Source organism: Dipteris shenzhenensis, chromosome 7 (genome assembly GCF_047967505.1).
Source record: "Dipteris shenzhenensis isolate YYH24624 ecotype China chromosome 7, Dip_SZ_1.0, whole genome shotgun sequence".
Lineage (NCBI taxonomy): Eukaryota > Viridiplantae > Streptophyta > Polypodiopsida > Gleicheniales > Dipteridaceae > Dipteris > Dipteris shenzhenensis.
The window spans coordinates 53,960,117-54,032,205 of NC_141602.1; the positions used below are offsets into that span (position 1 = coordinate 53,960,117).

The window sequence follows — 72,089 nt, forward strand, 5'->3', positions numbered from 1 at the left end:
CTTTCCCCACATATAACTATCATACACATAGGTCCTCCAAGGTCTTCCCAAAATCAATATACTTCTTGCTTATTGCCACCACATGTGCAAATATGTCAGGAAAGGCTTGTGGTGTCAATGGAAGTAGCTTGTAGAAAGGTATCGAAGAAATCTAGTCTATGTGATTATCAAAGAAGACCTTTAGCACAATTCTCACCTTTGTCACCATGGGATTCTTCAAGGTCCTCCAAAGCGCACATGCTCGTAACATGTCCATAAGTTAAAAGATGGTATAGAGTCACCTAGAAAACTTAAGGAAACTAATTCCTAGGCTTAAACATTTCAAGCAATGTAGAAGGGAGATTTGTTGCAAGTTGCTTCCTCATGCCCACTTCATGTAGAACTTGCACTACATACATGAACTTTGGAAGGCATTCGGGGTGTGATGCACAACCATTTCTTTAACCCCAATTTGCAAGTGGAGTACATGATCCCTCATGAAGTCATCTGTCATGATGTTATGAAGAGCAATTTTGAAGTGGACCTAACCATAATCTTTGAGAGTAGTGAAACATGCCCACAAAGGTGTGCATGTGGCATTTCTTATAAGATTTACACATTACAGCTCCCATAGATGGGGAGATAGCCTACCCTAAATGTGTTTTGATTCAGGTGGACTCTAGTCAGTAGACCTTCGAAATTTGGAGGCAAAAGAGGATTCCTCCATTCTATCGCACATGCACACAAGACACATAGCCAAAACTTTGCACACATAGTATTGAGCTTGTATAGATCCCGACCAACAGCTAAAAGCCTTTCTTTGCCTTTTCTTTACTAGAAATGATGTTACATTCCTAGCAAGCCAAGGTTAGCTTGTGGGTCAATGAAAACCCTAGTGGGTGGAGTCAACAGGTTAATATGGATATTTCCAGCATATTACAAATTAGGGTGCTATATCTAGATAAAGTGAGGGCTCATTCTAGAGGTCAATAACTCAAGGAGACTGCTTCCTACTTTGTGACTCCAAGAAAGAGCCAAGAAACAACGAGAGATGCAATATGTGTCATGCATTTACAAGTACAGGTGAGTAGGGATGTTGTCCTATGAATCTGCAAGGGAGGGATGCAATAGGAAATGCATGATACGAGTGTATAAGGAGCGTTGTAGCATGAAGACTCAGAAAGAATACAATGGGAGGATATGAAGAACATATAGAGAAAAGACACATCCAAAATTCAAATCCTACAACCGATATGAATGACCAATGCCTCTACAAATATAACTCAATACCATTGACCACAACAATGCCACATCACCAATACACCAATACACCCCTACACGGTGAGCTCATAGCTCTAGCCTCTCTCCTCTCCTATGCTGAATTATGCCTTCATCCCTGCCCTCATCCTACCTAGGCTCATCTATGGTGATGATTCGAGTTTTCTCCCATTAGTGCACTCTCTTCCCTTCATTCTCACTAGTTATCCTCCCATCTCCCTTTGCCATTATGCCCCTTTGTCTCGTGATGGCTTTGGTCTATGCCATCCTCTCACTCATAGGTGCTACCTTATTAACTACTAAGGTGAGCTAGATTGGGGGTCAAATCGCATTAATACCAAGATGGACCTAGTCAAATCATGTTCATTGACACAACTTGCCATCCTCCATGTTCACTAGTCGACCAAGTGGCCTTCAGTTTAGATTAGCTCAGATTGTTAGCCTTGTCTACTATTACCTCTAACTGTCCACATTTTTGCTTGGTCTAGTTGAGCAAGGTCTCCTCGTCACTCCAATCACTCAAGTGATATTTGCACCATAGGTCACATGTCATCCCTTCTACGTGGTTTGTGTTGGTCAAAGACCGCAAGTTATCCTAGTCTAGGGGTTCTATGATGAAGCTCTTAGCTCGCGCTTGTGCCAATGACCTTTTAAATCCCTATAGTGAATTCCTTCCTTACTATCATTCACTGTCCCAATGAATGGAAACCTAAGGCATGTTTGCAACAAGTAGAAATCACATGCTTAATTCTATGCTGTATGCCTCATAAAATTATAGAAATCAAATCAAATGGCTCTTGCCTTGAGATTGTGTGAAGGAGAATAGATAAAAGTCAGCTTTTAGGGAAAGATTAGCCATCATATATAATAGCTCAAACAACAAAAATTGACATTGAAATCTATAAAATTGTCCAGGAGCTAAAGCTTACTAAACCAAAATCAAAGAAAACCTTTAGTTAGAGTACATCAAATGAAACTATCACGGAGCTTCATAGTATTCAAACATTGTGTAGATCCTCATAGTTCTCTGCAGCAGTGGTAACCAGACTTGTATTTATTATACTAATATTTTATGAGAGAGAGTTCACCTTGAAGGGAAAGCATCTCCATTTGCAAAGTCTCATGGGAATTTCCTAGGTGTGTATGTTGTTCACGAAACTATGAGAGCTTAAAATACTCGTGCTCCATGGCTGCAAGTTTAGTCTACAATTTTGCCACCCTAAGTTCAGCTTTGGCATGCATAAAACTATATCCCGAGCCTTTGCCGAGTGAGGTCGAGAACTGCGACCAACGCTCCAAGGGTAACCTACACCTCCCATGAGAAAACCAAGGTTTAGTAAGGGCCTTATGTCATGGAAGGTTTACTATGGGCCTTATGTCATGGAAGGGACATATGTTATGTTGTGCAAATGCACCATGGAACTAGAGTTAAAATAGGAGGGAAATAGGGTGGGACCAAAGCAACTAAGAGCAACTCTAGTGACGAGAGAGTTTAGAGGCTAGCACCGGTGCATGTCGTCCACATGCTCTAGGAAGTCTAAGAGCTCATCATTAGAGGAGATGTGTGACATGAAGGTTGAGAGTGGTATGTGCGCCGAGCAAAATGACTCCATCTTGGAACACGAGATCACATGTAGCTAGGAGCCAGTAAGGAGCAAAGACACAATAGAACAATGATGATACACCATCATTCGTGGAGGTGCTTGCTAAAAAAGATGCAAAGTAGCTTTTCACCATTGCTAAAGGACGACGAGGCTCAGCAAATCCTGTGTATCAAGATGGTCAGGAGGGCCAAGGAGATTGAGAGGAAGCCATGGTTTGAGGCAGGGAAAAGACATGCAGTCCGTTGAACAACTTGCCAGAGGTGTTGCATACCTCTTCTTCAGTGGACATATCCCTTCCCCAGAGGAGTTTAAGCAATTCATGGTCAATGAGTACGACCTCCTGTCAAGTTGTTATTCTATGCGGTTTATGGGGAGAGGCTTCTTCCTAGTCCAATGCATGTTGGAGGACATTAGGAATGAGATGCTCAAGCGATGCTTCTCATTCTTAGGTGCGTTAGTGTTGGCAATGCCTTGGTCTCGTCGGAGTTCAGTGTGGACTACTTTCTCCTTCAGGAATGCCCCGTTTGGGTGGAGTTCGGTAACATCCTTGCATGGCTAGAAGGAAAGATTGGAATTGTTGCAGCATCACTTGGCAAAGTCTTGCAAATCCCCCTAGCTACCCGCGCGCCGTCGGGAAGGAGAAAGGCTTGGATTCTTTGGGATAGCTCTCAAGTCACCTCGGATTTTGTGAATGTTCATTTCCGTGAAGCCCCTCCGATCTCCCTTTAGGTCAAGTTAGTCCCTTTCTTGATGCTTGTTATGTATGCAAAACATTGGAACACTTTGCAACAAGGAATTGCCCTCACAAGTTGTCGAACACCGCTCTAGCAACGGGAGAATGATTTGAGCCCGTGGGAATCATTGTGGCGAAGGACAGAGTGACGGACACAATGGAGACTCAAAGACGGGACTCGCCCCAAATCCCTCGACCCTCGACCCCCAGAGATGAGGCTGCGACACAGCATCATGAACCAGTATTATTGCATGCACAAGGGGTGCCAAAGCCTTAAGGTTCAGATAAAGGCATGGCCCAAAGTATCACCTAGGCTCTGGAGGTGGACTTGGTTTCACAAGTTCCACTCACTGAGGATGGGGGCAAGAGGGAAGAAGCCATGTCAGATGCTAACCACAAGAAGAGACTTCACAAAGGCAAGGATAGGTAGAATGATCTAGACAAGAAAGAGGTGGCCAAAGATTCAGCTCCTGTTCAAAAAGGCCTCTTAAAAAGAATGAAAGAAGTTGCTAGAGGAGGTCATGAAAACAGATTCAATTTCTTTAAAGATGCATATAGGGCCATCACACATTAACATACAGGGGGGGTCGGGTTCTATTAAGGTGAGTTCTTAGTGATGTTCTGGAACATGAGAGATGCTGCAACAAGAATAAACAAAAGGGCTGTATCACTGTGATCCATCGCCAAAATGTTCCCCAAAATTGTGTTGTTTGCAAAAGCTGAAATGTGGCTGTTACGATAGTTTTGGTTTCTCAGTTAGGGATCTAGATATGATACAATGGTGCATTGCTTGATGAGAGGAAAGGCGAGAGCAACTTTTGGCCCTAAAAGCGTTATCCTATGAGGGAAGGTGCCCGCGATCTGCATGGTTGGGTTCTAGGTGCGACAATCTCATTAGAAGGATTTGTGTTTAGCATAGCGAGTGTGTATGCTCCTAATTTACCTTTAGAAAGATCTGAATGATGGGTGTGGATGGAATCTGGATTGTCGGTGACTTGGGAGGGGATTGGAACTTCACGGAGAGGAGTGGGGAGAGGACCCATGCAGGCCTCTCTCTCCAAGGTGCTCAGCTAGAAGATTGGCAAAAACTGAGCCTTAACTTGGGCTTAGTCGATGGCATCGAATTAGATCAAGAGGGCCCAACTAGTTTTTTTAAAAATAATAGGAGGGGGGAGAATTTTGAGCGGCAAGGTTGGATCAATTTTACGTCTCCTAAGAGGGGTGTGGTTGCGAGCTTCGATAAGGGGAGAGTACATTCTCTTAACATCCATCTTTGATCATGCTCCTGTTCTGTGGTGCTTCAGCCCCTCCCACAGGCTGGCGAGATCCCTAGACATGCCCCTAAAATTTAACAAGAGGCTGGTGAGGGTGAAAGATTACTGAGCGGCTACTAAGAGAGCATGGAAGGACCCTAACCAGGTGGCTGTAGAGTTGCAGGCCAGGTGGGACATCACCATGAGCAGGGTCATGAGAGTCACCAAGGAGGCAGACATTCAATGTAAGATAGGGAAAAAGAAATCCTGGGAAGACCTTAGCTATGCAAGAGTGGCCCTCCTGGTGGCGCTGAAAGAATTCCCTAGAGATCAGTACGTGGCCTCCTTGCTGACTAATGATAAAAATCTACAATGCATGATTGGGAACTTATGGAGGATGAACAAGCCCGTATTTGTAGCAAACTAACGTGGCTAGCAGTCAGGGACTGCCCATCCAAGACGTTTTTTCAAACAGTCAAACTCAATAGGCAAAGGGATACAATCGACTAGGTAATGGATTCTCATGGCAAGTTAATGAGTTTTGGCAGATTGCAGAAGTCTTCCATAGTGAGCTTAGTGTAGTCGTGGGCGAACCAACAATCCAAGATGACGGTTGGCGAGGAAACTTGGACCTGGATAGAGGATCTCCGAGTACTGGAGAAACAGGCTAGCATGGCCATCATTTTTGAGAATATACTCAATATAGCCACTACAATTGACTATGCTCCAGCATTTAGCCAGAACCTACTCATCTTGGGGATTAACCTGGACAAGGCCAATGATAGGATCTGCTGAACTAAATTGAAAAAGTCCTCCTAAGGCTAGAGTTCGGCCAAGGTTTCACTAGAAAAGTGTCATGTCTTTTTGGGAAGGCGGGTGCAATTGTGTGCCTCAATGGCGGAGTGGTTAGCAGATTCGACCTTCACAGATTGGTGCACCAAGGCTGCCCTCTAGCCCCTTCCTTGTTTGCGATCACGATAGTGCTGCTGCTAACTATTTTGAAAAGGGAGCAGACGGCAAGAGGAATTATAGGTATATATCTGCCCTCTAGGGACCAACTATGCACTCAAAAGTTCGTAGCGCGGACGACATAGTTGCTGTGATCCAAAAGACCAGGAGTCCATTACTCGAGTCTTTCAAAAATGTAGCTGGCCTAAAACATTCCTCCTCCCCCCAACTGGCTCACCAACTTGAATCTCAAATGTATCCCTAGAGGTCAAATAGTCCACTACTTAGGCGCCCCTTGGGTTTGGATGTCTGGATGAGACAATGCTTTGAATGGTTCAAAGAAAAGATCAAGGCGAAACTTTGGCGGTGGCATATGGCATCATGCTTAGGTGGAACTCTAGGCTGCTAATCATAAATCATATCCTCTCCACAGTGACCACGTATTTATCCTCCATCTGACACTTCTCGAAAATCCATTGGCTGGAGGTGGAGAGACTCTTCAGGAGTTTCCTTTGGGTTGAGGAAGGTGGTAAGCATTGAATGCATTACATCCCCTAGGAGTTGATGAAGGCCCCAAAGAATCTAGGCAGTGTGCTTCATGGAATCTATATGGTGGAGTAAAGCCCTATCAAGGTTGGGCGGCCCATTTGCTCTTCACAATCAAAGAAGAGTTGGAAGCCTATTTTTTTGGAAAGGTTTGAAAACCTAGGCTGACGTCTTGGATGTGCGGGTGGCAGACTAGATACTGGTAGAGACCCTGCGGGTTAAATTCTACATGAGAGACGATGAGAGGGACTTGATCCAAGTGGTTTACGATAGAATCCATGATTCTTCGCCCACCAACACAGTAACATCAGTGAATTAGAGGGCTAACCAATGGACCCTTGGAAAGATGATGGTGTGCAAGCTATGTGCAAGCCTCATTTATAAATTCCTAACAGCACTAGGGGGTGTCTATTGTGGCGATCTCAACTCCAAATGGAACCTAAGGCGTCGCACTACGCTCTAGGAGACTCATTCAAAGTGCCCTCCACCCTTGTTGCCACCTGGCCATGTGTAAGAGCAGCAATCTTTTTGGTGGCCTGTGATGTCTACAACCGAATGACAATCCAGCATCAAGTTCAAGTTGGTCTTAGATATGCGGCCATTGTGGCTCTTGTCAAGATGTACGTGATGGATTTTAGTAGGTTGTGGGTCAATCGGGACCCGGTTGTGAGTCAAGCCCTGATAGATATAGGGACTCATCTTTAAGATGGGTGACATGTGCTGGCATAGTGTAGGCACGAGCGGCTAACCCCTTCCATGAGTCAAGTTTTGTAATATGGTCCTTCCCCTTTTTTTGCAAGACTAACCCCCCTTTTTAATATATTCGGCATTTTTTGTTTTTTTATTATTATAAAAAGGGTGGGACCATGGGAAATAGCACTCCATGCTCTAGACCTCAAGGTGCTATTTCCCACACTCTTGAGAACCATTGATGTGACATTTCTTTACCATTGATGTGACATTTCTTTACCATTGATGTGACATTTCCTTATAGCTCTCTCTCATTTCACCTCCATTTCCCTTGGATCACTATGTCATGCATCAAGGGAAAAACCAAACTAGGCTCCTCCAAGGAAAAACATCCAAAATAGCCATCCTTATTTCCCTCCTTTTTCCCCTCCATGACATAAACCCCTAAGTTGATTGTACTAGTCCACACATAGGGCCATTGCACACTCACAAGCTAGGTGTTGTCGCCCTCTCCAGCTCCCAAATGGGAGTAGTTCTTCCACCCCAACTGGATATTGCCGATCCAAAGTGGCCTATGCATTAAAGCGATTTTTGGCACCTCCACAATGGAGGATGTGTTTATTAGCACTATGGCGCTTTGGATGCTCGCTTCAATTCTTTCCTGTGCACAGCCAGCCGTGCTCATTTGAGTGCATGTACAATAAGCCATAATGTAAGGAGCGTTGGCTAAGTGGTCGCACATTGATTTGATACTCTGGCACCTCCAAAATTGCTTCGACACGATCCACCAACCAGTGTTTTTGGTGGCTCTTTGCACACCACCAAAGGGTGTCCCAATGTACGAGCACTAATAGGCAATCTAGACCCATTATTACACATTGGCTCTTGGAGGTGAAAGGTGAGAAAGACCACTTTGTACATCGGTGGTAGAGGAGTTGGTGTGTAATCAGCCTCACAAATTGTGTCATTTTATTAGTTTTTTTATCTCTTTTTTAACAACCACCAATAGGTTTCTGGGAATCAAAGCAAGTAGCTGCTTAGGTCAGCAAATGCACAAACCACCTAAGCTACCGCCGCTATGTTACATTCTATTTATCTTTTGTTAAAGAATGTGGACATCAAGTTTTTTTTTTTGGATGGGGGAAATATGTGAAGTCTAGTGGGAGGAAATTAGACAGATACTTGGGTGACAATACTAGTAAGCTTGCATCTAGTCATGTAGTAGGGGATCTTGAGGGTGAGTTGATACCACCCCCTTGAACACGGAAGTAAAGTGGAGGAAAGGGTCGTGGGCTTACTTGGCCCAATATTGTCTACCCTATGAAGGCCGCCCACCGCCTAGACTAACTAGTAGACCAATCATGCTATGTTGTGATTAAAGGGTGCATCAAAACATATAACTTAGGTGCTAGATGGTGTGAACCACCCCACCCGCCTGCCATCGTCTTACTTTTTTCCTCCTCAACTCTGTGGGCGGGTGGTGTGAACCCGGCCTATCCAAGATTTCATGCAAAGAGGCAATAACTATTGACCATATATAGAAAAGGGATTCGCTAAGATGGGAGGGGTGATACATGCATGTAGGTAGAGGAATGCTACGTGCTTGGGAAGAATAAGTCATTGTCTCTGGGAAGCGGCTATAAAACATCTACCAAGACCATTATTTGGCTACTGTAAATTAGTGCCCTCTTTCCAAGTGTAGTGTGACAAGCCTTTCCATTAAACTTTTCACAACCCACTGAAGCACAATAGAGGTTTCCAACTTTAGCTAGGTCACCTTATACGATCCCTTTATCATTAGCACACAACTCTGATACCAATCCCAGCTCAATGCCCTTTGTCCTTCGTTACACCGTGGAAGTACTACATATTCTCTTAGCTCTTGGGCTTGCTTCTTGGCTTAAGCTCGCCCTCTTTGTGGGCTGACACAACATTCCTCATTCGTAGTTCCTATAAATTCAAGCTAACTTCCTAATCTTAGACTTAGCACATCCCTACTTGGACAACCTCCTTAGTTCCTCACTATGGCACATCTTAGACTAATGTTATGGTTCCTTTAGACCACACACCCCTACCTAGGTTGTCCTTAGCTCCTTTTACTTGGCACGTTACTCAGGTCCTTGAGTGCATCCTTCCTTCGACAACTGTTCATGTTCTGGCTCCAATACACGGGCTCACTCCCCATGCATGGCTCCTCAGATCCTTTCGCTCTTAGGCTTGTGCCTTTGTGCTACTTCTAGCCTTAGGCTCACTGGACACACCCTTGGCTCGAGCTGCCCTCACTCTCACCTAGTGCTAATCGCACCCTTCAGGTTCACCCCTTTGAACACCCTTCCTCGGCATCTAAACTCAATCTTCTAGGCTTATAGGCCTCACACTTGATCCTAGAAACCCACCTATTCAGACGGCATACACTTGACCACTTTGGATTGCTCTACTCAACGATAGCTCAACCCGAATTTGGCTACACTTTTTAGGGGGCTCTTCCTCGACCCCTTCCTGTGTAGCTATCTGTCTAGCTACGTGCTCCCGAGATGTTCATAGCTCATGGTTTGCTCTTAGAGTTTGGGTCATCCTCTTGACCCCTTCGAGTAGCCCTCTATGTGATTACTCGATCACCAAACGTTTCATGGGCCACAACTTTGCACAATGTGGTAGACTGAGGGCCCTCATTATTTCCCAACATTTCTTCTATGCTCTCAAGCCTCCCAATATGGTTTTTTGTGCATGCTTGTGCCACAAGATTGCAAGATCGAGATGTAAATACTAAAGACCTTTGTATTCCAAGACAACATTTACAAGCAATAGGCAACAAGGAACTTTATTTTGCAGTTTGCTTAAGGGTCACCTCAGGCGGGAGATCTCACACCTTCCCACATAGTAATATTTGGCACAAAGGCACAAGGAGCTCCATTTGTCACCAACACTACTAAGCTCATCGGCAAGTCAACTCCAAGGATGACATTTGGTGTCACTCTGTGACACTCACCCTGTCTTAAAAGAATTGATGTCCTTATCAATTGAGATCTTGTATAGGGGGTTGCCGACTCCTATTGATTTCCCAAAAGCCTAGCCCCAAACAAAAGCCTAACCTCAATTTAGGAATGTCTTAAAGCAGTGGCCACACACCCGCTACTATGCTATGACTACTGTGATTTTCTTGTTTTCCATTGAAAGCTAGCTCAAGTAGCATCTAGCTTCGTCTTATGCACATTATCTAGCTTAGAACGAGACATTTGCATCATATAAAGGTCAACTCAAAACAACCTTATCAATGTTCCTTATGTACATATCCTTGATAGAAGAGGTGTGCCCCCTAGAATATATAGCAAGCACCCCACTTTTTGTTTGTTGGACCTTGATAGAAGAGGTGTGCCCCCTAGAATATGTACAGATCCTTGATAGAAGAGGTGCGACCCCTAGAATATATAGCAAGCACCCCACTTTTTATTTGATGGACCTCTTTCCTACATTCTTTGCACCCCGTCCCTCCCTACCCCCAACTACTAGTTTGATTGAAGGGAGGTACAACCTCACCTCGAATGACTATGGTGGCACCTTCTATAAAGCTATGAGGGATACATTTCCATAGACATCCATACGAATATCATTGCTTGCTTCAAGATGCCTTACCAATTGGAACTATGAGTCATTGTGCTTAAAATGCAAAGCAAGCCCCACATAAACCTTTAAGTGCTCATGTTAGTAGCATGTTCACCAAATGTCTTGGGGAAATATATATTGTATTTGGAAAATGGCAAAAATAAGGTGTAGATCGTCTTCATTTTGCAGCTATATATGTGCCACATTTGATAATTATTGACCAGATGATGAAGCTAGATAATGCGCTAGCATATTTCTCATGCGGTGGGGGGCACTTAGCCAAAAGGGGCAATGTTCCACGTCAAAAATGGCCTTGCGTTGTGTGTTTTTTTAATGAACTGTTACACCCTGTGCACTTGTGAAACATCTACCATTGCTATTCCTTGTCAAGGTATCTATCTCTACAAGAAGTTGGAAGTGGTGGTTGCCTTAATAGAGTTTTTGGGCTTTGCTGCATATCCCCAAGCAAAAGTGTGTGAGGAGAATCTGAAACAATGTTGGGTGGGTGGGTGACCATATTAGATGTAGAACCCACACATACTCTTCAATTCAAATCAAATATATGAGTGTCAACCTAGGTGACATGATCAATAATGGATTGCAAAGAAGTGCTCAAAACACTCAGCAACCAACCAAACTTCAAATTAGCTATATGCAGTGGGGATGATACTTGAGAGGGAAGAGAGTCTTGAGTCAGCATTGGGCTACCAAATGAACTAGATCTTGTATGGGAATGTAACCAGCCTCACTCAATGACACAAGCGGTCTGAGGTCCTTGTGTGCCTCGTGAACTATGGATGAGATGACTGCATTTGTCATGGTACTGCTTATAGGAGAAACTATCACTGATGTGAAGACAAGAGGAGGAAAACCTATTCTCTATAGGCCCATCCAATCCTATGTATGTATAAACTCATCCAATGATGTAGCAGGGAGCTAGGAAGAGGGGATCATAGGAGAAGTGTCGACGAGCCCCATCTATGTTGAAATAGGAGTAGACAAAGGGATCGCACATAGCCTTGGAGATACTGTAGAAGAGGTTTGTTAGATAGTAGGTGCGAGAAGGGAAGGAGATGAGTGGAGGATCTCGAAACAAGGAAAACAATGGGGGAGGTTAATGGGGAGACAAAAGATGACCTACCAAAATCAAATGAGGAGTTGCCTACCATTGATGCAAGAAATGGGTGGGAGTGGGCCACATGTGTAGTTGTGTGTTTGCCAGCATTTACATATAGTTGTGCAAAAGGAGGAATGCAAGAGAGAAGTAAAGTTATAAGGAGTGGTGGTGAAAAGGGAATTTGTGTAGGATGAACACTCGTCTCGGGTCATATTTTGGTGAGAGGTGTAGGCTAAAGTGTAGAAAGTAGCACTTATGTGCGCTCATATGAGAAAGAAGTAATGCTCAAAAGGATTGAGGGAGGTTCTCACCTCCATAGGAGTTCAAGGGTTTAGGAAAGGCTTAGAAGAGGGTAGAGTTGAGGAAGCTAACTAGGATTCCAGGGTTTAGAAGGAGTTCTAGGCTTTAGAAGGAGTTCAATGTTGAGAAAGAGTTACAGGGTTGAGGAGTGGAGAGCTCATCTCCCTCACATATTCATGGGGTTTAGGGTTGAGGTGGGGTGAACAAGAGTGAGGAGGAGGAGGAGGAGGAGGAAAGGGGAGGAGGGAGAAGGAAGGATGAGGAGGAGAAGGGAGGAGGATGGGAGATTGCAATGTGATAGCATGCTATCACACATTGATAGTGTTGAAGGATCATGGACCCAAGGAGATCAAACACATAAACACAATAGTGAAATGAACACTAAACCCAAAAGAATGGGAGCTTCTTTCCATTGAGAGATATTTATACAAGTTGGTCTCTACACACTTTGTAGGAGATCTCTTGGTGGGACCTCTTTAGGAGGAGACCTCAAGGGTAGGAGTCTCTACACTTTTTGTAGGGAACCTCAAGGGTGGGACCTCTTTTGTAGCAGACCTCAAGGGTAGGAGTCTCTACACTTTTTGTAGGGAACCTCTAGGGTGGGACCCTTTTGTAGGGGACCTCTTGGGGTTTCCACAGTTTTTGTAGGAGACCTCTTGACTCTTGGGATCTCCACACTTTTGTAGGAGACCTCAAAAAGTGTAGGCTTTTAACCTTTCTCCCACTGATCATGATTTTGCAAGTATGAATATATCTTTTCTAGAGAGTATTTTGGCTATTTGTATCCTATTGGATTCCTCACACCTACTTTCAAGCTCAAGTCATTACAAGCAAAACTTTGCTGCTATTCCACATACATAAGTTGTTGTAGATCTTGTGGTGAGCCTGTTCCTTCTTTTTCTCCCCTATTGAATGTGTCAAGAATCAGCCCTCGAGGATTTTGATAAGAGAGTGGATTCAACTGTTGTACCTCTGTAGTTGTTCTTGGGGATTTCTCTAGTGCATGGCCAACATGTAATTCATCTTCCATGGCTAGCATCCATATTTGGGACTTTTCAAGGAGGATACTTTGTACATCCTCCTCATGCACAAGTGTTGCACTTGAAGAGCACGGGTGATCGAGATGCCCTTGAATGCCACAATCTAGTTTTGCATCACATGATAGACCTGTTTTACAACCTTTTGGTGCCATCTGTTGGATTTCTTCCATCTTTGTGCAATTCACTTTTATGAGGATTGGTTTGGGATCATCTATTGATTGTACGTGCACATTACTTTTCTTAGCTCCTTTCTTCTTTTTTTCCTTTTTGCTTGTTGGTTGACTTTCCATTGTGCACATGTTAGTGATAGCTGATTCTTTTGAAACCATTGTCAAATTACCCTCATTACTGTCTAATGCATTTGATGATCCTATAGATATTGCTCTATGCATATCCATGGATTTATACATGGCTTCACTTATGTCACTACTCAATTTGGAAACCTACCTTTCTAATATTTCTTTGATCATTGCCCAATCCTTCTCAAATGATTCTTTAATCATCAGTGCGGCATCATATACCTCTGTTGTAGTTTTGCAACTCTAGTGATTCAATTGCTCTTTAATTATGTCATGCAAGCCCTTGACAAAACTTTGGAATAATTGGTGCTCTAATAGCTACAAGATTTCTCTTTGTGATAGTATTTTTCAACTCATAGAAATAATCTGTCACAATATCCCGATTCTTTTGAAATACCCTTGGCAATGTCACTTTCTGAACCTCTTGTCTGATCTTTCATAATTGCCAAAATTTGCAAATGATGCATTCTAAATCAAATCCATCATTGCTCCATCAAACGACTACAAATTGTAGCATAAAATATTATCGTAGCATGGGGCATGAACGTTGTTCATTTTGAGGTGCCATGATTCTCTGATGTGAGCTTGTGGGAACAAGTTTAAATAATCTTCCTCTTGTCTTGAGGTGCCACTAACCATTTTTTCTCAAACAAAGTGATGAATTCTTTGGGATTACCTTTGCCTGAGAACATAAGCATGTATGCATGTGGATCATTTTGCATGTCAAGTTCTTGTGAGATTGAATGCAATTGATCCATTGTATTATTGGTATAGATATTGATGTATTTGGCGTAGGCCTTGAGAAGATGATCCCATATGGATTCCATTGTCGGATGTTGAAATCCTCCCATTGATGATGCCCTTTTTGAATAATGCTAAGTCATTGATGAAGTGGTGATCTTTGAGTAATATCTTGACCAAATCACCCAATATTTTTCAAAAATGATATAGGAATGTTGCCTTTGAATGGCTAAACTTATTGGTAAAGACTACAACCAATTATAATATATTTTATGTAAGTTATGATGATTTTACCTTCAAAATGACCTCAAATTGGTGTAATGATTGGACTTGTAAATGATGTCCAAAATTAGGTCAAACGTATTGGATTTTTAAAAACAAAACATGCTCTTTTAGCATGTGAAAGTGGGCTTTGACAACATCTAATCTGGGCTTTAGTTGAGCAAGTTTTGTTGCTAGTTAAAGTTAGGGTGAAAATTATATCATTACAGGGATCTTTGGGGGGTAGGGAGAATTGTGAATAGGCTTACCTGAGGGGTCTTTGGGGGGTAGGGAGAATCACTTTACTTATTAAAAGCTTAAGAGAGGTGATTCTCCAAGAGAAAGAGAGGCCCAAAACACCACCCAAGGCCTCCCAGTGCAAACACCAAATCTAATACCCAAGGCATTCCTAGTACAAATACCAAATATAACACCACAACAAATACCAAATTTGACACCACAACAAACACCAAACTGGATGCCACAACACCCCCCCCCCAGGAATACCTTTCATTGAATATAAGGCCAAGATCCAAATGCTCATGTGGCCTAGTTTAAAATGTATTGGAGTGCAAGAAGTTTTGATACCCTAATCGAAGATGCAGAGAAAGTGCAATAGTTTGTGGAAACACTCCCCCCCACTTTTGTCCACCCCTGTCAATCATCTCCCTCAATCCCACCCCCACTTTTTCATCAAGCACTTAAGGTATACCCTTCCTTCTTTGATTCTTTCATTCTTTCATTTTCTGTCAATCCCCTTTCCCACCTCCACCCCTCTTCCATTCCCACCCCCCTTCCTCTCTCCTCTGCCTCTCTTCCATCCCCTGCCCCTTCCATTCCGCCCCCTTCCATTCTCTCCACTCTCCCATACCCCCCTTCCTCTCTCCTCCACTCGTCTTGCATTTCCACCCCCCTTTCTCTCTCCACCCCCCCTTCCTCTCTCACCCACCCCCTTTCCACTCCATCCCTCTCTTCCTTTCTCACACTTACCCTCTGCATCTCTCTCCCACCCACTCCCCATTCTCCCACACCTCCCTTCCTCTCTCTACTACCTGTCTTCCATCCCAACCCCCTTTTTGTTATTCTCTCTCCACCCTCTCTCTCTTCCCTCTTCCGTCATTCCCCCCCTCCTTCTCTCTCTCTCTCTCTCTCTCTCTCTCTCTCTCTCTCTCTCTCTCTCTCTCTCTCTTTGTGCACCCTGTCCCTTGGTTGCTCTGACGACTATGCCCACGGCACCTACTTGTGATGCTCGCCATGTGGTAATGTTTGTGACCCCCCTTATAACGTGCTCCCTTTGCCACTCGTGTGTCGTGTCATCGATGTTGCCTCACGCATTGCCACATCATCCATTGTGCCCCAAGCTAACACTGCAACTCTGTGGCACTACTTGTGTTGCCCTAGGCAAAAACTTTACTGCCACCATCCCCCTGGCAAAAACCTAAACTCGGTTACCCTAACTAAGTTTCTAACCAAACCTAGATACCCTAACCACACCTTCGCACTAACCTAGCCATGCCTTGAATCTAACCTAACCAACTTACAAAGTAAGCTGAGTACAACTAGCATAAATTAACCTTGGTTAGTAAAGTTTGACCATAGTTAGCATTACCTATCTAAGGTATAGTAAAATTAACCTGAGAGACTAACCTTTCTTGTACTTCATTCAAGAGGGTAACTTCTGCAATAGGTCCTTTTACTTTTATTTGAGAAGCTGAAAGTATTTTGGCACCACATTTTTCTTGATATTCTTTTGGCATTCCTTACAAATGAGGAATTCCTTCTTCTAAAATGCTAGTTGTGGTTTGTTCTACTTCAATGCAGTCCAATCATAGTTGCCCTTCTTCAAGAAAAGTGTTTGCTTTTTGAAGAGCAAACGCTCACACGCAAAGCACTCATAACATGGTGTATCTCTAATTGTTGAAATATATTTGAGAATGATTTTGGAAGGGTCACCAAATATGGAGGCATATTCCAACCCATCCAAAGTTTCATTTATAACAATGTTTCTTTTTCTTTTTTGACCATGCTTCTCTTTCCTTACTCTTTGGTCGATGCAAGGCATTTCTAATTGGCTTAATGTATCACAAGCAGTTTGAGAACATTGTTGTGAAATTTTTGTTGTTGCTTGATCATTCTTTCGCATGCACCTAACTTTCTTTATGATTGTGTGAACGGGCATTTCAAGTAAGGGATTTGATTCTTTGAATGCAGTAGCAATATCTCTCAAACTACTCTCTTGATTATTTCATATAATCTCTTGGAGGGAATATTCCAATTGAGTTGTCCAAATTTTCCTCTTGTTGATGTCATTATGGAATGTACATACAACAAGTTGCACTATGTTCATTTTTTAGAAAGAGGTGTTTGTGTAGTTTTTGTATTTAATGTTGTTGATGTTGTTGTAATATAGTTCAATCTTGAAGCTGAAAGCATTGACTATGTGATTGTATACAATTGAATCCAAATGAGAAATAGCACATGGATCTATTTCTAGCATGTCTATGTAGTCTTGCATGTTCTTCATTGTTTAATTTGCCTTCATCTATGCTCTTTTGAATGTCAGACTTTATACTCTCAAATAGTTTCTCTAATGACTTCCTTTCCAATGTGAAAATTCAGAGAGTAAGATAAACATGTGAACATGCACCTATTGTTTGGATAAACATGTGTGAAAGAGTTGTCAAGTAGAAGATCATTGTTATGTTTAAGAAGATCCATTTTAATGATTTCCTTATGATTGAAGAAGACAATAGAGGTTCAAATTTCTCTCTGAGGATGCATAAAGTTTAACATATGAATAGTGTTTTGAAATGCCAATCCTTACACTCAAGTCATGATATGAAAATCATACAAGGCTACAAAATGAAAATTGACAGATGTAATGCAAGCTATTTTTTTAACAAGGATCAAATAATCAGAATTTTAGGAGAGTAGACCTCTTTTGCACAACGACACAAGATCATATTGTAAAGCACACACTGAAAATGTTTCTAAGTCTCAGATGGTCTCTAATTCACATAAACCCAAACTGAAAACAAGTTAACATTATTATTTTCTTTTAGATTCACCAGCAACATGTTTGCTATTGAACAACGAGAGTTTTTAATCTTACTTGCTAAAGACGAGAAGGGAAGATTTCATAATAGTAGTAAAGATTCTACTTTAGTAAAGAAGAGACTCTACAATCTCACAGGACAATCTCACAGAACAATGGTAGAAAAGATATTGCAAATGTCAACATACACCTTTGACAAATCAGGGGATCGAGCTCTCCTAGTCACGAGACAAAATCCTAGTACAACACTAATCTAAGGAGGATGCAACCTAAGTGCAAACATGATGAAGAGAGTGCTCATGACATGTACCTCAAGTCAATTAGGTTCCAAGATAGATTAGCTTGGACTCATAAAGAGAATCTTGAGATAGTGCAAAGTGCTTGATTGATATTACTTCAAATGAACCTCCCTTTTATAGGTGAGGGTACTTACATCCATATATCTCCTCCATGCCATGTGGCAGCTTGCCCTTTACTCATACCTTTGCTCTACATGTGCTCATGGCACCACAACTATCAACACCTCCCCTTGGTGCCATGATTCATTTGGCTACCACAAGGTGGTCAGATGTGAGTTACAAATCCATCACCTCCCCATAGTGCATGCATTGCTACTTAAGGTGGTTAAGTGTGGTTTCTACATGTTAATACCTCCCCTGGGTGCTTTCATAGCTACTCTCAGGTGGTCAGGTTTGATTTACAAAACATAGGCAAGGTTGGCAAGGTTTTTATTTCTCAATACATTCCATTGATGTCACCTTTTGGCTCATGGCTTGATGACGATGTTGTGTAGTTGACCTGTTGGTTCTTCAATATGCAATCCTCTTCCTTGTGTAGCTTCATGCATGATGCTTTGTTCTTCCATGTGCCTTGATGCTTTATGTGTGGATGTCATGCTTCGTGCTATGGTCATCTCATACACTTGCGCTTTTGGCATGCTTATGACAATGATGTGGGCATTCATGCTTTGATTTGTCATTTGTTGCAAAGGTCTTACCAATTGATTTCTTTCAATATTGGTAGTGTCTAATTGCTAACAATGATTCTTATCTAACAGGTGCGCAAAGCTCAAAAAGACAATCACTTTTCCTTTTTGGAGTGTGTCCAAATTCTTTGTGGATGGGAAGTGGCGCCTTGCTGAAGTTTCTATGAAGAAGAGGGCCTTTGATGATGTGGCACAGGGATTCACATGCTGAATTCCATACTGTGCTTAGCAAGGGACTCTGTGCGTAGGTGGCACTGTGGTGACTGTGCATGCTTATGTGGTAGTTAACTAACCCTAATTCTAACCATGGTGGGTTAAGTTAACCAGACCATGATTAAGTCTTATTTGCCATGTGGCAAAACTTTGACCAAACATCATTAAACTAAACCACGGTTTGGTCCTGCCACGTGGCTCTTCCATGAGCTACCACGTGTCCTAAGGCTGAACCTTAGAGAAGAAAGAGAGGATTTAAAAAAAAGCTTTGAAGCTTTTCTGCTACGATGTCAGAGGCGTGGGCATGGCGACGGAGATCTTGGGCTGTAGCGTGTGCTCGTTGGAGAGGAGCTCAGGGATCCCTTGCAAGTCGTTTTGCTCGTTTGGATGGCACTGAAGCTATGGAAGAGCCTTTGTCGATGATGGCTTTGGAGCTTGACTCAGCCGAGAGAAGCTCACAACTCAAATGGCTAGTTGTTGGCGATGGCTGCAGTTCGTTGAAGCAGTCCATGGAGTCACGATGAGATAGTTAAGGTCCTTGAAGCTTTGGAGATCGGTTGGATCATTGCTGCCCTTCACAAGTACTTTGTGTTGCTTAGTCGGCTTTGATGCCCGTCTCTCCTCTCGGAATAGGAGGACAGTAGATCTCTATCTCAGAAGGGATCTCTCTGAAGAACCTCACAACTTCTTATCTTAATGGAAACACCTCTCTCTCATGGACGGAATGAATGGATGGAAATTCCTCTCTCAGCAAGAAACACTCAAGCTCACAATGAACTCAACTCTCTAAATGAAGAACTCTCGAGATCTAAAACTAATCTTACATTCTAAAACTAATCTAGGAATGGGAGCGATCCTAGTGAACTACTAATGAGCTCAACTAGGAGAGCTAAACCTACGCTCTGATACCATGACAAAGTATGCGTGCCTCAGGATCTATGGAGCACTCTAAGGTGGATGGAACCTATGTGGAGACATGATGAAGAGAGTGCTCATGACATGTACCTCAAGTCAATTAGGTTCCAAGATAGATTAGCTTGGACTCATAAAGAGAATCTTGAGATAGTGCAAAGTGCTTGATTGATATTACTTCAAATGAACCTCCCTTTTATAGGTGAGGGTACTTACATCCATATGCTTGCTCACATGTGGGATATCTCCTCCATGCCATGTGGCAGCCTGCCCTTTACTCATACCTTGGCTCTACATGTGCTCATGGCACAACTCTCAACAACCTTTGCATTATAATTCCAAGTAGATATATGAAAGGTACATCATTGGTTGAACCAATGATGAACATACTTGTTCTAAAACCCAAAAAGACTATATGGCTATGAGACCCTACCAAAGATGGTGGAGGGGAGGCAGTTAATAATGAGGCAACTCCATGAATCAAAGACAAACTAGTATTGTGAGTTGTTAAAGGGGAAAACTCATGGGACAAAGGAGCATTCTCTTTCTCATCAATATATTGATCTGCTACTATGAAAAACAAAAAACTAATTCAGATAATTATGAAGTTGTAAGTAACAAATAGAGCATTTTTGTCATTGAGTTTCCATTTAGTCTCTATTTCTACAATCCCTGCAAGTGCTCTTTGTTCTTAAGCTTCTTTTGTACACCCTGGACCATATTGCAACACACTTGACTTCTACATTGATGCTCACTTTCCTTCCAAACGAGTTGCCATTACTACAACTATTAGCGCCCTCTAGTAGAGCACAAAGTGTACAAAATTTCATCCAAAGCATACAAGGGTCAAGAGCACACATACTCCTATTTGGTAGCTATGTCTTCATCAACACCCACTTCATCAAGGCTAGCAACAACATCAATATGTGTTGCACAGGCGCTTATGTGTGTATGTGCATGTGTGCTTGTCTCTCTCTCTTTCTATATATGTATGTATGTGAATGTGGGCATACACATGCTTTTGCATGCTTGCAATTGAATGTGTGTAAGTATAAATAAATAAATAAATAAACAAATACATACACTTAATATATATAAGTTTGTCTAAGAAGCTAACCAAGCTTTGACGAGTGCTGCGAAATTGAAAGAGACAATCATGACTCAAAGGACATCACCAAGGTTTACGTTTTCATACTCTAGGCCATAATGAGCGCTATGAATTCGAAAGAGATGACCATGATTCGAAGAATATCACCAAGGTTTACGTTTTCATAGTCTACGTCACAATATCTTACAGGTTGTTGTAGCAGTCATGACTTCCTTGTTATTAGAGTGTTGCTGATTGGATGCAATTGGAATTAGGGGCACATGTTTGCTGGAAGTTGATTGGATCTTATCAAAGTTACAGGCACATGATCAGATAGAGATGTAGGCTCATCGTAATGCGGTTAGTTAATGGTCATGTGTTAGCTCTCCATCTCTCCATTCGTTATTTGTTGCCTGTCTGCCCTTGCCTACATATGTGCTCCGATATGCTGAGTCAGGCAAAAATACCCCTTTTGTTAAGCTTTATGAAGCCACGTCACCTTAAAGCCATTGCAGAAGAGCCTGAGAGAGAGAGAGAGAGAGAGAGAGAGAGAGAGAGAGAGAGAGAGAGGCTATCCCCATACTCCCCTAGACTAGCTTTTCAAGGGGTTTTGAATTTAATGGCTTGAAGCGGCCTTCCACCAGCAACACACTAGCTTTGGGAGACAAATTGGGGGGGTGCTTGGGGGTATCCCCTAGACCTCCTACATTAGATTCAAACCGACTGGGGCCAGCTTTGAAAGGGGGGCAGAGGGTTTGGTGCGTGTAGCAGAGGGGCCAACTCTATTTCAATTGGCGATGAATCGGTTTTGGTAGAGGGCCTCGGAACGACACAATGAGCAGGAGGTGCAGTCAGACACGCTGTTGTTGTGAGGCTCCCCTGCAACACCGCTAAACTGGTACATGGGGACGGCCTGTTACAGACTATGTTTGCGCATGCCCAAGGTGCAGCAATGAATGCATCTAGGCCGTGGGCATGGGCGGGGTCAAGTGTGTAAAGGAGGTTGGATCTCGAAATTTAGGGTAAGTTTCCTCCCAATGACAATAAGGAAGAGGGAACTTAATTTTAAGTTAGAGAAAAGTGGAGGGAGGGTTTCTAGGGCTGGTGGACGGAGTTTGTTGTTTCATTCGTTCGAGGACTGCTTGCGGCAGCCCACGACCCTCCCTCTGGACGTTTTCCCCCTTCTACACCAATTTCAACTGGCACGCTTACAGCTTAGAGCCGGAGACCTTCGGGCATTCCATACGCTTCGAGGAGGACGACCAGAGGAGCAACCTTGTCATCTAGAGAACTGGAGCGACTGATTGGTCGCGGATTGGCTTTCCTCAATTTATTAACGGCACACTCAGGATTTCAGGGTGTCTTGGAGCCAGCATTCGCCGTTTGAGCCTTTCGGAGAACAGATACTGTTACCCATCTCGCGGGTTGAGAGAGAGCGAGAGCGGGCGTGCTTGGCGTAGCGAGACAGAGAGAGCTTCTGGAAGGGAGGGGACGAGGAGCTATGGCGGGTGTGCCCGCTCCTGCCGCCTCCCTCTACGTTGGTGACCTGGACGCGGAAGTTACCGAGGCCCAGCTCTACGACCTCTTTTCCCAGATTGGCCCTGTCGCTTCCATCCGTGTGTGTCGGGACTCCGTCTCACGTCGCTCCCTTGGCTACGCTTATGTGAATTACAACGCTTCCGTTGATGGTATGATTCTCATCCAACTTTGTATTCAAGCTTATGGCGTTTACAACAGTCCAATATCAGATGATTTCTCTTCTTCGTTTGCCTATTGGGGCTATGCCGTTTTGGTCCATTTTAGTTGGACTGGGCATACTTCTTCTACCTTACTTGCTGTTTGTTTAAGCGCTAATGCATGTGTCTTGTTTTTGCCAACCCCTTGATTTGAGCAGTTTTTTAAATTTAACCTACTGATGTTCCCAAGATGTTGTGAAAGCTTTGGGAGAAAGAACTAGAGATTACTGACAAGTTTCGTATTTCTGACTCTTGAAACCTGTCCTGTCTTCTGCATGGTTTGGCGTGTTCGTCTCTCTTGGGCAGAAACTGCAGGTACGGTTTCCATCATGTCCTTGTGTTAGTGAATTCTGTCACTTTTTAACTAGTGCCTTAACTATTTTATGCCACTTTCAGCCGTTCGTGCAATGGAGGCTTTGAATTATGTCGCAGTAAATGGTAAACCGATTAGGATTATGTGGTCACATCGCGATCCGAGTGCCCGTAAAAGCGGTGTAGGGAATCTTTTTATCAAGGTTTGAATTACTAGCTTGAAGCACTTGAGAAAAGTCTTTGATTATCTCCCAACTTTGTTGTGCTTCTGTGGTTCTTAGTAACCACCATGGCTTTGTGTCAACTGTGTGTGCAGAATCTTCACGAATCCATTGATAATAAATCCTTACATGATATTTTTGGTGGATATGGTAAAATTCTCTCGTGCAAAGTTGCCATGCAAGATGGAAAGAGCAGGGGCCATGGATTTGTTCATTTTGAGACCGACGAGGCTGCAAATCTTGCTATTGAGAAGGTCAATGGGACAATGGTCGAGGGAAAGAAAGTGTGAGTGGAGACATCTTGTTTTTAAAAAAAATGTGTTTTCTGGTAATCAGATTGCAATTTTCTGTCAGTCAATTCACCCATTCACTTGCCGATTCCTTTCTGTTTATAAAGTGTTTGTTGATGCTTAATTAAGTATGAATTATCCTAGCACACGTTCAGCAGACAAGTTCCTCGTTTCCCTGCAGTCTTTCATTCCAACCTCATTCCTACTGGTTTCTCTTTAGCTTGAAAATCTCATAACGCAGATATCTATCTTTGAGGAACTTTATTGACAGTTGATGTAACCAGTGGAGAAAATGTAAGGTGTTTGGCCTGATAATTTGTGAAGGCACCCACGTTGTTTGCAGGTCATTTTTTGTAGATTGCTTCTCTGCTAACTGTCCAGAGTATTTATCTGCTTCACAGTTTTTAGAAGTCTAGTGTTTGATGTACAGGTACGTGGGAAAATTTGTGAGGAGAAGTGAGAGATCTTCAACCGGAGCAGAACTGAAGTTCACAAATTTATATGTCAAGAATTTAGACCAGGATGTGACAGAGGAATTACTCAAAGAGAAATTCTCTGAATTTGGCAAGATTACTAATCTGATCGTTATGAAGGACGAGAATGATAATCCAAAGGGTTTTGGCTTTATTAATTTTGAAAGTCCAGATGATGCAAAGAGAGCAGTAGAGGCAATGAATGGTGCTCAGTTAGGTAAGCAGTTTGATACTATGGATTTTAGCAACATGGTGTATTCACGTGTATAAAGCCAGTGTCATGTTTCTCAGCGTTATTTTTTTCTGGCCCAGGTTCAAAAGCCATTTTTGTTGGACGTGCACAGAAGAAGGCAGAGCGGGAACAAATACTGCGGCGACAGTTCGAGGAGAAGCGACTGGAGAGGATACAAAAGTATCAGGTCAAGATCTAGATGTAGCATGTGATTTTACCTCCTCCGTAGGTCTTCATTGGATAAAAGTTTTTAACAAAAGTGACCAGCACTTATTACAGATGATATGTTGCAGGGATCAAACTTGTATGTGAAGAATCTTGATGATGCAGTTGATGATGACTATCTACGGAATCACTTCTCGTCATATGGAACAATTATATCTGCCAAAGTAATGAGAGACGAGAAGGGTGTCAGCAAGGGGTTTGGTTTTGTGTGCTTTGCATCTCCAGAAGAGGCTATGAAAGCAGTTGCTGAGTCACATGGTAAGCATCTGGGGGTTAATGAAACCTCATATTATTCAGGTTACTATATTCCTTTCTCTGAAATGCTAGATTACTAATTGTTTGGTATATTTAGGTTGCATGTTTTTTGGCAAACCTATATATGTTGCCTTGGCTCAGCGCAAGGAAGTTCGTCGTGCACAATTAGAGCAGCATTATGCTCAACAAATTGCAGGGTTGGCTGGTCCTCCTGGTGCCATTGTTCCTGCTGCTTACCCACCTATGTACTTTACAGCGCCACCTGGTGTTGTGCCTCCTCTGCCTCAAAGGCAGGGTATCATGTATCCAGTTGGCATAAGGCCTGGGTGGAGGCCAGCAGCTGTGCCAACTCCTGCCAGGCCAGGTTTTCAGCCGATGCCTCCTTTACCTGTGGTGGGTAGTCCTCCATGCATTTCCCCATCTCTTTTTCTGAGAATTGCCGTGTATGCTGCCTCATTAGAGACTTTCTGAGGCTATTTGTTCTGAGAATGCAGTTAGTATTCATCTTCAGAAGCTGAAGACAAGCTGGAATGATTGAATGGGCTGTGTTTTTTCCTTGTGACTTCTTCCAGCTTCCTGCCGGTCCACGACAACAAAGGCAGATGAGGAATCGGGCAAATGGACAGGTGCATCCACAGGCTGGACCAATGCCCATGATGGTACCTTTACAGCAACACCAACCACATCTGCAGCAGCAAGTAACATACAAAGATGCTTCCAGGAACCAGCAGGTGAGAATATACCTAGAGGAACTTGTATTGAGATTTACAATGCTTTTTGTCATTATTTTTTTAAAGTCACTAACTCCTGGTAATTGTGAATAGCATCGACCACGGCAGCCTCCAAAATACGTCTCCAATGGTCGGGGACGGGAGCCAGCTATGAATTCCTCTCAGCAGCAGACAGGTTCAGGTAGTTTTGTTATGCCACCCGCTGCGGCTGTGAATGGGCAGTCAAGCAACCTTGCTGAGTGGAGCAGCATGCTTGCAAATGCCACTCCACAGCAACAAAAACAGATGTTGGGAGAGCGTTTATTCCCCCTTGTGCAGCAACTTCAGGTAAATCTTTTTGCAACATTTTTTGAGAAGGTAGACAATTCAAAGGGGAACTGCAGATGAAGACAAGATGAATGAGAATTGTCCTGACATACCTCATTTTATTTTGGTGCAAGGATGGTTTGAGGCATCATCTTTGTCTACTGTTAACACCGGGATGTAGTCGGAAAGAGAGACCATGCCTTTGGTAACTGTTTTCTAAAAAAAAATCTCGTGCAGTTCAACCTTGCAGGGAAGATTACTGGAATGCTGTTGGAGATGGACAATTCAGAGCTTCTTCTCCTACTGGAGTCTCCAGAGGCGCTGGCTGCGAAAGTGGAGGAAGCAGTGCAAGTGTTACAGCAACATTTAAAAGCTTCTGAAGATCCTCTTGTACCAATTGCTAGTCAAGAAGTAACATTAGGCTGATCTTTAGTTGTTTTGATAGCTCATTTCCCGGCATTTTGTTATGTAAGTGGTGAGCGGAAGAGAGAATTTTGAAAGAGCATAGTTTCCCATTCTTTTAGGTCAGCCCATACTTGTGGTTTGTAGCCATCAGAGCATTGAGGATGATTACTTCTTGCAGTCATTTTTCAGGACATGTCAGTTTTGTGAGATGAACCAAGTGATCGCAGCCAAACCATTTTAAGCTGCAAGTCTGTTTTGCCATGCTGCTTAATGCAGGGCATTTTCTAATGTATTCAAAAGCAGATGGTACATCTGTGTATGTATTGCTGTTTGTACACTACTTTTTTCTATCCTCTTCAGTGGTGCACTAGTCTATAAAAGGCTTTCAAGATTAAAGGGCTGTCTGTGTCTTGTTCAGTTTTTTATTCCACACTCAATTTTAACTTCCACTGTTTTATCAGGTCTTCATTAGATGTATGATTCGAGATGTAACTGTCATTCTTGTGCCTAAATGTAAAGTGCCTGACATAGATTACATGTCAGTGTCTATGGGTATAAACATAACGATGCAATATTTTAGACATATAACAATTTCCGAATATACAGGGTTGATGTCAGTGAGGTTTACTGAAATTGTCAAGCCACCCACCACTAGTCATATTGTACTCGGCGTTTTGTCTTTGAGGCTTTGGCCATGTTTGTGGGAGGTCTGTTTCCTTGTTTTGTGATTGTATTAGGTCAATATCCAGAAGATGACACCGCTTGTATGGTTTTATCAACTACTTGATGCCAGAGACTTACTATAGCAGTAGTTTGACATAGGCATTGAGCTGTATCATTACATCTGTGGAGATGCAGGAAATCACAAGTTGTCGTGTGTGTGGCTGGATGCTTTGTAACATGGCTTATATGATATAAAGTATTGAATCATTTGTTACATTTTTGGAGTGCCCTGTTTTCCTATTCCCACAAAATCCTGGGTGATATTGCTTAAGTTCGTTATTTAGATGTCCATTTGGACCACAAGGCAGGTGGTGCAGAGAACTTAAGCTCTGCTAATTTCTTGTATGAGAGAGCTCTCTCTTATGTGGTCAGGTCCTACATTTAGCTTGGCCCCTGCAGGCAATGGTCATTCTGTATGTCTGTAAATTGTCTTTGAGAAAGTGTAACAAATGCTGTAGAACTCTTTGTATAGGCTCACACTGTTTGTGCATATGATATTGTATGTTGAAAGTCAACTTATTTCGGAATGGTGGTGGTTGGCTCTTGCCTTTGTAGCTGTAGAAGATTGGCTCTTGGGCTGAGGGAGCTGTCTATGCTTGTCCTCTTTTCTTGATCTCATTCACTCCTTGTGATTAGACTGTTGTCCTGGTGGTATGCTCTGTCGAAGTGAGTTTGGAATGTCCTGGTATTGAGACAGATGCAGGTGCCTTGGGTTGTGTTTGCAAGTTTTTCTGAGCCAAAGTGTGAACTAGGAATGGTTGCAAGGCAGGGGCTTACTGTTGACATCATAATCAACCGCTTGAAATTGGTCAGAGATGGCGCTTGAGCTCTTTCGTAAAAGGGGGAGGTTTCAAGGCCACTGAAGTTCCTCGCTGTCTCTGGGTTTGGCCCTTTGCTTGCTTCTTGAATATGGAGCTTCTCTATTTTACTAGTGCTTGAACTCCTTGCGGCACATTGTCACCAATGTAGACATGTCCATAGGTGACCAAGGCTAGAGTGTGTTATTATGTAGATTTGAAGCGACATAGCTTGATATACTAATGTAGTTTCTAATGCAATTATATAATAGATCTATTATGTAACTTATTATCCCTCCTTCCCACAAGAAAAATAAAAAATAAAATAAATTAAGCATGGTAAAAATATGAGTTTTCAGGGTGTGTTGAGGTGTGAGCTTTTAGCCTCATTGGAAAGAAGATGTCAATTATGAGGAGCCCCCCCCCCCCCCCCTCCTCTCTCTGTCTCTCTCCCCCACGCGTGCGTGCACACACCCTTGTGTAGCCAAGGAAACAGAGGTTAGTCCTAGAGAAATGGTTGTGGCTTATGGAGAATTGCTGCAGTGTGCGCCTTGCTTATAGCATCTTTAGGTCAATTAAGAAAACTATTTTTTGGATTTAGAAGGATGTCTCTCTCATGCTAAGTATTTTTCTCACGTGTTACCGTTTCATAGAGCTCTATGCTTTCTACATATTCTCTATTCTCTAAAACATATATGAGAAATGTAGAAATGGGCTTGAGCTTGTCATGAGACAATTTCTTCACTTTTCCTTTGCCTTGCAATGCCTTCTCCTATTATATTCTCCTCATCCTCATCATTGTGTACGCTTGGTATATTTAGATATGCATTTTAAAAATCTTTAGCAAGATAAAACAAGGTGGAGGGTCCACTAAGGCCTTGCTTTGAGAAGGGTGGAGTTGGTATAAGGTCAACGGGAGGTGTATGGTTTAGGGTTTGTGGATGAAAGTTTTTTTTGTTTAGTGTTTTTTAGGTTTGGTTTTTTGTTGAATTGATGGTGGGTTGTTTGAGGGAGGGAGTTATCGACATGTATGTAGACCATAGAATGGTTTGACCAATATGCATATGTGGATTCTCTGTCGTTTTTTTTGTTAAGTATGTTAGTCCAAATGTGATCTAGTTGTGACCCATATATTGTTGTGATATGATGACATTAAAGGGTCTAGTTTTTATAATGTTTTGCTTGTATATTGTCTTTGTATTTATGTAATGACCTAGTGTTTAAAGATTGTATTAGTGTAGTTGTGTCTGTGTAGGTGGATTTTGTTGTTCAATGTTTCCCATTTTGATTGAGTCGTTAGTCTTTTCATTTCTTCGTGAGCATCTTTGTCTACGAGGTGGTGTTGTTGGAGTGGCTGAAGTAAGTAAAGGTTCTCTATGTTTTTTACACATGAAAGTGCTATGTATGCAAGACCATGCGTGTGGATTCTTGCTGGTGAGAAAGCTAGCTTATCCATCGTCAGACCTTGTGCTCTATGAAGAGTTCTAGCAGTAGTTGCTTGGATCGGGAATTGTTGTCGAGTGAGGATATTTGTTTTAGAAAGGCTAATTTGTGTTTCCCTTGTAACTTGAAATATGGATATCCATTTGCGATTGATGTTTGTAGTGTATGCATGATAGTTGTTTTGACAGGTTTCATTCTCAATTTTTGGGTTTTGAAATTGAATCCACATGATGTCGTTATTGTTGTAGGCGAACATGTGCATAAAAACTCCATCTGCGCCATTAACTAATCCATCTTGTTGGTTAATGTTGCTTGCACATAATTCAACTAGCATTCCTTCTTTGATCTGTGTAGTTGTTCGTAGTCCATCTGTTGCTTTAGGATTTTTTAAAATTTTAGAAAAGATGCGACTGTCATCATTGAATGTATCAAATGCTCTGATATTGTATTCTTTACTTATTACTTGATGGAATACTTTGTTGTCACGTCTATTTGTTTCAAGGTTGGTATAGTAAGGTGGGGGAAAGTATGGTCTCTAGGTGGCTCGCGAAGGCAACATCGGTTTATGTATTGTATTTGTGCATTTGTATGTGTACAATTTTTGAAAGAGTTTAATGTTTGTATGAACTCAGTATTGTTTGGCGCATTGTTTTTTTGAGTTCATAGCATCGTGGCTTTGTGAGCCAGTATGTGTTTCCCATTATTTGTAATGAATCTTCTTCTGATTTGAATACCCAACTGTCTCTTACTGGTTTGGCTTGATATAAATCTCTGTTGAGAGTTCACGCTCAACATCATGTGATCATGTGTGCATAGCACCATCACGTGATCATATGTGCATAGCACTAACCTTATAGAGTGCTATAAAGGAAAGGGTTAGATCCCCTAACCCTAACCCTAAATGGGTTTGTATATATTCTATTTTTTCAACTAAATCTAGTGTACAGTTTGTGGTGTGATCTCTAGCTGTGCCCTCTCTCCTCATCTCCACTCTTCTCCTCTCCCCTCTTCATATTTTGTCATGGTATCAGAGATCCCTTGCCTTCCGCTGAGGCATTGTGATTCTTGAGAGAGTGAGAGTGATCAAGAGATTGAGAGATTGAGTGTTCCATTCACTTCCGTAGAGTGAGAATTTACGTCTTTGAGAGAAAGAAAGATCCTGAGAGAAAGAGATCTCTTTGAGAGAATTTCGGAAAAGAGAGAGTTCATTTGAGTGCTTCTTGAGTTGTGAGAGAGATCCTATTGTTTGAGAGAGAGCGTTTAAAGATCTACTGGTTTTGAGAGAAAGAGAGACATGAATTTCTGCAACTCTCTACCCTTTGCCAAGCTTCGACATGAAGTTGGGACTGTTGTAACCTGTTGCTGAAAGCCCAGCCGCCTTCATCGACTCAGACTCCTGTAGCAACTCCATGCATTGCGACTCTAGTAGCGACCTTCATAGTCAACCTATGGCTCCATCGATCTCTACGACTCGAGTGCTTTCACATACAAATCGCGCACCCAGCATCCTGCCAACAGCTCACGAAGCAAGTCGAGGGCTTCGGACGGCCTACAATACAATGCGGGTCCTGCCACAAGTATAGCGCACAGCAGAAGTGATATTCTCGGTGACCTTCTTCCAAGGCCAACCTCTGCGCTTCGTGTTGCCTCGCGGTTCTGAATGTCTGTCTACTACATTGCACACAGAAATCGAATGACTTGAAGAACACGTTGAAATGCACTGGCTCTCCAATGACCTCCACGGTTAACATAAGACGCCCAAAGAAGCTATGCCTCTAAGCCACAAGCTTCATGGTGGCTTCTCTCTGCCTGTGCTCTAGCACCTGCTCTATCTCCAAGTATCTCTATAGCACCTAGCAGGATAACTGACAACGAGCAGCGCCTCATAGCTGCCTCTCAACAAACTCTCAACGCACACAGCTAGGGCTCCCTCCAGTGATTCGTCTCCTTTGATAGCGCTCATCCAAGGTCAGCTCCAAGCTCACGGGCTGACACGTGGTAGCATTTTTGACCAGGGGCTAAGCCATAACCGTGGGTCAATTTTTCTTTTGTGTGGATAGGGTTAGTTAATATCTTACCACATGGCATCTACAGAACTATTTGCCATGTCAGCAGCCTCGTGAGGCAGCCATATCTTATCCACAACCACGTCATCAGTCCACGTCAGCATAGACACATCATTTGCCATGTCACCTTTGACACATCATCTACCACGTCATCACTGTCACATCATTTACCACATCATCATTGCCACATCATCTACTGACATCATCATCTGTGCCACCTCAGCAGTGCGACCTCAGTTGTCCAGTCAGCACTGATCTCTGTAGGCACACATAATGCTCCACAGCCACTTCATGTGACCACTCCTGCCACCTCAGCACAGGGCTTCTCAGGCACACCTCTTGCTAGGCACAGTGCTATATCATCATTGCATGTGACCCACAGTGACACATCATCATTGAGCACCATTTGCACTCCTTTTGCCCCTCCACCTAGATCAAGTCGTATCTCTTGATCCAGGAAGAATTTGAGGGCTCTCCAAAAAGGAAAGATGCTCGTTTTTTCATGCTCTATACGCATCACATCACGCGCACATTTTGGTGCAAGTTACACTCACATTTGAGCCTCGTCGACAAAACCACTTCCTTCACGCACATTTGCCTCTACATCGACGCATCTGACCCATCACTTAAAAAGAACAAAAGAAAAGGAATTATTTGCTGTTCGACGGTTGGTATAGATCTAGATCAGAGTAGACTAGATCGCCATAGAGGGGACGCTTTGAATTTCCCCAAGTTGCCAATCTAAGCCATGCCCAAAATTTCCGACTAGTACCTACTTGGAGTCAGTCCATATGCTCACATACGGTTTCACATCATTACATTACCTGAAACCTTACGTTCATCAGTTCAGTGAGCACACTTCACAAAGTACAGAGGCATTGCAGATTGTTTCAGTGGGCAGATAGCATTTGATTTCACACACACATGCCACCATTGTAAAGCCTATTCGGCTATCCCACGGCATCGTGCACATCATTTCAGCCTTGTAAAGCCTCTTGGCTATTCCCGGCATCATTCCCACAAGCCTTGTAATAAAGATCAGGTCTTATATATTGCAGTTTTATCTTCATCGACAGTTCAGAGATTTCACTTGGCATAGTCAGTGTATCTATAGATGATTCATACAGAGATTTTCACGACATTTTGAGTACATTTCTTGCACCATGTCGACCAGCAACCTCAATCTAGAGGCATCTGCTAAGTTAGACAACTCCAATTATGATACATGGAAATACCGAATGGAGACCATTCTTGTACTTTAGGACAAATGGGAGTATGTCGATGGGTCTACACCTAGACCATTGGCTGATCCAGCCACAAGTAGCTCTACTCCATCTGTTGTCACAGCACCAACAACGGGATCTACATCTACACAAACAGTTTTCACACCAGTAGTAGATCTTGCCATTGCCCGAGCTCAAGCAGAATGGGATAAGAAAGACAAGTACGCCTATCACCTGATCAAGCAGAATGTGCAAGATGTCATGCTGGGATAGCTCAACACAATCAAGACATCAAAAGAAGCATGGGATATATTCGCAGCTCTCTACGAGTCCAAGAACACATCCAGGATTCTCACCTTGAGAAACCAGATCAGCCAGAGTTTCTGCAACAGCAGTGAAACCAATCATGCTTATGTACTCCACATAAAAGACTACAACAATCAACTTGTAGCAGCAGGAGAGACTATGAACCTCGCTATTAGCTCTTTCCTACTGCTTTCCTAGGAAGAGCTGGGTTCTCTCAATATGCAGGGTTCCGAGGCTTTTTGTCACCTACAGATATATTGGGGTTGTCGTTGTAGTATACGTGTAGCTTAGGACCTCGAGTCATGTTCCGGTGAGAGACGTAGGCTTAAGTGTGGTAAGCAAACAAAGTGCATGCATGTGTAAAAGGAACGTATATCCTCATGGTTGAGGTAATGAAGGCTTTCGCCTTCATTGGGGGTTGTAGGGTTTAGGAGGAGTTTAAGGGTTAGAAGGAGGTTCCAGAGTTAGAAGGAGGTTCTAGGGTTTAGAAGGAGGTTCCAGGGTTTAGAGAGAGGTTCCAGAGTTTAGAAGAGGTTCCAGGGTTAGAAGAGGTTCCACGGTTAGAAGGAGGTTCCAAGGTTTAGAAGGAGGTTCCAAGGTTTAGAAGGAGTTGCAGGGTGTAGAAGGAGTTCCAAGGTTTAGAAGGAGTTGCAGGGTTTAGAAGGAGTCCAGGGTTAGAAGGAGGTTCCAAGGTTCAGGGTAGAGTACATGGTGGAGAACTCGTCTCCCTCGTAGATCATGGAGTTTAAGGGATGAGGAACAAAGGGTTTAGGGGGAGCATAGGAGTGGGAGAGAAAGAAGGTGTAAGAGCATGGGGGAAAGAAGAGAGAGGAGAGAGGAGGAGGAGGAGGGAGGAGGACGAGAGAGGAGGAGGAGGATAAGGGAGGAGGATGAGGAGGAGGGAGGAGGAGGAGGAAGGAGGAGGAGGGAGGAGGAGAGGGAGAGGGTGGGTTGCAAGGTTGGAGGAGAGGGGAGGAGGAGTTGCAAGGTTAGGACATGCTTTTGGACGTGGAGTGCAAGGAAGCATGGACACTTGAGATAAATGCTTGGAATACCAAAGTAGACTCAATACAATGCCCCAAAGAGTGTGGGCTTCATTCCATTATGGGGTATTTATACAAGTTGGAGAGCTTCTCTCTCTGCATGTAGGAATTGTAACACAAAGTTGTAACACATTCTCTTTCTACATGTAGAAGTCGTATGTAGAAGTTGTAACACAAAGTGTAACACATTCTCTTTCTACATGTAGAAGTCGTATGTAGAAGTTGTAACACAAAGTTGTAACATAAAGTTGTAACACATTCTCTTTCTACATAAGTTCATGTTGGCACAGAGTCAACATACTCCCGGATCCATTTTATTACCCGTCCTCAGGTTATGGCTTATTTTGATTTCAGAGTTGGGATGCCATGTGCGTAATCCAATCGTTTCTACTGTAAAGCTTTTGCACCATACAATTTGTAGTCTGTAGTCAAGAAGCTTATCTCCTCTTAAGGAGGGGTAGACGGCTGTGAATTTCAGAGGGGATCTCGTTGCTGAGGTTGCAGACTCTGCCATCGAATCTTCTTGGGAAGAGGTTTGGCGGGGGTCTCGTTGTTGAGGCTGGCATTTCTTGCTATCTTGCATACATGTTGGATGCGATTGCACCCGTATCATTGAGCTTGTAGATAATTAGTATGCAAGTCTGATATTTTTGCATATAGGAGACGGCTGTGATGTTTGGCGAGGGTCTCGTTGCAAAGGATGCAGACTCTTTTGCCAATTCATCTTGAGTTTTGGCATAGCTTCTTGTCTGGCTTGTGAATTCATTGCATGCTTTGAGAGTATGGAATGAAAGTGTGTGATACTATTTTTGATGCAATCTATTATGTGCCTATGCAAAATCATGTGAGTGTATGTGATGTGTCTAACTATATGCTTATTTGTGGGATTTAATAGGGAAACTAAGACTCAAACATCCCTAATACGAAATTGATTAGGTCTTCCTAAATGTGCAAAAATGTGCATATGCCAGTGAGTGTGCGTGTAACAATCTAGTGCAAACTATATGTGCAAAAACGTGCATATGCGAGTGAGTGCTTGTGATACAATCTAATCCTAACTAAGGAAGACTTGGTTTCCCAAATCGTCATTTTTGTCGGGGATGGCTTGCGTGTTGAAGTAGTAGTGCTTTAGTTGGCTCCCGGTTATTGTTGTGTTGAATTGGACTCCATCCAAGGTTTCTAGCAGCACAGCTTGAACTTCAGATGCTTTTCGTGGTCTTGGCATTGCTATGGGAAACTGCCACTTGTGTAATTCTTGAAGTACTCCAGCACTTCTTAAAGATCAGCCTTTGATGTGTTGAACTACCCTAACATGCGCCATGTGTACGGGGTGGCATAGTATTATAATTTGTTTGGCTCTTGGAGACCCTTTTTTTTTTCTTTTTGTTTTGTTTTTTTTGGTTTTGTTTTGTTTTGTTTTTTTTTGAGTGAATTCTCTTGATCGATCTTCATATGCACATGTGGCTTATACTTTCGAAACTTCTTATGTTGGGAACTATGGGGTAACTTTCCCACTGGTAAGGTGTTTCCAAGTAAGGGTTCATTTGCCGCGCATACTCCTTCCAGTACCTTAGGGGACCATTCAAGAGGCAGTGATTCTGATTTTGAGGGAGCTGACTTTGCAAGGTACAATTCGACGAGATCCTTGATTAGACTCAATCGAATTCATTGAAATGCTCGGCCTTGGCTTTTCTGCGATTTCCTCCTTCAGCTTTCTTGCGGGATCTTCTGCTAGTATTCAACTTTGGAGGTTCAACTTTTGGGAGCTCGACTGCCATTAGGGCATGCAGAATGGATAATTCATTATCAAAGATTTGATCTTCAATTTCAGCATTCGCACCCTCTGTTGCAAGGTCCCAAGGAAAATCTGAGTCATCATTTATATGGGTACCTTCTTCAGGTTCATTATCCCAGCCATAAAGAATGGAATCTCTAGATCGATTGGTTCTTCATGTGTGAGTGGAGGATCTACCTGTAGCACATTAGCATCGATCTGTGAGAAGATGGGGTTTAATGAATGGCAGTTGTCGATGGTTGCCAATGTTTGTATCCAGTTATTGATATTGCTTTGTGACTCACCTGCTATGGCATGCTATTGCAAGGGAGCTGATTTGCTTGAGATTGTTGTTAAAGATGTGTCATCTAATGCTCTAGGCAAAATTGGTTTAATAGCTCCTGTCCCCACATTCACCCTGACTACAGTGTCTCGATTCTGGATTGTTAGTCTATCAGTTCCCCAGTCATGGAGGACTGATGCTTCCCGTAACCAAGGACGTCCCAATAAGATTTGATAGGATTTTTTGGGGAGATCCAAGATTGTGAATTGAAGGGAAAAGCGGACTCCTGCGATCTTTGTGGACACGCCATTCACTATCTCCAAGGGTTTAGCCCGTGAATCATCGACAAGGCGTATGTTAAAATTAGCGTTTTGCATTGGTGGGAGACCCCATTCTTCGTAGAGCTCCTTTGATAGGACATTTACACCTGCTCCACCATCCACTATGGCTTGGACTTCATTATATGCCTTGTGGATCAAAGGCACAGTAATGTTGCATATGTCATCTCTTTCACCCATCCCCACAGGGATATCTTCAATGTCGTTCATAGGTGGAGGGGGATTTGCGAGTTCAATCCATCCTTTGAAGCTCTCCTAGAGATTGGGACAATTCTGTAGGAGGATTCTGATGGGAATTGACACAGGGCAACTCAGGATGCTAGAGAGTGCAGCTCCTTCAAGTTGATGTGGCGGTACATTATGTTGTGGAGTCTGTTGTTTGGAACAGAGGCTCGAGTATAGTATCATTACTTTGTGGGGCCAAGTCAGGGATTGGGTCTTGAGCTTGCTTCTCACCCTCGAATTGGGCTTGTTCCTTTTGTACCCATTGTTGAAGTGCTTGAAAACGAGCCTTCTCCACCTCTGCAATTGGATATGGAGCTTCTTTTATTTGAGGATCGGGTGTTGATGTGGATGAGCTCGGCTGCTCATTGCTTGTGGAGGTGGAGGCACTTGTGCTTTCTTTTTAAGAAGTCGCTTTGGTTGGATTGGAATCTTAGGGTCCTTGGTGGCCTCTTTCTGTTGGTGTGTAATTAAATTTATAGGTTGTGATTTTACACTTGCTGGATCCAGACTTTGATGGTCCACCCCAATGATGCCAATTGGGACGTCAGGCTTAACCTCTGTTTGTTATGGGACCTTATTTTTCATGGGACAATCCATACAGGCATGTCGTATGCCACAATCTCTGCAGAGTGGTTGGAAAGTACCACGGCTACCATGATGAGGGCACTTTGTGATCCGGTGATTTTTGCCACAACCGTAGCACTTGATTGGTGCTCGAAATATGCTGGGTCATACTTGATCTACATAAATGGGTATTAGACCCTCTGCACCTTCTACATAGTACATTGGGTACTGTGCTTCATACTCAAATGGCGAGTCTACTAAATCGGCTTGTAATTGATGTATGGGAACTGCCTGAGGAGCTGGATTTGGTGCTTTTGGATATGGTCGTGGATTTGGATTCCTGAGTAGTTGTGGGACTTGTGTCCCAATAAGAACAGGACTTAGCCTCGGAGCTGGGGGCGCTTGTGCAAGTGCCGGTTACTTGTATACTCACATGGGTGCCACTTGGTATTGTTGAGGTCGAGGTGCATTGTTGCGCATGTTGAAGATGCAACTGTTCTCATCATGGCCACTGACGACGCAGATATGGCATCACAACCTTGGCAGTGGATTTGCTTATGCAGTGATCCTGGCTCTTAGGACCGGGCACTCATTTGCTATATGATTTGCCATGCAGTGTGGACACCAGACATTTTCTCGCCGTGGATATGTTTGAGATGGTGACTGAGACAAGTGAAGTTTTTGATCCATGGTCGCATCATATCTTCTTTCAGCTTCAAGGTCATGGCCTTTAGGTGATCTTCATTTCATGTTTCGGCAATGGACTTGGATTTGCCTTTTTTGGAGTGCTTATCTTGGGTAGTAGATCTACCGTCATCACTACTACTGTCTGAGTCCATCATGCCATCCTCGATGTCAATGGCTGCCGCATGAGCAGCACTGAACGTTTCATAGCTGCTTATCTTTTTCATATCCTTTCGGATTTTCTTTCTGAGTCCTGAAATGAACCATGCCGTGAGATACTTTGCATCTGGGCGTGGGTCACATTTGGCGATTAATCTCTTCATCTTACCCAGGTACGTGCGTACATCTTCTCGTCGGCCTTGTTCGATCTTGCTTAGTTGGAGAGCAGGATCATCTTATAGCCTCTTTGTTTGAAAGAGTCGTTTGAATTTTGTTTGAAGTAGTTCCCATGTGGCGCGCTCTTTCACTAGAAGGTCTAGGTACCATTCAGACGCTTCATCAGTTAAGGCCATGGGAAACCAAGCCACCTTGGTTTCATGGGATTGATCTCCACCTGCATGACATGTGGCATCAAAATGCTGGAGGAATCAGGCTGGGTCTCCCCTACCATTATATTTGGGAAGTTGCAGTTTTCCCAAGGGGCGTCGGCCTTGATTGTTGTTATTTCTTCGATTGAAGAAATTGTCAGCCTCTGCATCGAGCTCGATATCCCCATCATTGTCATGATGGCGTCCAGCCGTGTTGGAGCACGGAGGAGTTAAAGGAAGTGGTTGAATCTCAGGGGGGAATTTGGGGTAGAGGATTGGCGGGGTGGTTGTAGTGGAGTTATATGTTGCTGTGGTGAGCGTTGGAGCCGAAGGCATTGGCCGGAACATAGCTGCATGCAGATTGGGCTAGATTTGCCAAGGGTGTCTCTGCTACAAGTGCGAGTGTGGATGTAGTGTTGTTGGGAGGGTTAGAGTGGTGTTAGTTTGTGTAGGGACCATCATGTTAATAATGTGCCTAAGATTGTCCTATGTGTGTAGGAAAATATGCCGGTGCAAACGGATCGTTAATTGGAGGTCACGGCGTGAAGATATGATCAAATTTGTGTGAAATGAGGCTTACATGGGGGCACGAATGAAGAGTGCTAGGGATGCCAAAATGGTGTGCAATGGGTTGGAAAAATACCCTGTAGCGTGGTGTTTCCATGATGTGAAATCTGGGTTCAAATGGGGTTCAGTTTGGGTCCCAAACGGATGAGTTTCGAGGGGTTAAAGTAGGGGTAAAATTTGCTTTGTGGGGGGGGTTTCCTAATGGTGGTGTGAATGGACTTTAAGTCTAGCTGAGGGGTTGAAACCAAGTGACTCTAGTTAGGGTAACTAACCTACATCCTCCCAGCTACTGTAATTGAGAGGTTTGACTAACTGTAGTTAGTTAGTAACTGAAGAGTTAGTCTAACCTAACTGAGGTGAAAACTAACCTAAAGTAGGTTAATACTAACCTAGGGTAAAACTAACCTAACCGAGGTTAACACTATCCTAAGGTAAAACTAACCTAACTGAAGTTAATACTAACCTGACCTAGTTAGACTAACTAACCTAACTAAAGTTAGTTTAGGTTTTTTTTAAAAAAGGACTCAGTGGGGGGGGCGTCCCCGGCGGCGGCCGAGGGGGGGGGTTCTATTGCATGGGGTCTGAGAGGGGGAGCGCAGGGGAGCGGAGGGGAGAGGGGAGAGGAGGGGAGCGGTGGGGGGTGTAGGGGAGGGGAGGGGAGCAACATCGGGGGTGCAGGGGAGTTGTAGGGAGGTGGAAGGGGGGTGCCAGGGTGATGTAGGGAGGGGGGCGCAGCCCGACGGGCACCGTCACTGGCGCGCCACCACGGGCGGGTGCTACGAGCGCTATCGCAGGCGCTCCGCTACAGGCGGGGTGGTGCTACGAGCGCTGTCGCAGGCGCTCTGCTGCGGGTGGGGCGATGCTGCGTGCGGGCGCCGCTGCGTGGCCGTCCTTGAGTAGCAAGGGCCTTAAGGCCCTTGCTATTAGTGCTAGGTTAGGTAGATTAATTTAGGGAGCGGTCGGTGAGGGGGGGGCATAGATAGATAGAGAGAGAGAGAGAGAGAGAGAGAGAGAGAGAGAGAGAGAGAGAGAGAGAGAGAGAGAGAGAGAGAGAGAGTAAGAGAGAGAAATAAGGAGAGAGGAAGAAAGAGAGAGGGAGAGTGAGTGTAAGAGAGAGAGAGAGTGAGAGAGAGTAGAGAGAGAAAAAGAGAGAGAGAGTGAGGGAAAGAGAGAGAGAGAGTATAGAGAGAGAAAAAGATAGAGATAGAGATAGAGAGAGAGAGAGAGAGAGAGAGAGAGATAGAGAGAGAGAGAGAGAGAGAGAGAGAGAGGGGGGGGGGGGTGGGGGGGAAGAGGGGGAGGGGGGAGGGGGTGGTGGAGATGGAGATGGAGGGGGGAGGGGGAGGGGGAGGGGGTCGTGGAAATGGAGATGGAGGGGGAGGGGGGAGGGGGAGGTGGAGATGGAGGGGGGAGGGGGAAATGGAGGGGGAAGGGGGAGGGGGAGGTGGAGATGGAGGGGTAAGGGGGAGGGGGGGAGGGGGTGGTGGAAATGGAGGGGGGAGGGGGAGGGGGAGGTGGAGATGGAGGGGGGAGGGGGAGGGGGAGGGGGGAAGGGGGAGGGGGAGGTGGAGATGGAGGGGAGGGGGAGGGGGAGGTGGAAATGGAGGGGGTGGTGGAAATGGGAGGGGGAAAAAAGAGAGAGAAGAAATAAAAACTTGACGGATGGAAATCGAAAGGGAGGGAGAGGTGGTCACCTGAACGCTCTCCAAGTCTTTCTCGATGTAACGGGATTGCTGAGGAACAATAGACGGTGGTTGGATGGCTGGGTTATCGCTGCAAGATGGGCTCGAAGTCACTTACAATGTGAGGATGGGAGTAAGGTGGAAGTCGTATGTAGAAGTTGTAACACAAAGTTGTAACACATTCTCTTTCTACATGTAGAAGTCGTATGTAGAAGTTGTAACACAAAGTTGTAACACATTCTCTTTCTACATGTAGAAGTTGTAACACAAAGTTGTTCCCTGGCAACAGTGCCAAATGTTGGCTCTTTCCTATTTCTTTCGTAGAAAGAGCTTGGTTCTCTAAGTATGCAGGGTTCCGAGGCTTTTTGTCACCTATAGATATATTGGGGTTGTCATTGTAGTATACGTGTAGCTTAGGACCTCGAGTTGTGGGGGGGTGAGAGACATAGGCTTAAGTGTGGTAAGCAAACAAAGTGCATGCATGTGTAAAAGGAACATGTATCATCATGATTGAGGTAATGAAGGCTTTCACCTTCATTGGGGGTTGTAGGGTTTAGGAGGAGTTCCAGGGTTAGAAGGAGGTTCCAGGGTTCAGAAGGAGGTTCCAGGGTTCAGAAAGAGGTTCCAGGGTTAGAAGGAGGTTCTAGGGTTAAGAAGGAGTTCGAGGGTTTAGAAGGAGGTTCCAGGGTTTAATCATGTGATCATATGTGCATATGACTAACCTTATAGAGTGCTATAAAGGAAAGGGTTAGATCCCCTAACCCTAAATGGGTTTGTATATATTCTATTTTTTCAACTAAATCTAGTGTATAGTTAGTCATTTGTGGTGTGCTCTCTAGCTATGCCCTCTCTCCTCATCTCCACTCTTCTCCTCTCCCCTCTTCATATTTTGTCATGTCTTCCCTCATATCATTTGGAGAGAAATGTCTTCTTCTTCAACTTCATACTATAATGCTTGCATGTGCCATGAATGCATTCAATGCGGTGCCACTCACGGTCTCCCTTTGGACCAAACCACTGGTTCCCACAGAGACTTTAGGCTACCAAACCAACTCTCCCTTGCAATACATGATGAGGATCTAGGTCGCCTATAGGCAGCACATTCACTGAGGAGACATGGGCATCGATCCCCATGGATTCATGCTCCGACATGACCAGATCTCAAGTCATTCATATCTTGCCGAGCCAGGTCAAAGTCCATGTGTCTTTTGCAACAACAAACATTCTTATCTTTGAGTTTCCTGACATACCATGGCTTACAATGCTCAAAGCTCCGCTGCCCAATTGAAATGTATGGATTCTAATCCATAAACTCGAGTTACGACTTCGTCTATTGACCCAACATGTGGGAACAATAGAACAGTGAGCCCTCTTTTAAATGGAACAACAGTGCAGTGAGCCCCCTTTTTGCACTACTAAAACAAGACAAAACACACTCCAATTAAAGTATATAATGAAGCAAAACAATTTTCAACCACTGCAGGGCAAGCGGGAGACTTGAGAGGTTCAAGGGGGGAAATCCAATGGAGCTAGAGGGGAGGTAAGGAGGAGAGGGGGGAAGATAACATGGAGGACGGCCAACAAGCGCCATAGCTACACAGCTCCAAGCTCTTCTCCCTTTCTCTCTCTTTTTATTATGTATATCATCATCTCCCCTTCTCTATATCCCCTTCTGGCCCTATTTGTTTTTGCCCTTCCTCTAGCCTCACCTCCTCATGTGCCCCTCAAAATGATACCATGGTAGACCATCGCCTCCATGACTCTTTCAATCGGACTCCACACTCACATACTGACCCCACTATAGCAGAAGGCCTTTCCTTGCCTTTTACTTAAGATAAGAGTGCACATGCACATAAGGAGAGGAAAGCACCTGACAACCCCTCACTACAACACGTAATCCAAATCAAAGAAAGCTATAAGAATACGGAGAAGTGGAAGGACAAGTCACACAAGCATGGAGGGAAAATAGGTTTTTCATCCAGATCAAATCAAAGTGCATACTCAAGGGAAAGCACTAAAAGCACATAGAGGGGGAAGACACACAAGCACAAAGGGAAAATAGGTTTTTCAAAACCATTCATCCGTATGAATGGCAATATATTTAGGATTTACAAAACAAAGAGACAATATGAGATTTGCAAGCCACTGATCATACGAGAACAGAAGTTTTGGAAAAACTAGCAGCCATGAATTATCTCCTCTGGGATACATGGGGCTACATGTCACAAATTAAACTTCTCATTGCCCCCCAAACAAGTACAATGAGGCAAAAACCAAATGAAAAAATGGCATACTAGTGGGTTGATGCTATCAATTATAAAAGCTTAATCATCTTTGGCATGTGCTATGGGTCCCATTTGCAAGGATGTGTATGGAAACACAAGCAATACAAAATGATAAATAATGTTAGATTTATTCAAAGGGCATTGTGCATGTATGATTTGATTGTTTTCTATTACATCCATTTAGGGCATGAATCAAGCTATAAATATCACTAGATTAATGTGTTTTCTTCATAAGTGTGGAGTCTATTTTTTCAATCATTTTTAACTAAACAATTTTTTTGCATTTTCAAAATTAACTTCATATACTATGATATGAGGTGGTTGACATGGCCTCCTCAGGCTGGCATGCAAGGATTAAGTTAATGGATCTAAAATTCCTTAAAATCAAGATGGATAATCAAATTCAACTAGCACAATGGATAATGCAGTTCTCTAGGGTATTTTAGATTACACCTTGGAATAAGTATGATTGCTACTACAAAGAATAATTTATTTAAAGGTCATATCCAAGCCATGTTTGTGCGTATCATAACCATTCTACATTCTATTTTGAGAACATGTGACTTGATATCAATGAAAGAGCTCAATTAATTATAAAACCACATCCATCATGTTCCTCCTTGGCATGGCTAAGACCCTATGAAATCCACACCATGCTTAAACTTATTAGGAATTTAAACCTTGAGAAAAAGTAGAATCCATTTACTAATTTAAATTGAGTGGAAACACCATTTGACCACACCTAATGGTGTTTGACTATTTCTTACACTTGGGGATTAGGTAACCAACATGGGGATCATGTTTGGTTAGCTGAGCCAATGGAATAGAGGAAAAATTGTCATGCTCCTTGTCATCTTAAATACATGCTACTGGGAGTCAATAGGGAGACTAGTATCAGTCATCTCTAATCGTAGAATAAGGGAAACAAGTGTAGCTATTGACATGCACTACAGTATGTTATATGCTTGTTATACCAATGCGCTTGTTGTAATCTATATTTCATGTTTTCCTTAAAACAAGTAAGTTTTAGCAAATCTATCACAAAGATAATTGTGTCCTTAGGGAAATTTGCAAGCCACTAAGCTACAAAATTAGGAAGCATGCATTTTGGGGTGGATTAAATGAAGATATCTCTAAGATCTTATGTTATTATACAATAATAGTCATATCTTCTTTGTATGATCCTTCAACATCAACCTTTTCAAATCTCTCCATTTTACAATAGCAAGTTTGTCTACCTTGATTTCATTTGGGCATACAAACTTCTTCTCCATATCACATTGTGGGCATGTTCCATGAGTGCATTTGATGCTATGTTGCTCAGAAATGCCCTTCCCAATAGATTGTAGGCTCCCATGTAGGCCTTACATTCAAACCTTGCTTGCCCTTGCAACACATAATGAGGATCTAAGTGGTCCAAAAACAAGGAATTCAACTTGGAGATACGGTCATCTATGTCCATATAGAGTAATGATCTAGCAGGACTACATTGTTAATCATTCAAAAATTGATAGGTTAGGTCAAAGTCTATACATTTTTTGTAGCAACGTATTCATGTCTTTGAGTGTCTTGCCATGTTATGGATTGCAATGCTTAAAGCTCTTCTACCCAACCCTTACATCAATTCTTAGCCATAAATTTCAAGTAAAGTTCTACTTGTTCATCCAACAAAATATGAAAATTGCAATATCATAAAGTTATACATTCAAGAAAATTCACTAAACATGCAATATATCTATTTGAAATTATGTTAAAGCTCAAGGTAAATAAACTTGTAGCACACCAAGAACATCATCACTATAATAGGATGTGCATATTTTTAGAGCAAAAACCTATGAGCAGAAAAGTCTGAGTGATAATGTTTGACACCAACCATGCTAGTATATTTCTCAAAGAAATATATAATTCTTTCTTAATTTCTCATTTATGGAACCATATACTTACTTATTTATCATTATAATCCTCATTTTAGAGAACATCATCTCTATATTCAAACAAATAGTGAACACTTTAGAAAGTCCTGTAAATCCCTCCCTACCATACTCTCTTTTGAGGATTATGGTAATTCAATTGATTTAAAAGGGTTTCCCTTAGCTTTAGCAATCCCATATTTGAAGTATTGAGAAGCTCTCATGTAACAATGTATACCATATTCCTTGGATGAGTAGGAAAAGGTTATTGAAAATCTCATAATTGAAGCCATTATTATCGATCTCTAATACATTATGAAATATGGGAAGATAAGGGAGGTATTTTTAAAATATTCCCAATTCTCCAAACCTAAGTACTTTTAAGGAAATGTGGTCCCTACTGAACTCCTTCCTACCATAATATGAATTAGGAAAAAGTTGTAACTCTCATATACATCTTGAAATTTCCAATATATCTCTTCTATACCTATAGAAATTATAAATTTAAGCCTACCATTGCATAGATCATGAAAATTTGAATATTTTTCCTTTTTACAACTCCTCACTCTGAGCTAAGGAGCAAAAGTTATGACCCATTTTTTGTAGGCTCTCCAAGGGTATTCCACCGGCGGAATAGTGTTGGGACAAGCTCTTCAACCCATATTCCTCTAGGAAAACACACTCAGAGGGTCTATTAAAAAGACGTTATATATTTTACTTAGCTCATCTTGAGGAGCTGTAGAGAGGATATTTGCTCAAAATTTCATGATCCAACCAATGGTGAAAGGAAAAGAAAGGATATTTGAAAGTCATAAAATAAGTCACCATTTGGACATTATATATGTATATTATATAAAGCTATATTCATATCTATCTCTCTTCATCAATATTTCATATTAACTTACATATTCCTTGAATGAATTTGGAATTTTGTGCTCCCCAAAAATGACTTGAGCCTATATATTTTGACGCCTCCCACCTTTTGTCAGCTCGTCGCTTGGGGGTTTTTGCTCGGAAAATGGAAACCCCCACTATAAGAGAACAAAATGCATCCAAAATATATTCATATACCCAACACGGTTATTGTTTTGACCATCGAGCTAGTTCCTAAACCATCAGCTAGCTATAAAAGGATTACAAGATCACAGTTCCTACCATTGTTAAGAAATCACGCTCAACATCATGTTATCATATGTGCATAGCACTAACCCAATGGAGTGCTCTAAAGGAAAGGGTTAGGCAAGCAACCTATGGAAGGGATTAGTGGTATATCAAAGAATAAGTCTTAAGGTTTTTATAGAGTGCAAAATATTCTTTGTAGCCTTGATCCTCAAGACAAAGCAAATCATGTGAGAGATGGAGCAAGAGCACAAGAGGTTTAAGAGCATGCGTTCTCAGTCTCATGCCCCATCATGGGCATCAAAGGCCTTGGGCACTACGAGCCATTTGTCCCATAATACAAGAACATCTCATTCACATGGCTCAACTGCCAACTCTTAGATATAATGATGCATGAGGGATGGGGGCCTAATTATGGATGCAAATGGGAATGCTATACTCTCATGAATGTAGCAACTATGCTATGCTATACAGAGCTCAAAGAAGTCATGATGGATTTCAATTTGCAATTGAAAGAAAATAATAATAATGTCCTCCAACAATCTCAAAAAGAATTTTCAATATCTGAGCTTCAAGTCATGGTGGATGCTAAACAAAAATAGTAGATTTTTTGTAAGATAAAAAAGAGGGAACTTGAAAGCCTGTAAGAGAGTCACATGAAGCCTTTTTGTTGTCATAAGAATGATTAGAAGAAGGTGAGGGCCACAAGAGAGTCACATGAAGTGAGGCCTATTTGTTATCATAAGAATAATTAGAAGAAGGTGAGGGATGAAGTAAAGAAAACCTCTAACAAACGAACATCACAAAGCCACAAACCAACAATATGTCATAGAATGACCAGAAAGCCTACTTGTTGTCATAAGAATGAATAGAAGAAGGTGAGGGATGAGGTAAAGAAAACTTCTAATAGACCAAAAACATCACAAAGCTACATAAGGTCACACAAAATAGGGAAATCACACTTAGGATTGGGGGACAAAGATAGATTTATGCTCAATTTATGGTGAACTTTGTAAATGTATATCTGCTTCTTCTTTCCTACATATATTTCTCTACTTTCTTTTTCTTACATATCTATCTCACATGTGGGTCTTATCATGTAGTGTTCCATGTGTAGTAAAGAATTTGATAGGTCATGGCTACATCCCTACTACTTACTATGCTCCAAAGGTTGGAGGATAGACATGAAAATTTTAAAAATATCTTCTTTGATGGAAGAAATTCACAAACCTTAAAGCCAAAACTTTAATTTATGCAAGCATGAACATTAAGAGAGCTTTTAAATATGCACCTTTTGTAACTTTGATGTGATGTGTAGACTAATGAGGTGACCTTACATCCTTGAGCAATGGTTAGAAGACATGGAGAGCAACAATGTAAGGGGAGGAAATGGTTAGTCAAAGGAGGACCCTTCTTATATCTAGCTTGATGATGTGGGGGATGAATTTGGCAAGGACTTAGAGGAAGGGAGAGTTAATAGTAGTTCCAATAATGAGTAGCAAAAACATAGCTGCTTGAGTGAGCCTTTTTGGTATTGTCGGGTAGCATGTAGAGACTATGATAGGGTAGGCCACCAACTTGGCCTCAAATGTCAGTTCATGGTGGATGTTTAATAATAAGCTTTGAGTAACACTTGTATACATAAAATTTAGGGTATATTGGAGCTATTTTAGCCCTAATTTTTCCACACAAAAAAAAAGGTCCATCATCGATATAACCAAGATGTTGGTTGAACATAAATCAGTGTCGATATACTTGTGGAGATTAGTGCCATTTTGATTTGCGAGGTAAAAAAATTCTAATAATAGACAGTGACTAGCATAGTGGTTTTTGCTTGCAAAAAAGTATTTATTCTCTCTCTCTCTCTCTCTCTCTCTCTCTCTCCCACCCCAAAATTTCATATGCTACAAATGAAAATTAACCAACATAATGATTTGCAAGGAGAAAAGGTAGCAACTGATAACATTGTCTAACTACTACTAACCTGCATTGTTTCAAGCATGTGTATGATGTGCTACTAACATTAGAAGTCAGACTACTAACCTGCATTGTTAGCATGTTTATGGTGTGCTCCTCATGTTGCTTGTGTCCCCTCCATAGCCTAAAAACATATTTCTTGTTTGGAGAAACTCTTGTGTTTATTCTATCAAAATAATGTCACTATAGAGATGAAGACATATCCCTTAGGCTCTCTATCCTTTTCTTCTATTGAGTCAATGCCCACAGGCTTCTTACATCAAGCTACATTTCTTCCACTTGATGAACAATCATTGGAATCATATTGGTCCTTCTAATGGATAGCATTTTTGACGTTGTGCACCCAAGCTATTTTGTGTTTATTTTTGAAGAAAATATGATAGCTAATTTTTCCCTCTTTGTAGCTATTTGATCTAAGCTATGCAAGCCTTTCATATTACCAAGGCCATCTATCAAGCTAGAGAGTATGCTCTCTTGGGTACACAACTCCTAGAGCGTTTGAAGACTCGATGAATCCTCATGTGTAGGGTAAAGTTTCTAAGGACACCAGCTTGGTAGTCCCTCAATTGACCTGATGTTGTTGCAAATGCTCCCACTAGTTTTGAGACCATAGCTTGTGTCCTTTGTTCTAATGACACTGCTCAAATGGGTGCATCTATTGCTTGATCTGAGGCTATCAGCCTAGCGGGCATTATTTCTTCCTTTGCATTTGTTGCAAAAGTGTTTTCCTTTGCCATCTAGATATTCTATCATTGGTTTCCATGGTCTTCAACCTCCTCTTCATACCTTGATTGGGTTTAGCAACTTTTCTATCCCAATTCTCTCTCTACTTCTCTTGCAACCCTTGACAAACTGCATCGCACCATGCAATACGTTATTTTAAATAAAGAAATTGAACCAAGAAATGAGAAATAATTTATGTTAAATGAGCTAGCTTGTGAAGAGAAAGAAGGACCCATCTTGCTAAAATATCCCTCTCATAGGAACCATTACTTATATGAGGCATGTGACCTAGATGCATGAACCATGTGGGCACACAAAGGATTATCCTCATCCTTATCTTGAGGGAGATAGGTCTCACCTACATCTATAAAAGGAAAGTAGTCTTGTGGCTTTGAACCTTTCATATGGTCTCAAATTCAATTGGGCTCAGACCCCTTTGGATAATCTTTTTATGGTCTATTCTCTTATTCCTTCTTTTGCTTCCTAGCCACCTTCTCCACTTTGGCTTTTGTTGTGCACTTTAGTTTTGTTGTCATGGTATTAGAGCACAGTGGCTCCTCTCCCATTCTCCATGCCTTCTATTGATCCTTCGATTTCATTAGCCATCTTTTGCTTCTGAGTGGTCATCTTGCCTTATATTGTGATTCGTCAAAGTTTATAAAGGTCAGATGAAGATTTCAAGAGCTACTACTGTGGCTAGTTTTCAAGCCGCCTCTTTGGATTCTCTCATGAGATTTCATATACTATTGCTAAAACTTGCTGAGAAAGTCTCTTGATACTCTAGGATGACCCCTACTTATTGTTAGGAGAGGATGTTAATGGATTTTCTCTATTGTATGATATCGTTGCAAGTTAGTGTTTCATTTGAGAAGTCATTGCTACCAGGGTCTTTGTACAAGTTCAAGGACATTGTGTTTTTTGGAGCTTCAAGTCCATGGACTTCTTTAGAATGTAGCCATCTATCTGGTATTTTTTGGTTTCCAGAAGTTGTCTTTTCAATTGGTTGCGGTTGTGGTTCTCTAAAGCATTGTTGTTTACCTTCTACCAACTCCATTGCAGTCACCATTTTCTTTGTGTATTAGATTTGGCGAATGTTTATGCTTTATACACTATTTGTAAAGGCTTCAAAACCTTATTGTGTGACTTATTAAAAGGATTTATCAGAACTGGGGGTTTGCTCACTAGTCGACATCACTCATGAGCATAAAATTGCAAAACAGACTTTCTTTGATGCATCTAACCAAGAAACTTCCCTTCAACCTCTATCACATTGTGAGATCTACTCTGACACTCCCAATTGCAAGGGCGATTGGCTTCGAAAGATTGTTTCATTCTGTTGTGCCATTTTGATGATGGAGTTCTATGTTTCCTTTTGCAAGGTTTTTCTTCTTGTTAAGCTTTGTTGTTGATCAACATATGACAAAAAAATTTGGACATGTTTTGCTAAGGTTGTTATGCTGGTCAACCATTGAGTTGACTACCTTATTTTGCCTCCTGTTCATGACAAGAGAAGGATAGTAAGCAATTTTTTTCATTCAACCCATATTTTTAGCATTTTGATTGCCATATGCAAGGGATTAAACAAGCGGCATGTCCTATAAACCCCGTAAGACCCTCTTATGGCCAAAGAAACTATTGTGGTCAAAGTTTGATGGAAGCAGGTTCTATAGCTAGCAGGTATCAATCCGATATCTACTTATGTTCAAGGGAGTGTGTTATCTTTTTTAGGGATAAAGATATATTTGATATGGGAATTAGTATGACAAAGAGGAGATGAGAAGGCATAGTCGATCATCGCCTAAAAACTCACCAAAGATCTCATCCATCACGTCTCGCAGCTCACAACAGTAAAGGATGCGTAGGAGGAACTCAATACACTTTATGGTGCAAAGGGTAAGACTTACAAACATGCTCTTAAGATAAAAAATTATGATTTGAATGAGAAGTTCTTGGTGCCCATATAGCAATTTAAAAAGCATTATGGCTCAATTGGCATCCATTGATTAAAAGGTGGACACAAAAGATGCTAGATAGAAATTATATGCCACTTGCATATGATAGCCTTGTAATCAATCTCACAAATATTCCAAATCCCACCTTTGAGGGATGCATTTCCACTCTCTTAGAAGAAGAGAAGAAAGTTTGGGGTAGGGCCAGGCTCCATTGGCATCCACCTCCTTAACAACCACTTTGTAGGCCCCTTCCATAATCGGAAAATCACATCTAAAGTGTATCTTTTGCAAGAAGAAGGGGCACAATGAATCCCGATGCTTCAAGAAGGATCCATCAAGAAACAAGTGTGGCAAATGTGAAATCATCATCCATATTTTCCATGATTGTACGGGAGGTACTTCATTCGATGTCTCGGTTGCTCATTTCTTGAGTTCATGAAATTTTCTAGACAACTCCTTGGACCATTGGAAAGTTTTATCAATCCAACAAAGGCTATGAGATAAATCAGATTCTCTAGCTCAGACATCTATTCAATTTCTTGAACCTTAATTGGCTCGGTCCAAATTGTTTCTTGGAAATCACACGACCAACACAAACCTTCACACAAAAAACACATTTAGTTGGGTTTAGAGAGATTTTTCCTACCTACACCTAGCAAAAACTTTTCCAAGGCAAGCAAGAATACACTTGAGTATATATAAAAATCATCCAAGTAAATGGCAATAACTTGGTTAAGTAATCTGAGAAAGTCTCAACCAAGAACCACTGGAAAGTTGGTGCATTATGTAGGCTGAATGGCATGAATTTATAAGCATATGCACCCCATTTTATGATAAATGAAAACTTATACTAATCCTCTAGTACGAAAGAAATTATATTGTACCCACTATGGCCATCCATACACAAGTATGTCTCATGTCCTAAAACTTGGTCAAATACCACTGTATCCATCCATAAACAAGTACATCTCGTGTCCTAAAACTTGGTCAAGTATACGCTAGTGAGAGGAATTGAAAAAGGATTTGGCACTGTCTAAGCATTAAGCTTCCTATATCCACACAAATACAAAGCTTTCCATTTTCCTTGGGCAGCACCACGATTCTGATAATTCTTCATCATTTAGAAAAGATCCTACACTTTGTATCATCTTTCTCAACCATGATTGTAACTTAGTTCTAATTTGTTCTTCAATTGTCTGGAGTGCATTAACCTTCACACCCAACATATGATTTTCAACCACAAGCTTGGAATTATATGAAGTGAGCTCTTGCAATTGATTGAAAAATATGCTTTCATTTTAGCCAACCAATTTGTAGTTGACCTCCCTATTGATTCTTTGGTTAATTGTGTGCTTAAGCTAATAGGCATATGCTTCTAGTTTTTGCTTCTCACCCTTTAGCTATTATAGTTGTTCCTTATGCTGTTGCACCATGGTATCAGTTTTTTGTTGCAAGCTAGACTTTTTTATCAGCACTGGCATTTTTGGTCTACTAGTGCATGTTGTATGCTCGATTGCGCATTCATATCTTGTGACTATGATTGATGTGATCTTTTTGCTTTACATATGCTATCAAGTATGGTTGTTTGCAAGGAGATATAATAAGTAAGTTTGAAACTTGTACCTTGGTGCGGGATGCAATTCCATGCATCTTGCATGTATGGATTCTCTACCATAGACAATGGATAAGTTGAATTTTTTGAGCAATCTCCAAGTATTGGATCTGAATACTCTTTATGATTGAGGGTTCCATCCCAACAATAATCTACTCAGTGAACATTTGGGCACATTTTATGATTCCCTGATTGAGGTGCGCTTGCACCAATACCATTGAAATGGAATTGGGTTGCCTCATTATGAGTGTGAGTTTGTATGATTGGAGACTATGTCAGAATGATGGGAGATGGGATATTGGAACTATTTCTCATAACTTTTCAAATTGTTCTTTTTCATCTTTTTCCATTCGCCTCTAGCTTACCTTGTAATTGTTGAGTAGTGTATCTTTTAGTTTTTCCTTTCTTGATTTGCCTCTAGTTTATCTTTTAATTGCTCTTTTTTTCCTTTTTCCATTTTCCATTTGCCTCTAGCTTATGTTTTTCCATTTGCCCCTAGAGCATGGAAAAGTGCAAGAGAATTATTTACATAACCAAGTACAAGGGGAACCCCCAAACTTCTCCTCATGACAAAATTTGTGTTTTCAATTGATTGCAAACTCGCACTCTATCCCAACATGCTTATTTTTACAACCCCACCATTTTGTGCTCTCCTTTGTGCTACTTGAGAAGCCTCAACAAAGGCTCTAGCTATATCTTGACTAGGAATCTCATGAGCATAATGTGGAAAGGATGTTGCATCCTCTTGTGATTGTGGAGCCTTATTTTGACTTCAGTAATAATACCTTCAATCGTAGGCTCATGTTTTCAACTACATTTGCAACTTATCTCCTATTGAAGATCATTCCATTGACTATGTAGTATACTTTTTCTAGGTATCGATGGTCCTCTTACTACACTTCTAGTATTTACACATCTATTACTTGTCTCTGTACTTATATCCCGTCTCTCCAGATACTATTAGCACTTTACACGAATTTAAAGTGTGGTGCGTATGAGTTGCATCAGGATTCCAACCCAATAAAAAGGAAAAAATAACATCTTGGTAGTCTTTTACCTCACTTCCCTCCATAATCTTAATCTCATTGATTGGCTTGCAATTGTGGTAAACCCTTTCTCATTCTGCTAGATATTTTCCTCACCCTCATGCTCTCACAACCAAATTTTGGTCCACCTTTTTCTAGCATGGTAGGTATATAGGAGATATGGACTACAACCTTACCAAATGAAGAGCGATTTTGACCCTTGCAAGGCTTTTGTAATCAAACGTTACTACCAATAAGAGTCATACTACCATTGGTATTATACATTCTAGTAGCAGTATTATTATATTGGCAATAATATTTCAGCAAAAACATTCTGTAGAAACCACATTACTACCAATATTTTGAAGAATACCACCGATAATATGAAGTTTAACTATGGTAATTTTATCCAATTTATGAGTTCTTTTTACCTAGTTACAAATATCATGATGTAATTCTCATGATATTTGTAATCCAAAATGACATTGTGAATGATGCATTAATGCAAACATGAAACATTAATAAAATCCCTAGAAGAGATTTACCCCTCAATATATCCAAGGATACTATCAATGCCAAGTTGTATGTGGGACTAATGTCTCAAGTCCATGTATAAGGCAACATCTTCATGAGGCTTTGCCATCCACTATATTTTGATTAATCAATACCATGCCATGAGGGGGGTGAGAGACAACATTGTCCCAACAATCCTCCCATTCGCCAAGCACCAAGAAATAAATTCAACCACCCACATAAGGCAAAGTAAGCACAATAATTGAGCAACCACCACACACATGGATAGTTCAAAGTAGAACCATTGAATGCACTGATTTATGAGTAGATGTAGAGCAAATAGAAAATGTAGAATAGAATGCAAACAACTACCACATGTCAAGAGCTGGCTACAGAGCATAGAATGCAAACAGTTTTCTCATATCACAAGCAAACAAAAAATAAAGTCTCTCATACCAATTGAAGTGATGCGAGGGGAATCCACATGTCCATAGGGGATGTCGCATATTAGCCATCCCATTCCTCCTACCTCCTAGCCATGCTCTTCAAGCACACATGCAAAAGGCACGTGGGAAGCTAGAGGGATTCACACATCAATATATCCAAGGATAATATCAATGTTAAGCTATACATGGGACTATGCATGCCCTCTAAGTTCACATGTAAGGTAGCGCCTTCATGATCACAATCCACTATCTTTTAAACCTTTTTCTCCAAAAGCCAAGGTTACAAGATCAAGTTGAAGCAACACTGTATTATTTTCAAATGCCATGTGTAGAATTACAATGCGCCATGTTGGCAATGAGTCGAGGTAAAGGTCAAAGCACCATATTTGCAACAAGTTTATATAAAAGAACAAAACAAAGAGATGGGGTACATTGCAAAATCCACAAGTAGAATGCATGTTAAAGCTTTGTAAAGATGATCTCACATACACATGCCTAGAGACATCTTATTTTGTGAAAAATGTGAGTAGCACTAGAAGGATACATATAAAAGTTGACGTTTGATTTTATCCAAGTTCATAAAAGTTGTGAGATGGAATCTTATGTGGTAAACTGAAATGAAGTTAAGGGTGGTAGTGTAATGCTGAGATTATTTTGCACAAGGGAAGGTCAATTTTGAGAAGCCTTAGGCTTTACCGCCTTAGTACTGAAAGCCTAACAACTCTACCAAAATTCCCTCCACTGCCTGGCTTTTTTTACCGCCTTCCATCTCAAAAATTGGGAGCACTCACAGGAGTCTCAGATTCGGCGGAGTTTTTTTTCTGCCTGCCTTTTTACCGGAGTGATGGACAAATCTGCTCGAAAATTGGCAACCTTCTCATGATCCGCCGAGATGGAGTAATGCATTCAACAGAGCTTGCATCAGTGGAAATATTTTCTGGCCATGGCCGTCGCATTCGTACTGGACTAATCATCCCGTCCTCGTCTCGCGCATCATGAGGAGAATTGCCGGTGCTCGACGGTTGTTGATGGATGTAACGGCATCGTTCCCCGTACAAACAATCCCCCGTTCTGGCATATACTTTGCAGATCTGCAAAACGGAACTTGTCAGGTTTCCAACTGGAAATGCCGAGCATTTTCTTTTACGCAGCGTTCATCTAAGGCAGCATTGCATTTAAAACTTCTTTCACCTGCACGAAACACGCATGAAAAAGACATTCGTAGATCATAGGTCATTCGGGCCGTAGTTGAATTTGCAGCAGAAATGAGAGCCAAACAAGATGGCCATGCAGAACAGTCAAAATGAAAGGAGCCTCGTTTTGCGAAGAGAACGGAACAATGCAAGTACCTCGGTTTTATATCTCGGATGACGCGGGGGATGCGGTCGCAACTCCTGCCTACCATGCGCGAACTAAATAAGGACGCCAATGCATACCTTGTTAATGGAATAGAGAGCGAAAGACGAGAATCTGCCCTATGCATGCAATGTAAGCCAACCATAGAGAACGGCTACATGAATTTTCTGGAAGTTTAGGATAACACCTCAGCTAGTCCTAACAGCTATTGCATCAAACAGACACGCACCAACAGCAATTGTATCAAACAGACACGCAGTAGCTGTATATAGTGCAACTGCAAGCTTTTGGATGAAGAAAGCTTGTATGAAGGATTTGTAGGCTCTTCCAAAGAACAATTTGTGCTCGAGAACAATAGAGCAGCATAACCGTCTGTTTGATCTTTTGCAAATTAAGGTCTGCGACATGAAAAAACGGTGCAGGCCGAGTTCTTGTCGAAAGAAAAGCAGGACTAGATTATTACGTCAATCGAACCAAATTGCAACAATACACCTGTGAAAAACTCAGGAAGATCCTTACAGCTTTGCAAGCGCACATTGCGTCTGAAGTCGAAAGTACAAATTTATTTCTCAAGCCCAGCTTCGATGATACCTGGCATTTGGTAGCGACGTAACGGCAGAAGCGGGCGTGGTCCCAGGAAGCACAAAGCCCGGTCTGGCAAAGGGGAGAGAAGACGTCGCAAGAGGAGGGTGGGAGGTTGATCAAAGGGCGACTAGCGGAAGGTTCATGGACAAGGACCCCATCAACGATGAGGATATCGTCTTCGAGAGGAGAAGAGTGGTGGAGGGGAGGAGGGAGGGCAAGCAGGAGAGCTGAGATGTCCAAGGGGGGAAATCCGATGGAGCTGGAGGGGAGGTAAGGAGGAGGGCGGGGAAGATAGCGAGGAGGATGGCCAACAGGAGCCATAGCTACACAGCTCCAAGCTCTTGATCTCTCTTTTTTTTAATTACGTAGATCATCAGCTCCCCTTCTTCTTGTTTTGTTTTGAGAGCCCTCTCTCTCTCAGGCCCTTACACCCACCATACCATACACCCCCGGACCCTCTCCAGAAATCGAAACCAGAGAGTCGAGAAGATACCAAGGCCCTGTACACTATATCGCCACCTCCCCTTCTCCATATCCCCTTCCTGTCCCATTTGTTTTTGCCCTTCCTCTAGCCTCACCTCCTCATGGGCCACTCAAAATGGTACCATGGCGCTGCCCATTTCCCTCCATGACTCTTTCAATCCGACTCCACACTCACATACCCACCCCACTATAGCACAAAACATGGTAACATCGAAGGCCTTTCCCTGCCTTTCGCTTGCAATCAGGGCACACAAGCTCCCCTCACAACCCCTCACTACAACATGCAATCTAAGTCAAAGCATGCCCAAAGAGGAAAGCAATCAGAGCATGGAGAAGTGGAAGGACAAGTCACACCAGCATGGAGGGAAAGTGATAGCAAATCAAACAAATGATATCAAATCAAAGTTCATTCTCAAGGGCAAGCACTAAAAGCACATAGAGGGCGAAAACACACAAGCACAAAGGGAAAATAGGTTTCTCAAAATGATTCATCCGTATGAATGGCAGTATTTTTAGGATTTACCAGACAAAGAGACATGAGATTTGAAAGCCATCATGTGAGATCACAAGTTTTGGAAAAACTAGCACAGCCATGAATTATCTCCTCTAGGCTACATGTCACAAATTAAACTTCTCATTGCCCCCCAACAAGTGCAATGAGGCCAAAACGAAATGAAAAAATGACATTCTAGTGGGTTGATGCTATCAATTATAAAAGCTTAATCATCTTTGGCATGTGCTATGGGTCCCATTTGCAAGGATGTGCATGGAAACACAAGCAATACAAAATGATAAATAATGTTAGATTTATTCAAAGGGCATTGTGCATGTATGAATTGATTGTTTTCTATTACATCCATTTAGGGCATGAATCAAGCTATAAATATGACTAGATTAATGTGTTTGCTTCATAAATATCAAGCTATAAATATCACTAGGTATTTAGGGCATGAATCAAGCTATAAATATCAAGCATTAAAGTGTGGAGTCTATTGTTTCAATCATTTAATGTGTTTGCTTCATAAATATCACTAGATTAATGTGTTTGCTTCATAAGTGTGGAGTCTATTAGTGTGTTTGCTTCATAAGTGTGGAGTCTATTGTTTCAATCATTTTTAAATAAACATTTTTTTTCATTTTTAAAATTAGCTTCATATACTATGATATGAAATGGTTAGCGTGGCCTACTCAGGCTGGCATGCAAGGATTAAGTTACTGGATCTAAAAATCCTTAAATTTAAGATGGATAATCAAATTCAACTAGAACAATGGACAATGTGGGTCTCTAGGGTATTTTAGATTACACCTTGGAATAATTGTGATTGCTACTACAAAGAATAATTTATTTAAAGGTCATATCCAAGCCGTGTTCTTGCATCATAGCCATTCTACATTTTATTATGAGAACATGTGACTTGATATCGATAAAAGAGCTCAATTAATTATGGAACCACATCCATCATGCTCCTCCTAGGCATGGCTAAGACTCAATGAAATCCACATTATGCTTAAACTTATTAAAAATTTAAACCTTAAGAAAAAGTAGTATCCATTTACTAATTCAAATTGAGTGGAAACACCATATGACCACACCTAATGGTGTTTGACTATTTCTTACACTTGGGGATTAGGTAACCAACATGGCAATCATGTTTGGTTAACTGACCCAATGCAATAGAGGACAAATTCTCATGCTTCTTGTCATATGAAATACATGCTACAGTGTCCTAAAATCCTTGGAGTCAATAGGGAGACTAGTATCAGTCATCTCTAATCGCAGAATAAGGGAAACAAGTGTAGCTATTGACATGCACTAAAGTAAGTTATAGGCGTGTTATACCAATGCACTTGTTGTAATCTATATTTCATGTTTTCCTTAAAACAAGTAAGTTTTAGCAAATCTATCACAAAGATAATTGTGTCCTTAGGGAAATTTTCAAGCTACTAAGCTATAAAATTAGGAAGCGTGCATTTTGGGGTGGATTAAACGAAGATATCTCTAAGATCTTATGTTATTATACAATAATAGTCATATCTTCTTTGTATGATCCTTCAACATCAACCTTTTCAAATCTCTCCATTTTATAATAGCAAGTTTGTCTACCCTGATTTCATTTGGGCATACAAACTTCTTCTCCATATCACATTGTGGGCATGTTCCATGAGTGCATTTGATGCTATGTTGCTCAGAAATGCCCTTCCCAATAGATTGCAGGCTCCCACGTAGGCCTTACATTGTCAACTTTGCTTGCCCTTGTGACACATAATGAGGATCTAAGTGGTCAACAAACAAGGAATTCAACTTGGAGATATGGTAATCTATCTCCATATAGAGCAATGATGTAGCAGGACTACATTGCCAATCATTCAAAGATTGGTAGATTAGGTCAAATTCTATGCATTTTTTGTAGCAACGTATTCATGTCTTTGAGTGTCTTGCCATATTATGGATTGCAATGCTTAAAGCTCTTTTACCCAATCCTTACATTAGTTTCTTGGCCATAAATTCAAAGTAAAGTTCTACTTGTTCATCCACAAAATATGAAAAGTGCATTATCATAAAGGTTATACATTCAAGAAAATTCACTAAACATGTAATATAACGATTTGAAATCATGTTAAAGCTCAAGGTAAATAAAATTATAGCACACCAAGAACATCATCACTATAAGAGAACAAAATGCATCCAAAATATATTCATCAACCCAACACGCTTATTTTTTTGACCATCGAGCTAGTTCCTAAACCATCGGCTAGCTATAAAAGCCTAACAAGAACACAGTTCACACCATCAGCTAGCTCCTTAGGCAAGTACATCCACTAGTTGGCCAACCTAGCTAGCTTTTTGCAATCTAGATAGCAAGCTTATGGTTTTAACCACAGGGCTAGCAAACAATAGTGGCTAGATTGGTTGGCTAAGTAGCTTGTTACAATTATGGGGCTAGTCAGCAGGCTTATTATTTCAACCAACAGGTTGGCTCAATAAGTCCAATGCTCTAAGAGAGAGAGAGAGAGAGAGAGAGAGGGGGGGGGGAGGGAGGGAGGGAGGGAGGGAGGGAGGAGAGAGAGAGAGAGAGAGAGAGAGAGAGAGAGAGAGAGAGAGAGAGAGAGAGAGAGAGAGAGAGAAGTACACATAAGTAAAGAAGTTTTGATTCTGTAGTGAAAGATTCTTGGGGACACTCTATCAGTCTTCCACCTTTGGGATAACCTCTCTTGGGATTTCATTTCTAACATTCAATACTGGAGAAGCTTGCACGATGTGTGAGAGAGAGAGGCATAAATGAGTGATTGAACAAGGGAGAGAATCCTATCTACCATGGCCGCTCAATAAGATTCTCTGTCCAAAGCTATGGCTTACATGTCGGGATAATGGTGTTGGTGTAGTTGCACGGCTCTAGCATCATCCATTCATGATTATGGTGATAATGGTGTTGATGATAACGGCACTAGTGCAGTTGCACACATGCGTCCTTGAAGATTTATAGATACAATTTTCATATGAGTGTTACAAGATTCATAGTCAATGATCCCTTTTGTCCATATTTCCTTCTCTTTTTCGTGTAATTCATTGAAAATGCTTATGCACTAATCTCCACAAGTATTAGTGTGACAGAATCGCTTTGCAAACAGAGCTCGAAACCTAACTTCGAGAGTATCAGTGTGATCATGAGCGCTAGGATCTCCTCTACGATAATGGTGGCCATTTGATCTAGCTTAGTGAAAGCTTACTTGGCGGTCCGACTTCTTACTCCATATCTGTGGCTAAGTTGAATTCTTTATCCCACATAGGAGGCCACAAATGTATTGCTTGAGGCTTCTTGGATGGATGTAAATAGTTCTTGAATCCCTTTATTCTATGTCAAGGGCACACGGTAGGACAAATGTGCAGATATTCGTGCTCAAAGTGTTTCCACCGTGACCAGGAGGGTTGAGAGTTGCTGGAAAATATATAGTAGTAGGCAAAGTAGTTTCATCAAAATACAGGACAAGAAGTCCACCAGTTGTTTTTGTGTTGGTCCCCTATGCCAATCTCCATGATTTCTTTGGATCTCGAATTAGAAACCATTGGAGGTAACAATTATTCATCTTTAGAAAGATTGGATGAAAAAAGCCTCGACAAGAAAGATAGAGGCACACAAGGGCAATATTGAGCATAATTAAGGATGTCTCGAGGTGCCTAAAATAAAAAGAGATAGAGGTTGAGAAAGTAAGCATGGAATTAGAGAAGCATGGGAAAAACCAGAGCTTACTCTGAAAAATTGGCTGAAATTGTCGAGGCTATAGTAACGTTCCTCAAAAGCAATCACGAGGAGATAGTAGTAGGTATACATGCATCTCTCTTTTCTTCTAGAATATATGAATGTAGGGCTTGGTGTGTTTGATATATGTGCATCTCTCCATTCTTCTAGAATATATGAATGTAGGGCTTAGTGTGCTTGATGGCTACAGATGACTCGCATGTTGCAGATGTGTAATTTGTATATGCAGGAAACCATGGTAGCATTGTGTCTTTCTACAAGAAGAGTGCCATTTTCCATGAGCAAGTGTGTTCATTTGATTGATGTTTTTCTTTCGATGGTGGCTCATGGGCGCACTTGGCAAGGTTGAGAAGCCCAATGGCTCACCATTACTTTCACATGAAAGTTGGTGCCAAATACTTTCACCATTACTTTCTCATTATACACACACACATAGATAGATAGATAGATAGATAGATAGAGAGAGAGAGAGAGAGAGAGAGAGAGAGAGAGAGAGAGAGAGAGAGAGAGAGAGAGAGAGAGAGAGAGAGAGAGAGAGAGAGAGAGAGTTTGAAATACAATTTCAAATACACTTTTCAAATATGCTGTTTTTAGATTTTATTTATTTTTGGAGGCCTTGGAGATTTTGAGAGGGGGGGGGGAGGGCGCAAGAGATAAATAGTTTTAAAAACACTATTTCTAAGAAGCATTTAGATATTGAGATTTTTAAATAAAATATTAAGGTGTATTCCTTGAAATGAAAGGTCCCAACCTTGAGACCCGACGGAGCGGGGTGCTAACCCGTTGCATAGACGGGCCATGCTACTCATCTCTATCTCTATCTCTATATATCTTATAGGCGAGGGTGGCTCGGGGTAGGCTCGCAGAGGTTCGCAGTAGCCTCACAGAGCTTTGGGGCTAAGGGAGGGATCGCGAGGCTCAGCATGGAGCAGGGTGCAGGATTGCTGTTGGATCAGACGTAGCATACGAGGTTTGGCACAACAGAGCTCGTGTGATCACCACGTGGTGCACCCAAGATAGAGCTGCATGGTAGAGCAAATGACGTGGTGTGCACTGAGAAGACTGACAAGTTTGCATGGTACACACTGTACGAGGTGCCCCCAAGACAGTAGGCACGAGTAGGAGCCGAACCACCACATGTCATGATGCTCGCTGACACATTGACAGGTTGGCATACGCAATCGGCTACGCACGCGTCCCACAGTTTGCACTGCTCAATGGTCTGCAGACAATCTGGCACAGTGCGATGACAGCACAGTGCACAATGATGTGGCAAAGATAGCACCACCAACGATGATGTGGCCGTGCACATGAGCAGGTAGCATGATGCATGCCAAGTGGCAGATGAGCACGGGGAGAGAGAGAGAGAGAGAGAGAGAGAGAGAGAGAGAGAGAGAGAGAGAGAGAGAGCAAAGAGCTAGAGGGAGCTAGAGAGAGAGAGAGAGAGAGCAAAGAGCTAGAGAGAGAGGGAGGGGGATGGAGAGAGAGAGAGAGAGAGAGAGAGAGCGAAAGCAAGAGAGAGAGAAAGAGAGAGAGAGAGAGAGAGAGAGAGAGAGCAAGGAGCTTGAGAGAGAGCAGAGAGAGAGAGAGAGAGAGAGAGAGAGAGAGAGGGAGGGAGAGAGAGAGAGAGAGAGAGAGAGAGAGAGAGAGAGAGAGAGAGAGAGAGAGGAGGGGGGGAGGAGAAGAGACCCCGAGACAGGCATGCACAGAAGGCGCCAACAACCACCACGTGTCTATATTATATGTATCTATAAATAAATAAATAAAAATATATATATTATATATAAATAAATAAATAAACATATATATATATATATATATATATATATAATATTATATTATATCTATATTTATATTTATATACCTATATTTATATCTATATTATAGTTATAAATATAATATAGATATATAAATATAAATATAGAATATTTCATATATATATATATATATATATATATATATATAGGGGAGAGAGAGAGAGAGAGAGAGAGAGAGAGAGAGAGAGAGAGAGAGAGAGAGTATTATATTATGTTACATGGCTATATATATATATATATACACATATTTATAAATATTTACAAACATATATATATATATATATATACATATACATATGTGTGTGTGTATTATATTATATTACATGGCTATATATATATATATATATATACATATTTATAAACATATGTATATTAATATATATATGTATATTTATATATTTAACTATATCTATAAATATACATATTGTGATGGGTGTCACAATGGTTGGCACATGGCGAGTTGCTGGGAGAGCACATGGCGTTGAGATGGTGTCATGCAAAGATCAAGAAAGCCCTGGAGGTGGTTGTAACTATTCAAGGAGCCCTCCCAGTAAAAGAACATTTTGTGGCTTGGGTGGATCAGTCTGGATCCTCTGCCTTTCTACTTGTTGTGTGATCTTCTTGGTTTCTGTTTTGTTCGTTTGCATGCATCTATGACGAAATTGGTGGAGACGCCGGGTAATGGATCATGATGGTGACAATCAGGGGCAGTCGCCAAGGTTCCAATTGATGCCAGAATTTTTGACGACACTCTTATCTGAGTTGGTACAGTCCAATCTAAATGTCACAGCATTAGCTTCTCATAATGCTTCTTCTACCCTTCGTCCAGGACATGACCCGAAGGTTTGACCAAAGTCCTTTGCAGGAGAGCCTGAAGAAGACGTCTATCTATGGTTAGATTGCTTTGACAACTTGTATGAGTACCACCATTGGTCTGATCACCAGAAAGTAGAAGAAATTAAGCCTTCTTTTCAAGGCTTGGCGGCAGCATGGTATCATCAATTAGATCTTGCAACCAAATATTCGTGGCCACACTTGTGCTTGGCATTGTCGAGTGCTTTTGGCAACACTGATACTCTGAAGAATGTGCTAACTCAGCTCGAAGATCTAAAACAAGAGAAACTCACAGTTTCATAATTTGGTGTTAAGTTGACGCATTTGCTGATGCGGGTAGACAATAACATGTCAGAGGACCTCAAACTTTTCTTTTGGTGGCCACGTCTACGACATGGCATTTCAAGGCGGGACTCAAGATCAAGGTCCTAATACCTTGCATGAAGCATTACTCGTCGCTCAATGCATTGAGTTCAATTCGGCCAAAGGCATTATGGGTGTACCAGCTCTTCCTCCGATTCTCCCTTTGCCAACTTCAGCCCCGACTCCTATGGAGATTGATCATGTGCACAATGCTCAGTTCCCTTCTCGGAATGCGCCAAGACGGACACCACAAGGGGATAAACCACGATTGCCGGATCGGGATGCTCAAGGATGACCCCGATGTTTCTATTGCAATCGATTTGGCCACGTAAAGAAACACTGTCGCCAATTCTTGGCAACTCAGTCTTCAACTTCTATGCAAAATGTTCAGCAATCGGCAACGATTTTAGATTCTGTGGTGTCGGGAAAAGACCAGTTGGAGCCGTTCAGGGAGTGACGTCTTCAGTTGATGAAAAGACTCCCACGACGTCTGTGGCCTTTGTTGGCGAAGCTCAAGTCAAAGGCAAGTCGATATTAGTTTTGGCGGACTCAGGAAGTTCCCTAACAACTGCCCATACGGAATTTGCTGATGAAATTCTTTTGCCCTTTCACAAAATTTCTCCTCAAAATGTAATGTTTGGTGATGCTTTAACTTACATACAATCGACACAGGCTTGTGATGTTCCTTTAACATTTGGTTCACATACTTTTAAAATTAAAGCGACAGCATTGTCTCAACAAAGTTTCCCTCTCACGCTGGGTTGTGACGGGTTGCAAGAGCAACAATTAATTTAGGATTTCAAGCATCGAAATCTGATCCTACCAAATCTGCCGCCAATACCTTGGGTGTCCTCCCGACCATTTTTGAATCGAGTCTCTGTTGTTGTGATAGTCCAGGACGTCTGGATTCGAGCCCAAGTTAACCAATTGCTGAACAATTTCCCTCAAGCATTTTCAACGGATGTTCCTACAGTGACTACGGCCCCTATTCTTCATGAAATTCCCACAGGAGATGCTTGACTAGTAGTCACTACTCAAAGACACCGCTCCAAGAAAGATGTGGATGAAATAAGACGCCAAGTCGAGTCCATGTTGAAGCAACATATAATTCGCCATTCTAGAAGCCCATGGGCTTGGAACCTCACCTGGTGAAGAAGGCTGATAATTCATATATATTTTGCATTTCATATATATTTTGCATTGATTTCAGGCCTCTCAATAAGGTCACAATTCGGGATATGTATCCTTTACCACGCATTGACGACATTTGGGATACATTGTCTCAATCCAAATACTTTTCAACACTGGACCTCAAAAGTGGATACTGGCAAATTCCGGTGAAGGAGCAAGATAAGTGCAAAACTGCCTTTCGCACACCCTTTGGACTCTATGAGTTTAATGTGATGGCGTTTGGGTTGAATAATGGTCCTAGCTCTTGCCAAAGACTCATGAACTTTGTCCTCCATCCGTTAATTATTCGAGGCAAAGTGTTGGTTTATTTGGACGATATCCTCATTCACACAAGTTCTCTAGAGGAACACCTTCAGGTACTTAAGGAAGTGTTGGAGCTTCTTTCTCAATATAATCTTAAGTTGAATAAGAGTAGTAAGTGCCATTTTGCTCAGATGCAGTTGCTCTTTCTCGGCTTTATCATTTCAGGTGATGGCGTGAAATCAGATCCAGCAAAAGTGCAAGCCCTCAATGATTTTCCACTTCCTTAGTCTCCTAAGTAGTTGGAAAGGTTTCTCGGCATGGCAAGCTTCAGCTCCCATTTCTTACCAGAACTAGCTTCATTAACGCAACCATTGAGGCAGTTGACTCTAAAAAAATCACGTTGGCAGTGGACTGCTCAGCATACAGTTGCGTTCAATGCGATTCGGAAGTCCTTACGAGAGGATGCTTTACTTCGCCATCCCAACTTTGATCAACCCTTTTTAATCCGGACGGATGCTTCAGATAAAGGGCTGGGGGCAGTACTGTTACAACAAGATCAGGAAGGTAATTGGCGTCCAATCTACTATGCAAGGAAGTCTTTAGCTTGACCACAAGCACACTACTCGGCCACTGAGCTGGAGTGTTTAGCAGTTGTATGGGCAATCCAAAAGTTTCATGCATATGTGCACGGCACTCAATTTTATCTCCAAACAAATCACGCAGCATTGACAAGTTTGCTGTCTAAAAAAGCTCCTCATGGTTGGATGGCGAGGTGGATCCTCTTTCTACAAGATTATATTTTTGTGGTCACCTATCGGCCAGGGAAAATGAATACAGTAGCAGACACATTGTCAAGAATGGATTGTCAGGTAACCCAGCAACAGATGGATCTAATGTTGCCCACAGCAAAGTGCACACTGTTGACTGTGCCAACAACAGATTTTAGTTTACCATCAACGGATGATCTCTGTCTTCTTCAATCGGCCAATCCAGAAATTGGGAAGATCAAAACTGCATTACAAGCTGCTGAAGTGTGTAAATCATTTGTCCTATTGAATGGATTAGTCTATTTTCACAAGCTGCCCTTTCAACCTCACTTGTATGTCCCTTCTCAGGTGCAATTTTTATACTTAAGAGCTTTTCATGATTCATTGTTTGGTGGACATCTGGGGTTTGCCAAAGTAGTGTCCAAGCTTCGCATAAAATTTTACTGGCCGCCGAGATTGCGGCATTCAGTTCATGAGTACATTCAATCTTGTGCAACCTGTCAAAGATTTAAGTCACCGACTACAAAGCCAGCCAGAAATCTACAATCGATTTCAGCATCTGAACCCTTCGAGTTGATAGCTTATGATATAATGGGACCTTTTCCTGTGTCGGAGAAAGCAAATGTCTACATCATTGTCTTAACAGATTATGTGACTCGATGGGCAATTGCTCAACCGTTGCCGCCATCAGCTAAAGCTACAGATATAGCGAAGTTTTTGATCGACAATGTTATATTGGTTCATGGCTGTCCCAAAGCTATTTTGTCTGATCAAGGGACGAATTTCAAATCCGAAGTCCTGAAGATAGTAGCCATCATGTTGGGCATGGCATCAAACAGCATTTCACCAGCCCTTACCACCCTGATTGTAACGGGCTCATAGAAAGATTAAATAGAACAATCAAACTAATGCTTGCAATGTATGTGGATCCTCCACAGCAACACTGGGACATCGTTCTTCCGTATGTGGTCGCGGCCTACAAAACCGCTCTTCAAGAATCAACTCAGGTCAGCCCTTTCGAAGCTCTATTTAGAAGGTCCCCTAGATTTCCTGCAGAAACAGGTCTGAGTAATACTTCTGACATTAAAAATAGAGATGCAATTCAATGGGCATCCTATCTGCAACACACACTCCAGTTCATACGTCAAAATGCTTCGTCACATTTGAGATTGGCTCAAACAAGACAAAGAAAGTATAACAATCAAAAGCATAGTTCCGCATAATTTCAAATAGGTGATCTGGTGATGTAAGTTCTACCCTGTGAGAAAAAACGATTAGTCGAGAAGTTTCTTCCGCACTGGATTGGCCCGTATCAAATCATAGATCAGGTGGCAAAGATGACTTATGCCCTGCAACATTGTGCCCCTGCTAAATGGACCAAAACTACTGCTCATATCGCAAGAATCAAACCCTTCTACTCTCGCACAGTCAAATTTTCAAACGAGGGATAGTCGTGACGGGTGTCACAATGGTTGGCACATGGCAAGTTGCTGGGAGAGCACATGGCGTTGAGATGGCGTCATGCGAAGATCAAGAAAGCCCTCAAGGCTGTTGTAACTATTCAAGGAGACCTCCCAGTAAAAGAACGTTTTGTGGCTTGGGCAGATTTAGTCTGGATCCTTCGCCTTTCTACTTGTTGTGTGATCTTCTTGGTCTCTGTTTTGTTCATCTGCATGCATCTATGACAATATACATATATGTGTCTGTGTGACTTTAAATATTATATTAAATGTATATGTATGTATATAATATTTAAATATTTATATTTACTTAAATAAATAAATAAATAATATATATATATATATAGAGAGAGAGAGAGGGATTATCATATTATATTACATGGCTATACATATTTATTTATTTATAAATATTTATAAACATATGTATATTTATATATGAATGTATATTTATATTTATATTTATATATAAAACTATATATATACATATACATATGTGTGTGTGTGTTACTTTCATTATTATATTTAAATGTATATGTATATATATATATATAAATATAAAATTTAAATAAATAAATAAATATAGATAAACAGAAAAAGATATATATATATATAGAGAGAGAGAGAGAGAGAGAGAGAGAGAGAGAACAAAGTGACAGAGAGAGTGGTGGAGAGAGGAGAGAGAGGAGAGGATAGAGTAAGAGGGGGGAGGGGAGAGAGAGAGAGTGAGGTATGTATATATATATATATATATAGATAGATAGATAGATAGATAGATAGATAGATAAATAGATAGAGAGAGAGAGAGAGAGAGAGAATAAAGTATAAATAAATATATATTTATATTTATATATAATATGTATGTATATTTATATATAATATGTATGTATATTTATATATATATATATATAGAGAGAGAGAGAGAGAGAGAACAAAGTGACAAAGACAGAAAGGTAGAGAGGGGAGAGAGATGAGAGGACAAAGTAAGAGGGGGGAGGAGGGAGAGAGGGAGAGAGGGAGAGAGAGAAAGAGAACAAAGTGATAGAGAGAGAGAGAGAGAGGTAGAGAGAGGAGAGAGAGGAGAGGACAGAGTAAGAGGAGGGAGGGGCGAGAGAGAGAGAGAGAGAGAGAGCGAGGGATATATTTATATTCATGGATTGAAGGAATTGTGCAGGTGAAGGGGATGATTGCCACTGACAAAGAACAAAAGAAAGAAGGAAGGAGATCCTACAAAGGTGGTGGGCACATCAAAAGGAAGTTTGGACCTTAGTAGAATCCCAATAATGACTTCCAAAAGCAACTTGAAGCATGATTGTTTGCCCTTAAAATTATGTGCATATATTAGGTTATCTGAAAAGTTTCAATGCATCTATGAGTTGATTCTTTTTTTAACCAAGGCTCTTCGACTTAAGTTTGCAACATCCAATGTCTACGTGCAAGAGGAGATTTATGATGTGAGCGATCTTTTAAACAAGCCAAAGCTTGGGGACAAAAGCTTGGACCCATTTGGTGATCCTATGTATAGATCCCAACCTTAAGAGCAATTTCAAGGAAACCTTAGATCCCAACCTTTGGACCTAATGGAGGCAACCTTCAATCCCGTCATAGACGACGAGTCATGCAGCTCGTATTTCTAAAGAGAAAGGTGCCATGTGGCGAGGGATGGCACCACTCTTCCTTGCAAGCTAAGGCCCTCCACGTGGCATGATTTCAAAACCAACCTAATTTCCCTCGGGCAAGAGTAGAGAACTAGTAAGGCCAGCTCATGGATATATAATCTGGGCCTCTTGCTCGGCTTCAACTATAATTCTTCTTATTTCATTGCATTTGTTACAAATATAGCATTTTGAAGATTCCCTTTCTACCTCTTGGTTTCCATTTTAATGTTTTCTTTGTTTGCTCCTCTTTAGTTTGGGCTTCCTCTCTTCCAATCCTTGGCTCAGGGGCTACTTGTCTATCACTCCCTTCTCAATTGATTTCCTTTTCACTACCCACAGTGGTATTCTCTTCTTCTGTATGTTTTGATTACCTCTCCTTCGTTCTCTGGCTGCTCAACTTTGGTCAAATTGGTGAGGCTCCGGGGCTCGAGATTAACGGTGGTGGTTCCCTTGGAAGCTCGTGGATTGGAAGGGGATCGGTTAGAGAGGAAATCGGGACTTGGGGATAGGAAGTAAAGCTTTTCTGTGGAGGTGAAGGATAGTGGACCCAGTCCCTTGAAAATTCTTAGGAGTGGAGGCTTGGAAAGTAGACTCCAATACTATTATCTCTGGTTCCTCCATAGTAGAGATTGATCCGCCAGACGTTCCCGAGCCACCTACTTCCTTAGAACCATGTTACTGCTCAAGACTCCAATCTGTGTAGGATCATATAGAGATGTGGTCCCGAGCTTGCAGTGGTCATGGTTCCTCACAGAGACCCTTCCAACTGATTATTGAAGGTCTTCGTGAAGAGCTCAAGCCAATCTTGTCTTCGTAATGAGATAGGTGCATGGAATATAAGTCAAGCTCTTCTTAGGCCGATATATTCTGTCATGAAATGGAAGTTGTTTCTCGACATCGTTTTCCTTACTGATTAAATAGCCCTGGGACTGATGGAAGCTCTTCATGGTGAACTAGTTGTAATGGGCTGGAGTTTCCACTTGTGCTTGCTTGGATGATCCCAACGGCACATAACCACAGGAAAGCTCATTTATATAGTTTCTATGCATCTAGGCTAGTGTCATCCGATAGGAAGTCTAAGGCTTTCTTTTCCCTAGAAAGCTCCTTTATATCATTTTTATGCATCTAGGCTTGTGGCTACTGATAGCTCTTTGACATGGAAGTATAAGGCTTTCTTTTCCCTTCCCTTCTCAGATCATTTGCTAATCCTCCTAGATATTGATAGAGGTGCAGGGAGGATGAGAAAGTCCTGGTTGGACCCTTTCTTCTTTAGGTTACCTTATGTTTAGGAGAGAGTCACAAGAATTTGGAATTGTGCTATTGGTATAGAGAATGGTCAAGGACCCTAAAGAGAATGTAGATTTTTCTAAAAGCCACTAGAAAAAAGGCTGCAGAATTTAGAAAGAAAAGGATAAGGAAATTGGATTAAAATTTTAAAAACTTGGCCCAAGATACCTGTGGGGTTAAAGGTCACTGTGCCTTAACCCCAGTTATGTACAATACTCAAACACATATATAAATGAATGAAAAAGAAGATTAGGGTGGTTCTGCACCCACCAAAACTTGTGTGGCTCTCTGTCTCTCTCTCTCGCTCTCTCTCCCTCTTCCGTTCTTGCTTCCGTTGAGAGCACTCTCAACTGGTATCAGAGCCCGGGTGATCTAGCTGAGCGTGCGTGAATGCTTGGAAGCTCAGCAGCTCTGTGGGAGGAAGGAGAAGCTCTGTGGGAAGCTTTGTGGGTGACTTTACTTGCATCCGAGTGTGCAGAGACCTTGGAGGAACATTTGGAAAAGTCACTTTGGCTTTACGAAGTGGTTTTGAGAGCCTGTTAAGAGCTTTCAAAGAAAAAGTCGTTTTTTGAGCTTTTCCCTGTTCCGTTCGATGACAGAGACTCCGTATTGACTTGTAGAGGCAACTATTGCTTGCTTTTGGTGTCCACATTACTTCAGGAGCTTGGAAACACCTTCATTCTTGAATCTGGGATCATTTCAGTGGATTTCTGACTCACTGTGTCAGTTCCTGCGTTTTTTGCCCGGGTGTTGGAACTCAAGTTTGGAGCAACCATTTGCAGATTTGTCAGTTCCGGTGGACTTAGGAGGTCCTAAAACTTCTATGTTGCTCATCATTCGCACTCCGGTGGAGTTTACAGATAGCTCTGTTTCCAAAAACGTTTTTCAATCCGTGTGTTGGACCCAGTGATTGAGACCACGGTTTCCAAAACCGTCTGTCCCATTGCGTTCCGGACGCCCAAAAACCTTTACCTATCAGTTCTTGCGCGATTCGGTGAAGGATTTTCAGAGTTATAAATCTCTGTGCATTCGATTTCGTCTCTCTGTTATGCATTTTTCATACTAAGGTTTTGAAACCTTAGATTTATGCCACATGGTAGTGGATAAGTGTTGACTCCCATTTCTCACTCATCGGTTGGGATTTTGGAGTTCTGGCAGAAGAGAGATATTTGTAGATTTTCTTGCTGAGTCCGATTATGCAATGGCGCCCATGTTTTGAAGCATCTCAGGTTCTATTTTCAGTAGCGCTCATTACCGTGGGACTATGATTTCTTGAGCATACCTTATGCAGATCACTCTGGTTGCAGTTTGAGCAGTGTGCGCTCATTCGTGGTATGCATTGGGTTGCAGTGGATGATTTATAGGCCATTTGGATGCATTGCGATCCTTGTTGGATGCGTTGATAGGCCCAAATTGCCTTGTGGGATGCTATTTTTATGGACGCTTTGCACATAGATGCTATTTTATGCTGAGGGACAGCTTTGACACATTGTTGGTGATGCACTGATAGTGCTATGCTCTCTTGGATGAGATATAATTGATGCATATGCCAGTGGACGGTGTTTATGCTTGAGTCATTTGGCACTTATTGGCATTTTCTTTTGGGCCAGATTTGCTCATATGGATGCATAGTATATGCACATGAGTCAGATGCTTTGAGTTTTAAGTTTTTTGGTGATATTTCACTCTATTGTGGCATACACATTTGGGTGCACCTGGTATTTGGTGTGATTTTCTCTTGAGGCACTAGCATTTGGGATTTTGTTTCATTTGCATCATGGCATCCTCTTCCACGTCTGAAAAGGAGTTTTTCAGCATTAAAAAGTTTGATGGGACAAACTTTTCTTTGTGGAAAGAACAGATAAGGGATGTGCTTATTCAAAAGAAGCAGATTAAACCCTTGGCAGGGATTGAAGCTAAGCCTGCAAATATGTCTGAGGATGATTGGAATGAGTTGGATGCATTAGCAAAGTCTACTATTAGACTTCATCTTGCAGAGTCAGTTTATTTCACAGTAGTAAATGAGCAGACTACGGAAGATTTGTGGAAGAAACTGTGTGCCACTTATGAAAAGGAAACTGCCTCTAATAAAGTTTACCTCATAAAGAGGTTGTTTGAGTTGCAAATGAAGGAAGGGGTCTCCATTGCTTCT

The 72,089-nt window shown here is 41.8% G+C and overlaps 1 protein-coding gene across 2 annotated transcripts; it reads left to right on the plus strand.

Annotated features, from left to right (window-relative positions):
* The first annotated feature begins 21,664 nt into the window (after positions 1-21,664).
* On the plus strand, positions 21,665-26,228 carry LOC147900505 (uncharacterized). 2 transcript variants are annotated; one of them, XM_087376803.1, is made up of 10 exons: positions 21,665-22,332; positions 22,777-22,895; positions 23,009-23,199; positions 23,634-23,893; positions 23,989-24,095; positions 24,202-24,391; positions 24,486-24,781; positions 24,961-25,119; positions 25,213-25,446; positions 25,663-26,228. In XM_087376803.1, exons 1-10 carry the CDS (start codon positions 22,146-22,148, stop codon positions 25,849-25,851), a joined length of 1,932 nt encoding a protein of 643 aa, XP_087232929.1. In that variant the 5' UTR covers positions 21,665-22,145; the 3' UTR covers positions 25,852-26,228. The 2 variants fall into 2 exon arrangements, with proteins under 2 accessions (XP_087232929.1, XP_087232930.1); XM_087376804.1 differs by lacking the exon at positions 21,665-22,332 and adding an exon at positions 22,674-22,695.
* The last annotated feature ends 45,861 nt before the right edge of the window (positions 26,229-72,089 follow it).

Excerpts from the sequence above, each read along its gene's own strand:
- LOC147900505 (XM_087376803.1), top strand. The coding sequence starts at position 22,146 with ATGGCGGGTGTGCCCGCTCCTGCCGCCTCCCTCTACGTTGGTGACCTG. Across the intron at positions 24,096-24,201 it reads AGAGGATACAAAAGTATCAG|GGATCAAACTTGTATGTGAA; the intron begins GTCAAGATCTAG and ends GATATGTTGCAG. Across the intron at positions 25,447-25,662 it reads CCCTTGTGCAGCAACTTCAG|TTCAACCTTGCAGGGAAGAT; the intron begins GTAAATCTTTTT and ends AATCTCGTGCAG.